A 71,027-nucleotide genomic window follows, 5' to 3' on the forward strand; every position below is an offset into this window, starting at 1 on the left:
CCTGTTCTCACATCGGCCAACCAGATACCTGGGGGAAACCCACAAAACAAGACCCAAGCAGTCTTCCCTCCTTTGGTTTCCAGCAGCTGGTATTCAAAAGCATTCCTGCCTCCGACTGCGGCTGGCAGCCATTGACAGCCCTCTCCTTCTTGAATGTGTCCAATCCTCTTTGAAAGCCATCCAAATTCATGGCCATCACCGCCTCCTGTGGGAGCAAGTTCCATAGCTGAACTATGTACTGTGTGCTTCCTTTTATCTGTCTTGAATCTATGAAGAGAAACAAAGAGAAGCAAAGCCCAGATTCTGCAGCATCATTCACCACTAGACAACAGTTTTCTTTTGAGGAAGAGCTGTAGCTCAGTAGCCTTGCAAGCAGAAGAGCCCAAATTAAATTCCCGGCGTTTCCAAGTAGGGTGGGAAGAAGCCCCCTGTCTGACACCATGGAGAGGTGCTGTTGGTGAGTGTAGATGTTAATGAGCTGCAAAAATCTGACTCGGTATAAGGCAGATTTCTATGTCCCATGAGGGAGTCTAACTTTAGGCAACCAGGATGCTGTATCTTGAAACACAGTCGAGTGCATCGTACAGTGGCTTCCCTCTGAATCTGCAGAACCTGCTGCCATTCAAGAAGTGTAGCTCATCATCCCAAGGCATCTGAATTCCAGAGATAAAAACTGAACCACACAAACACTGAGGTTTATTACAACTGTTGAGAAGATGAATGTCAAAATCTTGTGGCGTTGATTTACCTCTGGTGGGAATGTCCGAAAGAGGTTTTTGCAATCCTTTCCAATCTCTTCCACAGAGTTATTGAAATAGAACTGGGATTAGTTTTGCTGATTTACAGGGTGCAATAAAGATGTCCCTTGTAAGGGTTTGATAAACCACCTTCTTGTGGCAGTGTCCACAGAGCTCTAATTACATTGAAAAGATATATATGGATGTACTATCCACAAGTGGTATAATCTGATATACTTTGGCATCCAACCAAGTCATCTCATTTGCGTAAGGACTTCCTGTTCTACAGCAGAACTTGCCCTCCTTATTTTATCCTTGTGCCCCCCCCTCAAATCTGCTCCAGAAGGTTGGGGTGACCCCAGAATAGATGGGGGTGCGCAGAGGGAAGAGAGGGTGGGTAATCTTCCATGCATGAATGAGATGACATTGCTGGACACAACCCAGATTTCACCACTGCAATGAAATGTACTGGATTTCTATTTAAACTTTAGTAAGCATTTCTAAATGCGTAGCAGTCCATATGTGTAGCTGTTTTATTACAAAAGACTTTCAAAAATAGACTGGAAAGAGAAGTTGCTGAATTGCAACTCTAGAAAGCTAGAGAGTTCCAGAAAAACATCTGCTTCTGCTTCATTGATTACGCAAAAGCATTTGACTGTGTCGACCACAGCAAACTATGGCAAGTTCTTAAAGAAATGAGAGTTCCTGATCAGCTCATCTGTCTCCTGAGAAATCTCTATGCGGGACAAGAAGCTACAGTCAGAACTGGATATGGAATAACTGATTGGTTCAAAATTGGGAAAGGAGTATGACAAGGCTGTATATTGTCTCCCTGCTTATTTAACTTATATGCAGAATTCATCATGCGCAAGGCTGGACTGGGTGAATCCCAAGCCGGAATTATGATTGCCGGAAGAAATATCAACAACCTCAGATATGCTGATGACACAACCTTGATGGCAGAAAGTGAGGAGGAATTAAAGAACCTTTTAATGAGGGTGAAAGAGGAGAGCGCAAAATATGGTCTGAAGTTCAACATCAAAAAAACCAAGATCATGGCCACTGGTCCCGTCACCTCCTGGCAAATAGAAGGGGAAGAAATGGAGACAGTGAGAGCTTTTACTTTCTTGGGTTCCATGATCACTGCAGATGGTGACAGTAGTCATGAACTTAGAAGACGCCTGCTACTTGGGAGAAAAGCAATGACAAACCTAGACAGCATCTTAAAAAGCAAAGACATCACCTTGCCGACAAAGGTCCGTATAGTTAAAGCTATGGTTTTCCCAGTAGTGATGTATGGAAGTGAGAGCTGGACCATAAAGAAGGCTGATCGCCAAAGAATTTATGCTTTTGAATTAAGGGGCTGGAGGAGACTCTTGAGAGTCCCATGGACTGCAAGAAGATCAAACCTATCCATTCTGAAGGAAATCAGCCCTGAGTGTTCACTGGAAGGACAGACCCTTAAGCTGAGGCTCCAATACTTTGGCCACCTCACGAGAAGAGAAGACTCCCTGGAAAAGACCCTGATGCTGGGAAAGATGGAGGGCACAAGGAGAAGGGGACAACAGAGGACCAGATGGTTGGACAGTGTTCTCGAAGCTACCAACATGAGTTTGACCAAACTGCGGGAGGCAGCAGAAGACAGGAGTGCCTGGCATGCTCTGGTCCATGAGATCACGAAGAGTCGGACATGACTAAGCGACTAAACAACAACACCAAACTTAAAACCATGGAGAGACCTGGCCTGAATAGAGACATTGGATTATTATCTCATTATACATGATAAAGCTATTTTTAGCCACCTCACCCATTGCTTTTTCCTGTAAGACCAATTGCAGTCGTTAACAGTCGTCAACAGGTTTACCACACCTATCAGCCAATCACCCATTCCCACTACCCTTCTGAGTAATAACCCTGCCCACCCTCTCACTATATATAAGGGTCTGGTGACTTCTGTTTCAGAGTATCTGAAGAAGTGTGCATGCACACGAAAGCTCATACCAATGACAAACTTAGTTGGTTTCTAAGGTGCTCCCGGAAGGGACTTTTTTTATTTTGTTTCGACTACGGCAGACCAACACGGCTACCTACCTGTAACCAGTTCATTTATAAATTAGTCAATAGTGCAAATTTTAGGCCAAGGTTTTGTTTGTTTTATTCCCTTTTTTGGTGATTCCTCTCTCACTCAGGAATTTTGTATGGGTGCGCAGGGGGGAGGGGAGATACTTTTGTAGCTCTCCAGTCCTTGTTTTTCGTAATAATCTGCCTGACAAATCAGTACCAAATAGAAGAGGGAGAAACACTGATCTAAGCTGGCAAATTTGGATCTTTTCCAGACAACCTCTTTATTGAATATTCATCCTAATTTGTTTCCACGGAGTTTGGGGGGAGCTTAGACGATGTGGGCTATCCATTGAACATCTATCCCTATTTATTTGTAGAGAAGTAAGATGGCATGGCCTCAAGCATGCTTTAAATTGTATTCTCCCATCACCCTACTTACTAGCAAATAAAAAAAACAACACAACGTTTTTGAGTGGGAAGCAGTAGGTTTGCTGCCCAAGGGCTCCAAATCATCTTTAAATGTGCAACCAAAGTTTGATTGAATCTCATCTGGATATAGTGACCTCACAGTAATGGCCTTAGAGTTCTGCTTTGATCCTGGTCTGGAGGTGGGAATTGGGCTCATCCCAGGCTCTCTTCCAAGTTCCTGGAAGGCTGTGTGGTCGAGTGGTTGGAAGTCGCAGTCATACAGACTCCTTCTCCCACCTCTGAGATTGGCCAGGTCCTGACTCGTTAAAACAAGGAGGGTCAAGATGACTGAGCCTTCTCAGCCTCCTGTTCTGAGAGAGGCATCTCTGGACCCAACACGAGTCTGTTCTCTGCTTGGATTGGGTGTGCCTGACTTTCCCAAGGAAATAGGCCTGTCTTAGGATCCAAGCCCTAACCAAGGGAACACACAGATTGACTGTGGGGCAGTCCAGGGCACATGGCAAGGAAGGTGAGCATCAAGCGAGGAGGAGGGAGGGGCAGCGAATGCTTTAGCAATGCAGATTGATAGGGCGGTGATGACTAAAGGATTGCAAGAAGAACAGCTTTGCCACTTTCCTGCTCCCAGCAGAAAGGAGTCCTGAACTTTTAATACTGGCAGGAATTCAACAGGGGAAGCTGTACTCCGTTTCTGCCCTTACTTACCATGCTGGGAAATGCTTAACCTGTTGGATTTCTTCTTGTTGTTGTTCATCTGCTTGCAATAAATGCACAGCGACCTGCTAGGAAAATAAAAAGGAGGTTGTATGTAATAGGGATTAGAAACATGCTCTCTGTCTGGCTTTTGAAGACCCCCCAGGCAAGGGAATTGCTTTCTGCCATGGGCTTAGGAAAGCAAGCTGTGCCAGTTAGTGAATTATGGAGCGTGCATTGCCCATCCCTTGCTGAAAAGGCAAGGCCGTTTATGCACTATCAGGTCTCCTACAAATCCACCTATTCACTCCTCTAGTTCAGGGATGGGCGGAAGGGAGAGCAGGTTTTCCTGGTAGATCTCTGGGTGATATGCATGGGTTTATGACTCTCAGTTGGTTGTAACAGGGGAAATAAGAAAAAGGCACCTTTCCCCCAAAGACTACAAATCCAGAGTGGAGTCCCTAAGAAGATTGGATGGTGCCTTGTACACCTCCTTTTGGCAACTGCTGCAGCTGCCACACACACACACACACACACACACACACACACACACACACACACACACACTCTTCTGCACCTCTCCCTCTGTCTCAGGCACCCATTCTTTATTCGTAGGGGCAGCAGCCGTCCAGCCCCTCCTAGCTTGCTTCCGAGGTGGGCAGGGGGAGCAATGGCCATCCTTTAGCAGCAGCAGAGTAAACAAGGCTCTCTGTTTTAACCTCTTCCCTTCTGCCTTCTAGGAAGGACCGGGGGGGGGGGTGTCCTCCAAATGTGGCAGTCTGGGCAGCAGAGCTGTAGCTACGTGATCTTGTGCCCCTGGCAGAACTGTTACGCCCCCTAAGCTCTTCTTTCCGCCTCTCCTCCAACCCCTAACTCCCAATTCAGCTGTCCCCTGGAAAGTTGCGTTGTGATTGGCTGAAACGTCGTGAGTCTAAGTACACAACGTGAAATAGTGTGTATTTTGAGTTTGTGAAATTTAAAGAAAAAGGAATGTGGCACAGGAAAAAAAAATAGGGGAAAACCCCACATATCATATAAAGACCCTCTATTTAAAACCTTTTCTTATGAGGCAATAATCATATTTTTATTTAGACATATTTTAGCCAATTTTTGGGGGGCACCTCACCACCCCCTAGCTACGGCCCTGCTGGGTGGACTGGCTGTGAATATCACAGTCGCTTGAAACTCCCCTCAAAATAATTAGCCGTCATTAGTCCTAAAGGTGCTTTTAGGGCAACCCTGCCTGGAAGGCCTTGCTCTGAGTACCCCCTTGGTTCTTCCCAGAATGCGCAAAGAATTCCATGCCACTCAAGGGAATGAGTCATTTGCCTTTTCAAGAGCTGAAAACCCAGATAAAAAAAAGTTCTGAATGCAGATTCAGAATGTGTGGCTTTCAATTAGGAGTTTTGCCCAACTGCTGTATCAGCTCTGCAGTGTTTGCGCAACAACTGAAAGAGGAGTCAGGCACAGGAGTTTAAGCTCAATCCTGAAGCATAGGAGTTGCGTCCGTCTCCATGATTTAGGAACAATCACACGTGGTGCGAACTGCCTGAGTGCCATGTGGTAAAGACAGCAGCACTTATAATTTTCAGGTTGCAAAGAGACGCACAGCTTGGCATCACCTATCGCTAATTGGGATTAAAATGCTCCTAAGTGGAGCTCAGGCATAGAATGAAGTGATCAAAACAGCTAATAGGCAAGCCACCTCCCTTGGAAAAGTATTGCATGGTTTCTGTAAAAGCTTATTCCTAATTCTCCCGCGCTGTTTATCACTTGCTGACTCACTTTGCCCCTGAGCTGCTTGCATTCCAGGGGCGCCATCCACCAAGCACATTAGATCATCCTTGCTCCAAAGAACAGGAGCTGCAGTTGTCCTGAAATGTATGTCCCAATATCGTTCCCTCTCTGGATATATTCCCTGGGATAGTTCTGCAAATAGATGGCGCACCTTTTCGCCTCACAACCGTTCAGAGGATGATTTCCCCCTTTTAGGCGCTTAGATGCATGCTTGCCTTGCCTCAAACCTAGGAACGGATGAAAAGTTTCTCTCTCATAATGCTAGAACTTGTGGGTATGAAATGAAGCTGAATGTTGGAAGATTCAGGACAGAAAAACGAAATAAATCCCTTCTTCATGTAGAGCGCAGTTAAACTATGGAACTCACTGCTCCAGGAAGCAGTGGTGGCCACCAACTTGGATGGCTTAAAAAGAGGATCAGACAAATTCATGGAGGAGAAGGCACTCAATGACTACCAGCCACAACGGCTGCGTTCTACCTCTACTGGGAAAGACGATACTGAGAAGAGATATGGTAGCCATCTTTAAATATATTAAAGGATGTCACATGGACGATGGAGCAAACTTGTTTTCTCCTGCTCTGGAGGGTAGGACTCAAACTCAAGTTATAAGAAAGGACATTCCGACTAAACTTCAGGAAGCACTTTCTGACGTTAAGAGCTGTCCAACAGTGAAATGGACTCCTTTGGGAGGTTGTGGACTATCCTACACTGGAGGTTTTTAAGCAGAGGTTGGATGGCCACCTGTCATGGATCATAGAATCAAAGCATTGTGGAGTTGGAAAGTACTCAGGGGGGTCGCCTTGTCCAACCCCCTGAAATGCAGGAATCTTTTGATCAATGTAGGTCTCAAACCCATGACCCCGGGATTAAGAGTCTCATGCTCTACCGACTGAGCCATCTCGTTGAGATTCCTGCAGTGCAGGGGGTTGGACTAGAATGACCCTCGGGGTCCCTTCCAACTCTCCAATGCTATGATTCTGTCATTCTATACTCTCAGGGGCATTATGCCGCTGAGTATCAATTGCTGGGAATCACAGGTGGGTGCTATTATGCCCAGGTCCTGCTTGGAGTCTGATTGGCCCCTGTGATAAAAGGATGCTAGACTAGATGGGCCATTGGCCTGGTCCAGTAGCCTTGTCTTATGTTCTTATGCAGCTGGCAGCTTCTGTTTCTCATTTCTCCCAGTCTTCAGTTCTCTGCAATTCTGCATCATTTTGTGATTATTATTTTTTAACTACTCAGGACAACTGGTCGGCATTTTAGTGCAAATCTCAATGTGGACATTTTTTGTATAAGATTTGCCTGATTTAACACATCTTTCCAAGTAATCTTCTCCACATAGAATGCATTTTACATGTTTATTTTTGTGAATATGTGCATTTTTACGCACATTTCTTGCTTTGAGAATAAAATTCAGAGAACTGTGTGTTTTGAAGGACAACTGCATTTCGGATCACATATTGCAAATTTGTCAAGTTCGGCTTCGAATGTGAACTGAATTAAATTTCTCCACCATTCCCAAGAATTTCAATAGTTGCCAACCATTTCAATTTTACAAACGCAACCAGCTGCTCTCCTCCTTGGGCTTCCGACGGCCCTTTCAGTGATGGGCAGCCAGGAGCCAAGTTCAGTTCCCATCCGTGGTGGCGGTCTGCCCATTAGATCTATGAAATCTATTCTTGGGTTAAGACCTGGTTTGTCCTGGCATGGTTTAAGCAACAGCTTCCTTTTGGCATAGCACTGCAGATCGAAACGTGTTTCCTTGTGCACTAAGACAAGAACATTCTCACACATTTTCTCACGGGCATCCCTGATACCAAATTTAGACCTCATGTCCCATCAAAACTCCCCTCCCTTTAAATCTTCCCCCCAAGCAGACCAAAACCACACAGTAGGCAGGGCATGTGAGAGAGCTTTAAATAGCCGGTTCCATTGCCAAGGCGGGGCTGGAGGATCCATAAACAGCTGTACCTGCAGACATGGTGGAATGTGGAAGGAATTTCGAATCAAAAGCAGAGAGAGCAGGCATGCACTATGGTGCTTTGAGGGAGGGGAAATGCAAAATGTATCAGAACAAATTCTCCCTCGGCAGAAACAAAACAACTTCCAAAAAACCCACCATGTACTTTGGGTTGGGGGGGGGGGTTCTTCACTCATATCCACACCATATATTTAAAACACATGCCTTCCTCCCCCAAATTCCAGAAGCTGTTGTTTACTCCTCGCCGAACTACATTTCCCAGCAACCCTAGGAAACTACAGTTCTTGGGGGTTCTTTGGGAGAAGGCATGCGCTTTCAATGGATGTTTATAAAAGAGCACCCTCGTTATAATGTTTCAGATGCTTATTAAAAACATTTCTGTTGCAGGAAGCCTGTCCGGTCATAAAATTTTGGTGTGGGTGTGTGTTTTTAAAAAGTTGCTGCTTTTTATTTGTGCAGTACAGATCATCGTGTTGCATTGTTTTATGTACACCACTTAGGGATTTTTATTTATTTATTAAGCATCGTGCAGATTTTTCTAAACAAATAAATGCAATGAACTCAGAGGTACTTAACGGGATTTCGTCAGCAGAATTTCTTGCCAGTTCATCTGAGGAGGCAACAGTGTAGAGTATTAAGCTCAGTGCTTTTCCCCTGGAAAATAAGGTGTTGGAATGTGCTTCCCTCAGAAGACCCAAACCCAAAAGTCCCATCCTCTTTGTGGTCTGGAGGGAGGGGTGTCTCCTCACAAGCCAGAGGCTTGTTGAGGCTGCTCAGCTGAGGGGAGGGGAGCCTTCCAGGCCTCAACTGAGCAGTTTAATGAGCCCCCCCTGCCTCTCCAGCTCCTATGTGCCTGAGCAGTAGGGGGTTTGCTCAGCTGAGATATGGCTTTCCCACATGTCAGTTGTTAGTCCGGGGGGTTGAAGAGCCTCAACAAAGCCCTGCTGCACCTCCAGCTCCAAAGCCCGTAGAGGATGCCCCCACCCCCCAGGCTCCACGGAGAGTCTTTGTTGAGGCTGGTCAGGTCTCTCTCCCTTCTTCCAGGGCCCACCTGAGAGGTGCCGGAACGCCGTTCTGGTGCATTCTACCCGGAAAAAAAGCCCTGATTAAGCTTATTGATCAATAGCGAATGAGCTTCCTTCTGCTGAGGGATGCATTCTCTTGGGATTAATATTTTGGGGCAGGTACATTCCGTTCCATCCAAGATGTCGCAGCTGAAAACCGGAACACACAGTTTCTGGGCCGCACTCATTTTGGGGAGCTGTGCTCTTTCCCAGCTCTACCTAGAGATGCTGGGGTTGAACCTGAGGCCTTCTACATGCACAGCATCTGAGCTACCACTGATCTAAGAGAAGGACCATAACTCAGCAGCAGAGGACCTGATTTCCGCACATAACTGGGCAGAAGGCTGCAGCTTTATACGTGGGGTTTCCAGATGCCCTTCACTTTACAGGATCTTTCCCGTTATCTAATACAGTCATACCTCAGTTTAAGTACGCTTCGGTTTGAGTACTTTCAGTTTAAGTACTCCGCGGACCCGTCTGGAACGGATTAATCCACTTTCCATTACTTTCTTCTACTTTTTTTATAAATGATTTTTATTCAATTTTCCAAATAAACAAACAACGCACAAACAAAAACAACACAAAACACAATTTCAATCTTTCTTATATCTCCTCATCTCAATTTCAATTGCTCTGCCGAGCTATGACTTCCCTCCCTCTCGCCATTCGGCTTTATTAGTCACTCTTATCCCGCAGTTTATTTTAATACTCATTTTAACTCAGTTCATAGGATTTATCTCAGTCCCACAAGTGTCTTCAAACTCTTACAGTTCTTCTCCATATAGTCAATGAATTTACTCCATTCTCGTTGGTACTTTGTTTCTCCTTGGTCTCGGATTCCATAAGTCATCTTTGCTAATTCTGCATAGTCCATCATTTTCGTCCACCACTCCTCAATCGTCGGTATCTCCTGTGTTTTCCATTTTTGGGCTACTAAAATCCTGGCAGCGGTTGTAGCATACATAAATAGTCTCTGGTCACCTTTTGCTATTTCCTCACCCATCAGTCCCAATAGAAAGGCCTCAGGTTTTTTAGGAAACGTATACTTAAACATATTTTTCAACTCATTATATATTATTTCCCAAAATCTTTTAATTTTCTCGCACGTCCACCACATATGATAAAATTCTCCCTCTTTCTCTTGGCATTTCCAGCATGCTTTACCCACTTTCCATTACTTTCAATGGGAAATTCGCTTCAGGTTAAGTACGCTTCAGGTTAAGTACCGACTTCCAGAACCAATTACACTCATACTTCGGGTTAAGTACGCTTCAGGTTGAGTACTCCACAGACCTGTCTGGAACAGATTAATCCACTTTCCATTACTTTCAATGGGAAAGTTCGCTTCAGGTTAAGTACGCTTCATTTTAAGTACTCCAGGGACTGTCTGGAACGGATTAATCCACTTTCCATGACTTTCAATGGGAAAGTTCACTTCAGCTTAAGTACACTTCAGGTTAAGTACAGACTTCTGGAACCAATTGTGTACTTAAACTGAGGTACCACTGTAGTAGTAGTAGTAATAATAATAATAATAATAATAATAATAATAATAATAATAAATTTATACCCCACCTATCTGGCTAGGTTTCCCCAGCCACTCTGGGCAGCTCCCAACAAAACATTAAAAACATGGTAAAAGATCAAACATTAAAAACTTCCCTAAACAGGGCTGCCTTCAGATGTCTTCTAAAAGTCAGATAGTTGTTTATTTCCTTGACATCTGGTGGGAAGGCGTTCCAGAGGGTGGGTGCCACTACCAAGAAGGCCCTCTGCCTGGTTCCCTGTAACCTCACTTCTCGCAGGGAGGAAACCGCCAGAAGGCCCTCAGAGCTGGACCTCAGTGTCCGGTCTGAACAATGGGGGTGGAGACACTCCATCAGGTATACTTGGGCAAGGCCGTTTAGGGCTTTAAAAGTCAGCACCAACAGTTTGAATTGTGCTCGGAAACGTAGTGGGAGCCAATGTAGGTCTTTCAGGATACTGTAGCACCATAAACCCTCCAAGGGGAAGATAAACACCTTGCTCACTTGCTACGATGAACCCTTTAATTTGGCACCTGTGATGTTAATGAGAGGAAGATACCGGACTGGGAGCGAATAGTCATAGATGCAGAAGCCAGAGATGGGAAAGGCTGTGTTTGCCTTCCTCCCACTCTAGCGGGGCAGGAAGTGGCCAAAGAGGCGAGGTAGACCCATGCTAAATCCACTGGAGGAATTTTGCTTGGCAGTTCTGTTTCCTGATCATCCGTTGACAATGCAGCTGCTGATTTGTGTTTCCACAAACACCAGTTCATTTCAGGGTCATCAGTACCTTGCTTTAGGAATGTAAGAAGCTGCCTATAGAGAGTCAAGTTATAGTCCATCCAGCTCAGTATTGTCTACACCAGGGTTTCCCAAACTTGAGTCTCCAGCTGTTTGTGGACTACAACTCCTATCACCCTGAGCTAGCAGGACCAGTGGTCAAGGATGATGGGAAATGTAGTCCAAAAAACAGCTGGAGACCCAAGTTTGGGAAACCCTAGTCTACACGTTCTAGATTTCAGGCAGGAATCCTTCTCAGCCTTACCCTGAGATGCCAGGGACCGGGAAACATAAGAGGGGTAGATCGTTAAGTCATTCGGGGAACTGTAGCTCTGGGAGAGGGGAAAAAAGGTAAAGGTAAAGGCAGGCATCCCCAAACTTTGGCCCTCCAGATGTTTTGGATTACAATTCCCATCTTCCCCAACCACTGGTCCTGTTAGCTAGGGATCATGGGAGTTGTAGGCCAAAACATCTGGAGGGCCGAAGTTTGGGGATGCCTGGGTAAAGGTACCCCTGACCATTAAACTCTCAGCACCCTTAACAAACTACAGCTCCCAGAATTCTTTGCGGGGGGAGTCGTGACTGCTTAAACTGGTACCACAGTGCTTTAAATGTATGGCGATCATGTAATCTGGGGGAGCAGCTGTGGCAACTGGGAGGGAGATGCCTGAGCTAGATTAAAAACCCAACTCCTTGCCTCATATCCTGCAGGGAGGAGGCCAAAGGTGCTGGCTTGTGTGGTTATTGTGGTTGTAGTAATAGCAGATTGTGTAGGTGTTCTGACTCCAACAGAGTCTGGCTGTTGCTGGTCCTCATTACCACCTTATTACACTTTTGTGAGCCTGGTTGCATTTCTTCGATACGTCCGGTTTGCGGGCACCGAAAGAAAAGAGAAACACCCCCCTCCCACTTTAAACTCCCACTGGCATACCTCAGAGAGGTGTGGTGCGTATCCAGCCAATAGACAGGCGCTGGGCCCTCCATCTGAGATCTCGCTGGATCTGCATGCCATTAAGTCAACATTAGCCTGTGGGTAGCGATGCAGGGTTTAAGGGTTGGCACAACCAGTCTGCCATCCCAGCCTAGACTGAGCTCATTACCTATCAGGGAGTCTTTAAATTGTGTTGTTGTTTGTCCTTGAGTGTGTAGCTGAATTCCACCCCACCTTCCTGATGATAGCATCCTTAAACTGAGCACAGCGACTTCTAAGCTTCGATTTACTGTGGGTAAATCACAGTTTTATTTGTTTATTTCTAAAATCAGGAAGTGCAGGCATCCCGAAAGTTGACAAGGGTAGACCACTAGAGATATGCTTTGCAGAATGAAACAAATGACGCAAGGCCCCACTTTGCTGCCCCAAAAGTAAGGTGAGCACAATGAAGACCCGTGAGAATTTTACCAAAATGTTCTCTTCCCTTTTATCAAAGGGAACTGGGTTGTTGTAAGGATAAAATTGAGAGTGGGAAGATCATCTTCTGCATGACACCTTGATGGAGATTTTTTAAATAAAAAAGTATAGAAAGAAGAGGGGTGGTTTTTTTGGGGGGGGGGGACATTAAAAGAGGCCCCAACTCTTCAGTTTTACACAAGGAAGCAGAAATGGTGGACCGACCTGGGTTGATGGTAGTGATAGAGAAGTTTCTTAATCAGTCACTTTACCCTACTGCCATAAAGTAGAAACAAGCAATATTATGCACCTTAAGAGATTCCTAAAAGTTAACTTATTTCGTATGATTTATCCTGAGCACAAAATTTCAATTTCTGCATTGTTGAACACGGACACATTAACTTCTGAGGACTGCACAGAATTTACACAGACGAGCTCTAAAAAGAGCTAACTTTAAATAAAAAAAAATCAGGGTGTGATTTCCGCAGTTAAAACTCCCCCACTCTACTTTTTGGCTCCTGCAAAATCCCCAGCCTCTGCTGCACCCTGTAGCAGCGGTGAGTTCCGCAGGTTAATTATACAGAGGTATAATAGGAGTCTTTACCCGACATTACGCATTGACTCATGGAGATGCTCTCCTCCACTACAACTATTATCTATCTCTATTATCTTGCGGTAGCTTGGCAACCGGATTGGAACACACCACAGTGCTGTAGAAAGGAAACAACATCCATGTTTGCGGCCCCAAACATCTCACACTGTGTGTCATGGTTGTCCTGGAAAACACCTGTGGCAAATCGTGGGCAATCCCCATGCTGTGTAAAATGAATGCACCCTCATGTAGGCTGTTAAAGCGGCTGGGACAGGAAACCTGCCTATTTGTTTTCATCACAAAACAATTGGAGGGCTGAAGAGGGCTGGAAATGTCACGACAATCTGGATCCAGCTCCCTGAGCAAGAATTTTGACACATTAATAAATCAACTATATATATTTATTAATGTATTGTTGTTATTATTATTATTATTATTATTGGATTTCTTATCCACCCTTCACCGCAAGGTCCCAGGGTTGCAAAAGTAAGAGGATCAGCTTTGACTGTTTCACTGCATTCAATTAACTTCTCCACCCACCATATATTCAAAGTACTATGATACCACTACAAATAGTAATGGCTTCCCCCAAGGAATTATGGGAGTTGTAGTTTGTCAGGGGTGCTGAGAGTCGGTAGGAGACCTCTATTTCCTTCCCAGAGTTACAGTTTCCAGAGTTTACTGGGAAGAAGGATTGATTGCTAAACCATTCTGGAAATTGTAGCTCTGGGAGGAAACTAGGGGTCTCCTAACAACTTGTTGCACCCTTAACACATGACAGCTCCCAGAATTCTTTGGGGGAAGCCATAACTATTTAAAGTGGCATCTTAGGCACTCAGTATCTCTGAGGCCTCAGACATGATTTCTGGTGCTCCATGAGGCACCAGAAGTTGCGTCAGGGGCCCTGCAGTGTGGGTGCTAAGCATTTTGTGGGTGCTTGGGCCCCCTAGAGATGGCTGGCTCCCCTAGTTGTCAGCCAGCTGACACGCTGGGGAAAGTATTTAATTTTGAACCTACCACTGCGGGAAAAGTTCTTGTGGACTCTCACAAGGAGGCTATTGAAGCATCCTTTTTTTGGGCACATGGATGGGCAAGGATGGCAGGTGATGCAAGCGGTCAAATGACCACTGAGTCTAAAGGAGTCTCGGGCCAACTTTGGTGGGCATGGATGTAGAGACAGAGTTTTATAGAGAGTTTTATTTCAACACCTGAGCCTGACATTCATCACTCCACATTTAAGGGCAGATCACAGATGCCAACCATGCTTTAGGAGAGTTCGGTGATAACCCGGCAGGATTCATAGAATCATAGAGTTGGAAGAGACCACAAGGGCCATCCAGTCCAACCCCCTGCCAAGCAGGAAACACCATCAAAGCATTCTTGACATATGGCTGTCAAGCCTCCGCTTAAAGACCTCCAAAGAAGGAGACTCCACCACACTTCTTGGCAGCAAATTCCACTGTCGAACAGCTCTTACTGTCAGGAAGTTCTTCCTAATGTTTAGGTGGAAGCTTCTTTCTTGTAGTTTGAATCCATTGTTCCGTGTCCACTTCTCTGGAGCAGCAGAAAACAACCTTTCACCCTCCTCTATATGACATCCTTTTATATATTAGAATATGGCTATCATATCACCCCTTAACCTTCTCTTCTCCAGGCTAAACATACCCAGCTCCCTAAGCCGTTCCTCATAAAGCATTGTTTCCAAGGATTCTTCAAGTGCTGTTTACAAAGCAGACAGAACATTGCAGCAGGTTTTGCAATACTTGTTCTGCCATTTCCCCATACCAGCACACATTGAGGTAAAAGGAAACTCTTGCCCCAGCCTAGGAACTTTCACTCATCTCTCTGGACCCCCCACCTGTTCCTTTCTCTCCTGTTAATTCCCCCCACCCCACCCTTGATCCTCCAGCAAAAGCAAAATCGGCATCACCTTTGCAGAGCCCACACACAAACAATATTAGGCAAGTGCGTGGATTTTTCCATGCGAGCGCAGAAAACCTGTAGTGGACTCAGAACCGAATGTCCCTGACTGTTCAGCATTACTAAAGAAGGAACTCATACATTTCAAACTGTTAGGATTGCAAAGGCCGAATTCAAAGTTGCAGGCATGGCTGGAAGTGGTGAAATCCCAACTGTTGACAAGCTACACCTACCAAAACCCCAGATCTACTCAGTCCTGGTGCATCAAGAAGGAGGGGTTAAGAAGCTGCATTATAGCATGCGGGACAACCTTGGGACCACTTTCAAACAGAAGTCTCTAAAACCCCACCTGGAGATGCTGGGGGTTGAAGCTGGGACCTTCTGCATGCAGAACAGGTGCTCTGCCACTGTTTTTCTCCAGCAAACGCTGGTCCTCAATAGCACAATTAAAGAACTTTGAACTTTGCTGGAGAAGCAGGTCAGGCCTTGACGCATGAAGCCTCATTTTGTGATTTAGCTTGTCCACCTCATTTCTGCAGTAGCCTGGAGCGAATGACGTCTCTTAGCCTTGGTTCCCTTTGTTAGGGTTGCCAGCAGACTGGAAAAGCAGCAAAGCAGCCAGGTCATTTTTGCGAAAAACGCAACCTGCAGGAGCCCCTGGGTGTTGGACCACATCCGCACTATCCATTTATAGGAGTATTATACCTCTTTAAACAGCCATGGCTCCCCCACCCCCGAGCCATAACACTTATTCCCACAGTGACCTATTAAATGCTTCCAGGAAGCTCATGAGCAGGGTACAAAGGCAACAGCTCTCTCCCACAGCTGCTCTAGGAAACCACCGTCATTCAGTGGTATATTGTCCTCGTCTGTGGAGGCTCCATGGAGGTCTGTTTATGGCAAACAGGCATTAGCAGACCTATCCACCTCAAGGAGTGTGTCACGTCTTTAAAGTCATCAGCACACCTTGTGTCAGCAAACGTGTTGGGTAAAGAAACCAGGTTAGGCTACACATCAACGGTCAGGAAACATCAATGGTCAGGAATTATGACAGGGTCACAGGTCTTCCATTCTTGGCCTACCGGACTATGTTCCTGAAAGATTGTCTCACCTCTTTAATACGGTCATGTTGTGCAGGTGCCTGATTATCGTCTTCCAAAGCAACTACTCTATTCCGAATTTAAAAATGGAAAGCGTAATGCTGGTGTTCAACAAGAGAGGTTTAAAAATGCTCTCAAGGCAAACCTTAAAAAATAAAAAGTAGTATAAACACCGACATCTGGGAAACACAGCCCAGCAAGCGCTCCAGTTGGAGAACAGCCTTTACCAAAGGTGTCATGGGCTTTGAAGACACTCAAATTCAGGACGAAAGGGAGAAGTGTGCTAAAAGGAAGACACGTTTGGCAAACCCTCACCATGATCAACTCCCACCCACAAACCTATGTCCCCACTGTGGAAGGACGTGTGGATGGATCCAGAATTGGCCTCCACGGTCACTTATGGACTCACTGTTGAAACAGTGTTTATGGAAGACAATCTTACTCAGCTATGAGTGATCGTCAAATAAAGAAGACCCAGCAGTCTCTGCCCTCTGCAGTAGAGGACCTCCTGCAGAGGACCTCCTCCTAGTCATATTGACTCCTACCCTCTGGGTTCCCCCAACCCCAAGTATTAGAAAGGCATGATCTCTGTTCTTTCTGGTACCAACGGAAGGCCTTCCACTTCCAATAAGCATTTCAGTTAGCTGCTGCACCGGAATGGTTTTTTAAAATATTTGCATTGTTTTATCTGTTGTTTCTCCTTCATGGATCACTGCCTTGTTGTGGCAAAGGGGCCAGTACTGATGTATGGAAGTGAGAGCTGGACCATAAAGAAGGCTGATCGCCAAAGAATTGATGCTTTTGAATTATGGTGCTGGAGGAGACTCTTGAGAGTCCCATGGACTGCGAGATCAAACCTATCCATTCTGAAGGAAATCAGCCCTGAGTGCTCACTGGAAGGACAGATCCTGAAGCTGAGGCTCCAATACTTTGGTCACCTCACGAAAAGAGAAGACTCCCTGGAAAATACCCTGATGCTGGGAAAGATTGTGGGCACAAGGAGAAGGGGACGACAGAGGATGAGATGGTTGGTCAGTGTTCTCGAAGCTACCAACATGAGTCTGACCAAACTGCGGCAGGCAGTGGAAGACAGGAGTGCCTGGTGTGCTCTGGTCCATGGGCACACAAAGAGTCGGACACGACTAAACAACAACATATCTGTTGTTTGCCATGCTTGGCAGCTTGGGGAGGAAGGGCAGGAAGTAGATTTAATAATAATCACCCAGTGGGCTCCCATAGTATGTTGGGAATGTACAAATATGACGCCCGATGTTTGCGGAGGCTTCCTACACGAGCCTCTTGTCTCACCTTGTGAGTCAGAGCTGCAAGAGCAGGCTTGCAGCAGTGCCAATGATGCTCCGAAGGTAGTGCAAATATTTGACAGCTGCAACGAGATTTTGATCTGAGTGACAGGAAGGAGCCAGCAGTAAATCACTGTTGGAGTTAACTCTTTATTAGCAAGAACACAAACTGCACCACCTTGGCAGAGTATGAGGCCTAATGAGCACAGCAGCTCATCCCTCATAGGTTTTGCCCCTGTGGATCAGTTGCTGAGACTGAAAGTACCAGCCTTCCAGTTTCCCATATGCAATCTGAGACTGTGCCTTGTGTGAAGCCAACCTCTCCTCCACCCTTTTCATGCCTCTTCTGGTTGTGGGAGACAGGAGGGGGAGCAACCAGACTCATCTCTGCCCCCTGCTTCAGCTTTTGGACTTACTCTTCCAGACTCCCCCCCCCCTCACTAAGCATTGTTACCCCTTCAGCTTCTGACAACACCTCCTCTTTCCAGTCTTCTCCCTCTTACATAGTTGTCCCACCACCAATCCTGGGGTTCTGGGCCTTCTTCCCTTGGGGATTCCCCAGTTGGCTCCTCCCACCACTCCTGTGTGTCCAACCAGTCCATGACACTGATTGTTCAGAGACATCCAGATGGCATAAGCAAAAATGTCTTAACTGCAACTCTTAACCTATTACTCTGCAAGCTCAGTGGCACAGGACAAGGCTATAGGGATGTGGGTGGCGCTGTGGTCTAAACTACTGAACCTCCTGGGCTTGCCAATCAGGTTGGTGGTTCAAATCCCCACGACAGGGTGAGCTCCCGTTGCTCTATCCTAGCTCCTGCCAACCTAGCAGTTCAAAGGCATACCAGTGCAAGCAGATAACTAGGTACCGCTGCAACAGGTACCTATTTCTGTGCCCTCTGGCACTCATCACGGTGTCCCGTTGCACCAGAAGCGGTTTAGTCATGCTGACCACATGACCCAGAAAGCTGTCTGTGGATAAACACTGGCTCCCTTGGTCTAAAAGTGATATGAGCGCCGCAACCCCATAGTTGCCTCTGACTGGACTTAACCGCCCAGGGTCCTTTACCTTTTTACAGGCAGGGCTTCCATGCAAAGCCCCCCAGGTTCTGTTGCTGTATCTGTAGGATGGATTGGGAGACTCCCATAGATTTGTCAGTGGCATAGCTAGAAGGGAATATGGTCCCATTTGGCATAATGTCAATTCCTACATTCACCTTTGTCAAGAGGTCTGCACAATGATAAAGGTAAAGGGACCCCTGACCATTAGGTCCAGTCGTGACCGACTCTGGGGTTGCGGTGCTCATCTCGCATTACTGGCCGAGGGAGCCGGTGTACAGCTTCCAGGTCATGTGGCCAACATGACAAAGATGCTTCTGGCGAACCAGAGCAGCACACGGAAACGCCGTTTACCTTCCCGCTGTAGCGGTACCTATTTATCTACTTGCACTTTGACGTGCTTTCGAAATGCTAGGTTGGCAGGAGCTGGGACCGAGCAACGGGAGCTCACCCTGTCGCAGGGATTCGAACCGCCGACCTTCTGATCGGCAAGCTCTAGGCCAGGGGTCCCCAGACTTACCGGGCTTCGGGCCGGTGCCTGCCGCGCCGACTGCGCGTCGGGCCGGAGAGCAGGGGAGTGCGCGCGCAGCGGGCCGGAGGGCGGGGGAGTGCGCGCCCGTGCGCATGCGCACAGTCGGAAAAAAATCGCCGAAAATCGCTTGTGTGCATGCGTATGGGCCTCCCCCGACCCGGAAGTGCATCGGAAATGACCTCTTCTGGGTCGGGAGAGGCCCATACGCATGCGCACAAAGGATTTTCGGCAATTTTTTGCCGATTTTGAAGATCGCCGCCGCACTGCAAGAGCGGGCGGCGGCAGCGGGGGTCGTCGCGGGCCGGATTGGGAGGCTAATTGGGCTGTATCCGGCCCGGGGGCCGTAGTCTGGGGACCCCTGCTCTAGGCTCTGTGGTTTAACCCACAGTGCCACCTGCACAATGGTACAATCGTTTTAACTACCCATGAAGTGAAATTCCAGAGCCAATGTAATCACCGAATACCGCTTCTCATAAGTTTTGTTCTTCCGGTGGGGGGGGGGAGTTGCACCCTTTCTGTAGGATCTTAAGTCCTCAATTCAGGCACAGCCCTTGCAGCAAACAGGTAGGGCAAAAGGTTAACTAAAGGGCAAAACAGATTCTTTTGTTTTAGCAATGGAAAAAGGCCTGTGTTTGGGGTGTGCCACATACTGGCTTTACACATAGCTATTAGGATGAGAGGGGATCGCATGCACAGGTCAAGGAAGCTACATGTCAACATCTTTTTTGCTGCTGCTGTTCTAGTAGGCACAAGTGGCTCAGCTGAATTCCCACCCTATTTGCTTCCCCGGGTCTTCCAGGAGAGGGAAGAGATTTTCTCCCTCTCCTATAATACTAGAACTCATGGACATCCAAGGAAGGTAAATTAACTTTTTCATGCAGTACATAAACTATGGAACTCACTCCCACGGGAGGCAATGGTGGTCACATACTCGAATGAGGGCATGATAAATTTATGGAGAAAGCTATCCATGGTTACTAGCTGGGCCATCAGCCCAGTGCCTTCCAACACCAGCTTTTCTTATTAAGACAGGAACAAAAGCAGTACGAATGTATGCCGCTGCTGTCAGGCATGCACACCTGTGCGTGCTGCATCATGGGTTATATGGTCTCAGACCACAGGGGCTGCAACTGTTAACCAAGTGGGGCACCCCTGAACCAGCTGATGGGCTTGCAAGGCTGCTTTGCCCCCAAGCCATGCCCCTGTGCCCTACGCCAGATGCCAGTCAAGTTTGGCTGGGCCAAAAAGGGATTTGCAAGCATTGGCCCTCAACAAAGCCTTGTGGCTTTGCACTTGTAGTTCTTGTGCAAAAAAACAGGTCACCCAACAACACCGGCACGTCAACTATCTTAACAGGCAACATATTGTGGACTAGAACCTTGTGAATTTGTACACAATGAAACACAAATACACAAGACACACAGGCACCAAAGCAGCAGGGTGACGAAAGTGCAATAATTTATTCATGTGAACACCATCTCTGAAGTCTCAGATTTGGCGGTAAGTAATGAGACATGCCCCACTCCATTACAGAAAACAGATGGGGAGGAGTGGTGGGGAGAGAACAGAGCAAGCAAACTCAATTTAAGTGCAGAGGCTCAAGGGCAGAAGAGGGCAGAGTGAAGCAGAATCCAGGCCAGCTTGCATTTCTCCCTATTACCATGCAGGGCGGAGGAAAAGGAGGAAGGCTCTCAATCCACCTCTTCGATGGTGGGGCCTGAAGAGCCACCGCCAGCTCCTCCGGCTCCTGGGAAGCCCCCGGGCATCCCACCTGGCATCCCCCCGGGCATGCCCCCTGCCCCTTGGTATAGCTTGGTAATGATGGGGTTGCAGATGTTCTGCAGCTCCTTCTGCTGGTGCTCATATTCATCCTTTTCCGCCATCTGAGAAAAGGAAAGAATAGGTGCGGTACCGTTAAGGATACAGATTGTACATTTCAGATAATAAGTTTTTCTTTGTTTTGTAAAAGTCCTTTTTCAAATCGTGAGCTTTGGTCCGGGGAAAATCATTTTTCCTGTCTGTTTTAAACATTTCATATAACCAATGATATTGTAACCAGTCTGTAACATGGCTCCTTACATTTTCTATTGATTTCAATTAAGCCCCACCCCACTCTGTAAAGTGTAGCAATTCCCTGTAAGCTGCCCATTGTCTATCCATATTAACTCTCTTTATTGTAAACTAAAAAAATTCCTTCAGTAGCACCTTAAAGACCAACTAAGTTTTTATTTTGGTATGATGACGAAGTGTGCATGCACACGAAAGCTCATACCAAAATAAAAACTTAGTTGGTCTTTAAGGTGCTACTGAAGGAATTTTTTAATTTTGCTTCGACTCAGACCAACACGGCTACCTACCTGTCTCTTTATTGTAATAGCCTCAATGGGAGAGAGCCATAGAGGTATCTTCCTTTCCAGCAATTTTTTATATTTCTCCCAAACTCTATACCAGGGGTGGCCAACTCCTAAGAGACTGCGATCTACTCACAGACTTAAAAACGGACAGTGATCTACCCCCTTTTGGGGTTCAGGTCAAAGCTGTTGAGCTTTTTTAAGGGAGAAGGAAAGTCCTGTTTTTAGGGGTGCAGGGTGATGTTGTTGAGCTTCTTTGGGGGGAGCCAGTGATCTGCCAGTGATCTATCACAATCTACCTGTTGGACGTGCCTGCTCTATACAAAGGCTCCCTTAGAATATGGTTCATAAAACTTTTATACAGATTTTCGCCTTCCCATACCAAAGGCATGCATGCCAGCCGAATTATTCAATGGATTATTGAATGGTTTTAGTTCATGTAAAATATGGCAGGGATGTATGGCATGCAAAATGAACCACCAAAAGAGAAGAAGGGAAGTCATTGATTTATGGTTGTTTAAATGAATATTTTGAAATGTAATTTAGAAAATTTTAGAGGGAGGGAGGGAGGGAGGGAGGGAGGGAGGGAGGGAGGGAGGGAGGGAGGGGGAGGGAGTAAGCAAGAAAACCCTCAGCCAGTTCCAGCCTTGACGACAGCTCAAAATGGTCTATGCTTCGGCGTTCTGCTCCTTCAGGAAGAGACACTTATTTCTCTGCCCTTCCTTAGCAGCTATCACTCTCCCCAGGAAACCATGCTTCAGGAAAGTTACGGTAGATTTGGCTTTCCAGCCAATCTGCAAAGGGGAAGATCTATCTTCGGATACCAAACTTAAGCTCCATCACTTGGATGCCTTGGCTGCCCTCTAGTGGAACACAGCTGCTGAACAACAACAACCCGTGATTCAAAGGCAAACTGAAATGCCGCAAGAAGATTCCAACAGAAGTGGAACCAACACATCACACTTCCACTTGTGCTGTGCCTAAAAACAGGAATCCAAGGGAAACCCAAATTGCATTTGCTCAGATTGAGCGCTCAACAGCTGTTTCCCCCTGTGGAGGAGAAGTGGAACAAGGGAAAACATAACCCCTAAGTTACAATTCCCAGGAAAACCTGCAGAGAAGCCGTGTTGCATCTATAGCAGCCTCGCTTGCCTGTAGTTTGCTGTGCTATACCAAGGCAACTAAGGTTGTTTATCACTGGAGATCTGAAATCCTGTAAAAAAAAACAAACCTTCTCTGCCATCACACATTGCTTTACTGCAGGCATGGGGGAGCACTGTGGCCCTGCAGAAGTTGCTCCCGTTACCTCTTACTGTTACCCATCTGGCAAGGGCATCAGATGGGAGCTGGAGTGATAGAATCATAGTGTCACAGAGTTGGAAGGGACCCCAAGGGTCATTTAGCCCAACCCCCTGCAATGCAGGAATCTTTCAACTACAGCATTCACGGCAGATAAACATCCAACCTCTGCTAAAAAAAAACCCTCCAAGGGAGGAGGAGAGCCCACAACAGGTTCCTCAACCTTGCATTATCATTTCTATTATTATTTATTAAATCTGTATGCCGCCCTTCACCTGCAGATCTCAGTGCGGTTCACAATATAAAACTGCAATATAAAAACCGCAAAATACATAGTAGAAATAAGAGCCGAACCTCCTCGATTGCTTACAAGTATGTGCCTCGTGCAGTCCTATTTACCTTAACTTCCCCCTCCTGCCTCATTGTGGCTTCTACAGTATTGCAAACAGGAAGTAAATTTCGAGACAAGTACCACCGCTGCTCACGCCCACTTCCCTTTGTAAGCTCACCTGGTTCCTGTCCAGCCAGGAAATGACCTCATTGCACTTGTCCAGGATCTTCTGCTTGTCCTCCGCGGACAGCTTGTCCTTGAGCTTCTCGTCTTCCGCTGTGCTCTTCATGTTGAAGGCCAGGGACTCCAGGGAGTTCTTGGCCGTGATCTTCTCCCTCTGGACCTCGTCCTCAGCCTTGTATTGCTCTGCCTCTTGGACCATGCGCTCGATGTCCTCCTTGCTCAGGCGGCCTGCGGCACAAGAGGGAAGCCACACAGGTCAGTGGGAAACTGCTAAGCCATGTTTTTTTTGGGGGGGGGGGAGCTGTCTGCAGGTTCTCTAGATGTTGTCTGGACTCCTATCCTCCCCATCCAGCATGAACCAGTGCTCAAGGATGGTAGGAGCTGGGACGCAGCAGTCTGGCCACAAATGTCCCCATGCCTCCTCCAAATACACTGATGCTGGCTGGATGACAAGAGACACATCAGTGTACTGCATGCCCAAATCCAGCCAGTACGCTAACATTCACTGGATCCCAATCAATGATTGATTTCCCCCAGTGGAATAGGGAGTAAAACTTAGAGGTCATCCACACCTCTGTTTCTCCCAATATTTTCTTATTTTAAAAGTTTTTATTTATACTTTTCAAATTTACACATTTCATTAGTTTTACAATCAATTTAACATTTCAAAGCTTGGCTTCCTTTCCCCTCTTTCAGCAGTTCCTTAACATTTTTTAAAAAAATATCTTCTGCGTATCAAAATTCATTTAATTTGCTCCTTTAATTATCTACTTTAAATATATACTCTTAAGAAACTGCAGGCTGTTACAATAATCCTGCCAATGTTTCTACCTGTTTGCAATTTTTCTGTAAACATTCGATAAACCATTTCCATTCTTTTATAAATTCTCCCCTGATTTCTAGTCCTAGGTCTGAGTTGGTTCTTTAAAAAAAAAAAATCTGCAGAAAACCAGATGGACATTTGTTCCGATTCAGCAGTAAACAGTGTGCGTGTGTGTCCCAGGGAAAGCGGCAGGACAAAAAAAAAAGACAGAAAAATAACATCTCAGACCCGTGACTAGAAAGCTTGGGGGAAAGAGAAATGCGGATGAGCACATTTAACCCCCCCGGACGATAACTGAAACAAATCTGGCTACATTCAGGAAGCACTTCAATCCGTCTTCCCCCATGCTTCCTAATTCCCACATGTATTTAGGCGCCAGGCAAAAACATTCCCTCTTCTCCCAGCCCTTTGGCTAATGAAACCCTCTATGGTTGTATGAGGTACGTTTTTTCTTTCCATTGCAATGTAGCCGAAGCAAAATTCCAAGTATGGTTGATACTTGGCCAATAAACTATTCTATTCTAATTTCTCTTCTATCCTATGGCCTTTAAAATCATGTGTGTGTTTGTTTGTTACTATGCTACACATTTTTGTGTTTTGATAAGGTAAGCTGCGCTGTGACCCTTGGACAAATAAATTTAATAATTAACAATTATCGCCTGGTTTATTCATTTGCAGAGCGTCACTCCCAATTCCACTGGGCTGCTACTGAGCAAAAAAATCAAACCTTCAATGGAATCCAAGTAAAGTTGGCACATTAGGCTATTTGGGGCATATGGGCTTGTGTTGATTGGGTGCCCAGATTAACAACCGCAAGGATGTGTGCGATGGGCAAGAGCCAGCAGCTGCCACCCGCCTCTTTGGCCAGCGTACTCACCCTTATCGTTGGTGATGGTGATCTTATTCTCCTTGCCGGTGCTCTTGTCCACGGCAGAGACGTTGAGGATGCCGTTGGCATCAATGTCGAAGGTCACTTCGATCTGGGGGACGCCACGAGGAGCAGGGGGGATGCCTGTCAGCTCAAACTTGCCCAGCAAATTATTGTCTTTGGTCATGGCACGCTCTCCCTCATATACCTATTTGCGGGGGTGGGGGGGTGGGGTGAGAAGGAAGGGAGAATACCAGCATGTTAGAGAGCAAAGTTCAGTTCTCCCAACGCAACCACACCATGCACAAAACTCAGGGTGTGCATCCTTCCGGCAACTACACAAAACCGCCCTTAGCTTCGGTCAACTGAGCCTGTGTCGTCGTTTTGGCAATGCTCGGCCTGCTAAATGCATCCCACAATGCTCCCTTGCCATGGTCACAGTCACCTCCCCTTACCTGAATGAGCACCCCAGGCTGGTTGTCAGAGTAAGTGGTGAAAGTCTGGGTCTGCTTGGTGGGGATGGTTGTGTTGCGCTTGATGAGGGCTGTCATCACCCCGCCGGCCGTCTCGATTCCCAGGGACAGAGGTGTGACGTCCAGCAACAGCAGGTCCTGCACGTTTTCGGACTTGTCCCCGCAGAGGATGGCAGCCTGGACAGCTGTGGGGGAGAAGAGCAACGCAGCAGGTGATGGAGCAGTCAAGCCAACAGGCAGGAATTCAGGCCTGATCTAATTAGGCTCTTAAGACGACAACCTGTTTCTCTCCAGTCGTGACCACTGGCCATTCCAAAGCCCTCTGGAGTTGGAAATTTTTTGTTAAACCACTCTGGAGAACTGTGAGGGAAGCAGCAATCTCCCAACAACTCCTGGCACCCTTTGTCAGTTGACATTTCTTAGTGCAGAAAGTATCAATCTGATGTGTAGAGATCTTTCCTATTCTAATTAATTCAAGAGCCTTCTGGAAGCTTTCTCTGTGTGAAAGAAACAAGCAAAAGGTGTGATGTTTGGGTTACTCCTTCAGAGAAGCTGAGTACAACTGGCTTAATATTGGTTCTCTTATCTCGCCTGTCAAGATTATGCGGACTATAAAAATAGGCCAGGAGGAACTTGGGTTTCACTTTCTGTCTTTCTTTTCTTCTGGTGTAGTGTTCTGTACATAGTATGCTTAGTGTTAAGGTTTAGTCTTATTATAAGTTAAAGTTAAGTCTGCTGCAACTGGATTTCTTATGGACTGAATGTATTGGATTTGTGACCATTATGCTCATTTGCCTTCAGTAGCAGTAAAGCTCTGCTGGATGAAATATTAATTGCCTCTCGTCTATTTTTTGGGAATCCTGCAACATGTTTAAGTTTTTACTCTGCTAACTGTACATTAGGAATATACTCCGGATCAATACTGAGTAGAGTTCCATGACACCCTTAACCAGGGGTCCCCAAACTAAGGCCCGGGGGCCGGATGCGGCCCAATCGCCTTCTAAATCCGGCCCGTGGACGGTCCGGAAATCAGCATGTTTTTACATGCGTAGAATGTGTCCTTTTATTTAAAATGCATCTCTGGGTTATTTGTGGGGCATAGGAATTCGTTCATTTTTTTTTTTCAAAATATAGTCCGGCCCCCCACAAGGTCTGAGGGACAGTGAACCGGCCCCCTGCTGAAAAAGTTTGCTGACCCGTTAACCAACTACAACCCCCGGGGTGCTTTGGGGGAGGCCATGGCTGCTTAAAGGGGTACTGTAGTGACAGGTGTGGTAAAAAGATATGAGGACACTTCCTGAAAGATCAATGGAATTACAACCTGCTTCTGTCCTGATGAGGCAGGTGGAAGCCAACACTATTCTATTAGCATTCCCAAACAGTACTATCAACACTAGACTTTAAATGCTTTGTAGAATTATGTTGAATATTGCGTCCCTAGAAGCCAAGCGTGAAATGTGGCCCTCCAGGAATCTCTATCTGGTCCTTGGGATAGTGCCCAGGCCACAGCCTTTGCTGGCCCCATTTCTGCCTGGCTGGAAATATATCCTTGGACCCTGTTGACACTTCTTGCTTTCCTGGCGGGAGTGCGAAGAAACCTCTGGCTTCCGCTTGGCTGGAGTATCATCCACTGATCACAGGTAGAGTCACGGCTCAGAACCATATGAACCAACCCAGACCCTGTGAGAGGTTTGGAGGACAGCAACACAAGGGCCTTTTCTGCGGTGGCTCCCCATTTATGGAATGCTCTAGCCAGGGAGGCCTGCCGGGCACCTTCACTTCATATATTTAGGTGACGAGTGAAAATGTTTCTCTTCAGCCAGGCCTTGAACTGGTTAACATTATATATCCTTTTAAACATGTTTGTGGAAAGGGGGCTATTAGTTTGGTCTGGTTTTTGTTATGTATTTTGTGTTCTCATATTGCGTTTTTATTTTGTGAACTGTCTCAGGATCTTTGGATGAGGGGAGGTATACAGATTGAATACAGTGGTACATCGTGTTATGGACGGGATCTGTTCCAGAGGCCCGTCCGTAACATGAAATGCCCACAACTCGAAGCGCTGCATCTGCGCAGGCGCGCTTTGGCGCTTCTGTGGATGTGCAAGCGGCGAACCCGGGAAGGAACCCGTTCCGGAACTTCCGGGTTGCAGCAGGACGTAACGCGAAAAGACGCAGCATGAAGCAGACGCAACACAACGTAAATAATAAAGGAGTTAAACATGTTGCTCCGCCCACTCAGGCCTTGAGCCCCACCCTTGACGGGCATGCAGCTCTTTGATTGACAAAGGTTCCCCACCCTTTGCTCAATACTTTATTGCCCTTTCTTTGGTATGCAGCGCGATCAGTTGAGTAACAAATCCTGATCGACTGCTTGGCTGGTGCATCAGCCCAGTGGCCCATCTAGTCTAGAATCTTGTTCTCACAGTGTCCAACCTGAGGCTTATGGAAAACCCAGTGCTGTTTTTCTAGAAAAAGTGGTGCCAGAACTCACCCTGCACCCCTCCCTCATTGTCTTAGAATGGCAGTGGTGCTCACCTGAGGTGCCAGAACTGAGTTCCTGTGAGTTCCAGCTGAAAAAAGCCCTGTGGGAAAAACTCAAGCAAGACCCTGAGGACACCAGACCTCTCGCCATCTGAGGTTTCCAGCAGCTGGGTGAGGCAAGCATGCTTCTGAATACTAACAACTGAGGCAGAATACATCCATCAGGGTTAGCAGGCCAAGCCAGGCATCTGCTCAGGCCCCAATAACTGGCAGAGGACCCTCTTCTCATTTTTCAGGAGGCAACTTAAGATGGTTAGATGATGGAAGCCAGCTCAGAAAAGCTGCAGCAGTTATGGAGGAGGAGAGCCTCTGGGCTTTAGAAATGGGTCTCCTGCCGGGACCTGGGTTCTTGGAACGTGCCTAAGAATACCAACCCCTGATATCAGCAGCGCTGTCTGCAGGACTGGGCAAAAGGTTTATCTACTAGTCCAGCATCGTGTTCTCAGAGGGGTCAGCCAGACGGGAAGCCCAACAGCAGGACCTGCACTCTCCCCTCTCCTGCCGTTTTCAGCCATTATTATTCTGTCTCCGACAGAGGAAGGCAAAACTTAGCCCTCGGGCTTCTCCCCACTTGCGTTTCCTAGAAGGCTGCCACTTCTGTTCTGGCAAAATACAGGGCGGCTGGGGGCGATTCCCCACCCCCATCTGGTGCTGCAGTGGCTTCAAAGCAATCCATTAAAATCTACTGCAGCCTAACCGGATGGGCCCCTCTGGAATTTGTCACACACACAAATCTGTCGATCTGCCTGGGCTACATGAACCTTTCACACACCCTTTCAAGTGCGTGCAATCGGAAAGGATCCCTAACTTGGCACCGAGAGAGAAGGACCTGAAATACAGGACAAAACCGTATCAATACAGGATGTATCATTTTATATTGGTAGGGAGAAATCCTGTATTATATACAGGACAGGTAGCAACCCTAGTTTCCTAGCAACCAGCATTCTGAGGCCTGCCGCCTCTGGCAAGGCTCTCTTACCTGCGCCATAGGCCACCGCTTCATCAGGGTTGATGCTCTTATTGAGCTCCCTGCCGTTGAAGAAGTCCTGCAGGAGCTTCTGGATCTTGGGGATGCGGGTGGAGCCACCAACCAGCACAATGTCGTGCACCTGAGACTTATCTAGCTTGGCGTCTCGCAGGGCCTTCTCCACGGGCTCCAAGGTGCCCCGGAAGAGGTCGGCGTTCAGCTCCTCGAAGCGGGCCCGGGTGATGGAGGTGTAGAAGTCTATGCCCTCGTAGAGGGAGTCGATCTCGATGGAGGCCTGGGTGGAGGAGCTGAGGGTGCGCTTGGCCCGCTCGCAGGCAGTGCGCAACCTCCGGACGGCCCGCTTGTTGTCCGTGATGTCCTTCTTGTGCTTGCGCTTGAACTCCGACACGAAGTGGTTCACCATGCGGTTGTCGAAGTCCTCACCACCCAGGTGGGTGTCGCCGGCCGTCGACTTCACCTCAAAGATGCCGTCCTCGATGGTCAGGATGGAGACGTCGAAAGTGCCGCCGCCCAGGTCGAAGATGAGGACGTTGCGCTCGCCCCCGACCTACAGGAAGGATGGACCGGCAACATGTAAGAAGAACCGCACCCTGTTTTGGGTGGAATTCCAGTGCCTTGAACCAAAACTAAACACACAAACATAAATTCCACCACTTAACCATGAACCAAAGAACAGACCTGAGCTGGGATTATTGTCAGGACTCTCTCAGATTACTGCTGGGAACCGTAGTTTTGTGATGGTCCTTAGGACCACGTTCATACCGAACATGCAAAGCACTCCAAGACCATGTTAAACGGTCACGGCTTTCCCCAAATAATTCTGGCACCCAGAGTTTGCCAAGGGTGCTGAGAGTTTTTGGGAGACTCCACTCTCCCTCAGAGATTTCCCAGTTCCTTGGGAAGAGTGATCGGTAAAAGTGCACCAGGAACTGTAGTTCCGGGAGGGGTGTAGGTCAGTCTCCTGTCAGCACCCTTAAACAACAATTACCAGAATTGAAAGTGCTTTAAAGGTATGAATTCGACCCAAGAACTTTCTGCGATCTTCTGGCCTAGAGGTGAGGAAAACCCTCCAAGCTCTTGTTGGGACTCCCACTCCCATTGATCCCAGGCAGCATGGCTAAGGGTCAAGAACGGTGGGAGTTGTAGTCCAACACCACCAAGGGGTCACAGGCTTCCCACCCCTGCTCACAAAAACATAAGTGTCGTGTCCTCTCCCTGCAATTCACTGTCCCGGGCTTAGTCCAAACCTAGCCACGTGTGTGGGGGGAAATGAAACCCCTCTTGACCTTTTTGTCCAGGCCATACGCTATGGCAGCTGCCGTGGGCTCGTTGATGATGCGGAGGACGTTGAGGCCCGAGATGGTGCCGGCGTCCTTAGTGGCTTGTCGCTGGGAGTCGTTGAAGTAGGCCGGGACTGTAATGACGGCATTGGCAATAGTCTGTAGTGGAAAGAGGGAGAAAGAATGGGAATTAGAGGACTGCTCTTTCCCCCTTTTTGTGGTCATTGATGGGTATTTTGTAGAAGGTAGAGAAAAAAGGGGGGAATTCAAATTCGCCTCATAGTCCTTTGCCTCTCCCACTCCACATTCCAAGCTTTTTGTATGTAAAAGGCCCAGAAGCAATCCGGAGCACTGCCAGAAAGACACACAACCAGTATACTCGAATGGTGCTGGTCTAATATATAGACCAGAGATTCCTGTCACCATTGCTCCCCAGTCATAACTAAACCAAAGCATGCACACGAAAGCTCATACCAAAATAAAAACTTAGTTGGTCTTTAAGGTGCTACTGAAGGAATTTTTTTATTTTACTTCGATCCAGACCAACACGGCTACCTACCTGTAACCTAAACCAAAGCAGTCGTACCTCAGTTTTCGAACAGCTTAATTCTTGAACGTTTTGGCTCCCGAATGCCACAAACCCGGAAGTGACTGTTCCGGTTTGCGAACTATTTTTGGAAGCCAAACATCCGACGGGGCTTGCGATTGGCTGCAGGAGCTTCCTGCAGCCAATCAGAAGCCGCGCTTTGGTTTACGAACATTTTGGAAGTCAAACGGACCTCCGGAACCGATTCCGTTCGACTTCCAAGGTACGACTGTACTTGAAAAGGCAACTGCTCACTTTCACTCCTTTCCACTTATAATTCATTCCCTTCCAGCTAGAATTTAAGACTGTATGCTCCTTGTGGCAGAGATCTATCCTTTTGTTTACAGGGCTCCACAAAGTGCAGTTGGCACCGATAGCACAGTGGGCCAAATCTTTTCATTTCTCCCACCCCAGGACCAACTTTAACAGTCGGCAGGGTAACACACCTGATGCCAGAGGAAGATTCTGAACATTTCTATGCAGTTTTGGTGATTTATCACGTGTCAAATTCAGATACACAAAACACTCTTCTCCCACTACATTGTGGAATTTGGCTTTCATGATAATTTTGCTCTCGTTTTTCTATATTAGTTACTGTTCTACATCTATTTGGAAAACACTGCCTCTGTACGATCTGATGTTTCATAGCATTTTAAAAAAATTTTTATATAAAAAAGCTTTATAAAAATAATCTGGCATTAAGAAGATTGAACCCTCCACTGACCAAGCTGGTGAGAGGAGTTTTCAGTCTTTCTGGCTGCAGGGGTTTCCTCCACTAGCGCATTCCCAGCTGGATTGGACCCTACTCCTTGCCCATTGGGGTGAACTTGTTGACACCTGCAAGCTTCTTTTCTCCAGCTCTGGAGGGCAGGACTCGAACCCATGGCTTCAAGTTAGAAAAAAAGGAGATTCTGACTCAACATAAGAAAGAACTTTCTGACAGTAAGAACTGTTCGACAGTGGAGCGGTCTCCCTCGGGAGGTGGTGGACTCTCCTTCCTTGGAGGTTTTTAAGCAGAGGTTGGATGGCCATCTGTCATGGATGCTTTAGCAGAGATTTCTGCATTGCAGGGGGTTGGACTAGAGGACCCTCATTACTCCTTCCAAAGCTACAGTTCTATGATTCTATGGACTGGAACCCCCTGGCAAGCCCATATTTGCCCACAAGCCAAAGGTTCAACCACCCCACTGGCATAAGCAATAGTCTTTCACTCCATCCTTCACGCTGCCCACCTTGCCCAGGTAGGCCTCTGCAATTTCCTTCATCTTGGTGAGAACCATCGATGAGATCTCCTCGGGGTAGAAGGACTTTGTCTCCCCTTTGTACTCCACCTGCACCTTGGGACGACCCCCATCGTTGATGACCTGGAAGGGCCAGTGTTTCATGTCTGAGTGGACCACGGGATCATCGAAACGGCGGCCGATAAGGCGCTTGGCATCTGGGAAGAGGAGAGGCAGGGAAACAGTAATGAGAGCCTCCGAGGAATAGCAGCTTCCCTCAGGGAGCTAAGAGATGAGTAAGTCAAGAGCTCCATTATTCACATGCACTTAATCCACGTTCCCCTTCCAGGCTCTCCATGCCAGCAGGGACAGAGGAAAAAAGTGGGCAAAGCAAGAAATGTAAATTTTACCTCTGCAAACGAGGCTAATTTCTACACACCCTCTCTATCCTCCCTCACGGGGCTGCTTTGGAAAAGCCAGTGACTCGTGAGGGAAGGGGACCCCAAACCAAGGAGTCTGTGCCATCAGCTGCTTCAATCTCCGTTGCCTCTGGCCCCATCCACCCCGGAATGCGGCCCCCCGGGAGGTTGCATAAGGAATTTGTGCTTTCAAACTAATACACCTGGTCAGCTCTTCTCTAAAACAGCCAGCACTAGAATACAGTGGTACCTCTAGTTAAGAACTTAATTCGTTCTGCAGGTCCATTCTTAACCTGAAACTGTTCTTAACCTGAGGTAACACTTTAGCTAATGGGGCCTCCCGTTGCCGCTGCACGATTTCTGTTCTCATCCTGAAGCAAAGTTCTTAACCTGAGGTACTATTTCTGGGTTAACGGAGTCTGTAACCTGAAGCGACTGTAACCCGAGGTACCACTGTAAAGCCATCCATGAGATTGAGGTTGAATCCTGACAAGACAGAAATAATGTTTTTCGGGGACAGGAGGCGGGCAGGTGTGGAGGACTCCCTGGTCCTGAATGGGGTAACTGTGCCCCTGAAGGACCAGGTGCGCAGCCTGGGAGTCATTCTCGACTCACAGCTGTCCATGGAGGAGCAGGTCAATTCTGTGTCCAGAGCAGCTGTCTATCAGCTCCATCTGGTACACAGGCTGAGACCCTATCTGCTTGCAGACTGTCTCGCTAGAGTGGTGCATGCTCTAGTTCTCTCCCGCTTGGACTACTGCAATGCGCTCTACATGGGGCTACCTTTGAAGGTGATCCGGAAACTACAATTAATCCAGAATGCGGCAGCTAGACTGGTGACTGGGAGTGGTCACTGGGACCATATAACACCAGTCCTGAAAGACCTACATTGGCTCCCAGTACATTTCCGAGCACAATTCAAAGTGTTAGTGCTAACTTTTAAAGCCCTAAACGACTTCAGCCCAGTATACCTGAAAGTGTGTCTCCACCCCCATCGTTCACTGAGGTCCACTGCGAAGTTACAAGGAACTAGACAGAGGGCTTTCTTGGTAGTGACACCCACCCTGTGGATGGAACGCCCTCCCACCAGATGTCAAGGAAACTATTTGACTTTTAGAAGACATCTGAAGGCAGCCCTGTTTAGAGAAGTTTTTAATATTTGATGTTTTATTGTGTTTTTAATATTCTGTTGGGAGCTACCCAGAGTGGCTGGGGAGGCCCGGCAGGGTATAAGTAATAAATTTATTATCCTCCTCATCTTCCTCCAAAAAGACCTCTCTGGAAGGATGCAGCAGGGTCCCTCAGCCCTCGGATGGAGTTTATCACCCCTCCGGATGGCGTGGCAAGGCCCAGCGGCCAGTTCTTACCGAAGACGGTGTTGGTGGGATTCATGGCCACTTGGTTCTTGGCGGCATCGCCGATAAGGCGCTCTGTGTCCGTGAAGGCCACGTAGCTGGGGGTGGTGCGGTTGCCCTGGTCGTTGGCGATGATCTCCACCTTGCCATGCTGGAAGACGCCCACACAGGAGTAGGTGGTCCCCAAATCAATGCCGACAGCTGGACCCTTGGACATTTCGGCTGCAAGGGGGAAGGCGACACACAGGTGACGTCAATGCAAGAAGAGACAACAGCCCCTTTATTGCTTAGACATAGAGAAAGGTATATTGGAGTTCAGCAGCATCTGTTATAGCAGAGATCTCGCCATGTGTGCAAAACATCTGCATTGGCTGCAGCCCCCTGCTAGAAGCTTTTGGAAACACACTAGACAAGGCTCTGGGGGGAAATTAACCCAGACATAATCCAACAAAAATTTTCCAGGGGACCACAATGCAAACAGGCTACCACTGCTCATGTGCAAGAATCTTGGACATGCTTGCAGGAGTTATTATGCCAAAATTCCCTCCTCTCCCCCTGCCTCCCCCCAAGCATTTGGGAGACCAGGATGACGCAGGGAGATAGGCATTAAAGGGCTGGCTTAAAATCCCAACGGAAGTCTGATGCCAGATCGCTTTTTGCAGAATGCCGACCTGAGAAATCTCACTGCATTGGATCCATTGCTACTGGTCGGAAGACTGAGGAACTTCCAAGTATCCTGGTGGATCTTTAGGATAAGATACCAAAAAGCGTCCCTATTGACAAAGAACAAGGTAACGGGCAACTTTCCATGCCCAAAAGAATGTGACCATCGCCAACATTACTTTTTGTACTGCCATGCTCAAGAAACTGAAGTTGCTTCACTGGGTGGCAAGCGTCTTATGAGAGCTTAATGGGTTGAGGGGAAGTCATCACACCAAAAACTGAGAGGTTACAGTTCATTATAGCATTGTCTCTTCCTGTACAGCTCCTAGCACAGCACATGCTGGAAGCAGTATGGGAAGAACCCCAGAGCCACGTGAGCTGGAAATCAGAAAGCTGGCAGCAGATTTATTTCACAGAATCAGAGTTGGAAGGGAACACGAGGGTCATCTAATCTAACCCCCTGCAATGCCCCAACATGGGGCTTGAACCCACGACCCTGAGATAGAGAGTCTCATGCTCAACTGACTGAGCTAGGTGCCTGATAAAGCTAAAGGAAAAGAAGCTTGGGTGCTTCCAAGAGGCAGACGACTAGACCTTGCAGAGTGCTCTGCACATGCTCAGGGGCACTCGGTAGCCGGCTTGCCAATGCACAGCATAGCCCCAGGGGTGGAAGAGCACCAACTTCCACACAAGCTGATTTCTAAACAGAGAAAGTGAAGATGGCACATGGTTACAAAGAGCGATAGGGAGAAGCAATCTCAGCTGCAAATAAAAAACATAGCAGATTTGAGGTGCTCCCCCCCCTCCCCCAGCACCACTCCTAGCAGCTCCTACGGGCAAGGTAAGAAACCCTGGGACTTGGCTGGAGCCAAGAAGGATCGGCTTTCAGATTAAGCCCCACGGTTCAGAAGTCATGGTGTGGTGGTCCAAGAACAGGCAGTAGTTAAGCAGAACAGTACTGGGTCCTATTCTCGGCTTCAGGGCATGCTTGGCAGGGTTGCTGGCAGTCTGAAGGGCACAGCTGTTGCTCAAGATTAGATTATATTTAAAAAAACTACACACACCAGTGCCCAACTCTGCCCCAGGTCATAAAGGCGGGGTGGGGTGGGGGTGGAGATAGCTGTTTGGGGCTGGGCGGCTGGATTTTGCAAGAGTCTCACGCGCTCTCCCTCCTTAGCCTGTAAAGATTTTTCGAGAACTCGGCTACAGGGAGGGCTTGGAGACTGCGGAGGAGCAGAAGACGGCTGCAGTGAGCCGAGCCAAGAAACCCAACAGGCTAAGGGGCTCAGAAACCCTCCTTCCTTCTCGCTCTCCAAGCAGCCTCTGCTTCCAGGACCACCTTTGGGGGGGCACCCCCACTAGACTCTCCTTCCTTTACTGGAGCTTTTTTAAAAAAAAATGAAAACCAACCCGTGGAGTGCTAACTTTTCCACCACCACCCCTCACTCAAGATCCTAAATAGAGAGGGAAAGTATCAGGGCTTCAGCAGAGTCCTCCAATCTATTTTGAAGCAATTCTCAGTTTAGGGAACAACGTGGAGTGCCTCTGGGCATAGTTAAGAGTGTGTTCCCCTCATTTAAGTATCATCCATCTCCAGACACCTGGGTTTTCTTTTAGGGCTCTCTCTCTCTCTGTGTCCTTTTATGCCAGTAGATCTGTGCCTCAGAACCACAGGTGACAGGCAGCGTTTAGGGAAGGGATTGGGAACCTGTGGCCTTCCAGATGTGGCAGGACTACAACTCCCATCTCCCTCGGAGCTGATGGGAGTTGTAGTCTCATGATACTTGCGGAGGGCCGCAGGTGCCCCCAACCCCTGGTTTGGAGTGACGGGAGCTAGGCCTGAGGAAATCCAGGTTCAAATTTCCAACCAGCTATAAGGAGACCTGGTAATCTCAAGCAAATTACTCTCCAAAGGAACGCAAGACGCTGCCTTTCTCCTGACCATCAAGTGCCAAACTGTCTACACTGGCTGGCAGCAGCTCTCCAGGGTTTCAAGACGGGAGTCTTCCCAAGTCCTACCTGGAGGTGCCAGAGATTGAACCCGGGGCCGCCTGCAGGAGAAGCAGATGCTCTGTCCCCTGACCTACTGCTCTTAAAAATCAGTACTGAATGGAAAACTATCACTGGACAACAACCTCTTGCTGTATATGCCAAGCTCTTGAAACAAGGCCCTACGTTATTTTACATAAAATATTTCGGCCAGGTCAAAGGAGGCACACACCATTTGCCGCTTATATAAGCTTATATGTTGAGGCACAAAAACGTGTTCCCTTGCTCTGTTCCAAGAGCAGATCATTCCAAAGCAGTAGTTAGGACACATGAACAGCCAATGTTTGCAGATGCAGTCTTCTGGGAACCCAGCCAAGCCTAGGAATATCCCCAGAAGAGTAGAGGAAACTCTACTCTAACCACATTTAATTGGGAAAAAGGCAAGTGTTCACACCTCCTGGGCAGCCAGTTTCCATTGGCTCCATTATTTTTTGCGGGGAGGGGGGAGCTATCCTACCAGGCTCCACGCCCCACCCACCCCTGCAACCCCAAAGAAGGCAAAGTCCAACAGGCACCTGAGGAAACCAAACACTCCGCCCCTTTCAAGTTCCTTCCAAGAGGTTTTAAGTGCGCTTGTCATGCACTCCGAATTCATCCAAATTAAGCTACCATCTGAGCAATAGCCAGCTTTAATCATACACTGAAATCAATGTGCTTAAGCAACTTGGCAGCAAACCTTAAACCCTGCTTGTAAAGGTAAGGGGACCCCTGGGGTTGTGGCACTCATCTCGTGTTATTGGCCAAGGGAGCCTGCGTACCACTTCCAGGTCATGTGGCCAGCATGACAAAGCTGCTTCTGCCGAACCAGAGCAGCACACGGAAACACCATTTAGCTATAGCGGTACCTACCGGTATTTATCTACTTGCACTTTGACGTGCTTTTGAAATGCTAGGTTAGCAGGAGCTGGGACTGAGCAACAGGAGCTAACCCCATCATTGGGGGGGGGGGGGTCGAACCACTGACCTTCTGATCGGCAAGCCCTAGGCTCTGTGGCTTAGCCCACAGTGCCACCTGTGTCCTGCTTACCTGGGAGTAAACTCCATTGAAATCAATAGGGCTTACTGCTGAGTACGCATGGTTCGCACTACGCAGTAAGTTGGATATTGCCCTTTGCAAATGAAGCTGTCATATGCAAGTATTCAAAATACTGATTGCACTTGTTGCAGGAAACTTCACCTAACTGAATCCTGTTGCTTTTAAATGCACAGGAACAGCTCCCCACCCCCATCAGTTGGCAACTGCTTTTTTTTTTTTAAAAAAAAAAAATCCGCTTCAGCTCTAAAGTGAATTGTAAGAATGTACTCCCAGGGCAATCTATGATGAACAAGTCTACTAAGCAATCTAAGATGTACAGCTGTCTACAGGTAGATGTTTAGAGATTCAGAAGTACACACCTACAGTATTTTAAACTCCTAATTACTCTTTGGGGGGAAACAAAACAGTCCAGTGCTCTTTTGAAGAATTGCTACCAGCCAGAACCAATTAGACAGGAAAAGATATGAATCAATCCATACTTTATTTATTTTAAAGATTCCAAACCACCCTAATGGATTCTGGGATGGCAAGTTGTTAGTTATTGTTATTAGTAGCAATACCACCAGAAGGAGCAAGGAGTTAAACGTTGCAAAATAGTCACCAGCCAGTTCAATGGAATGAAGAGCAGCTGAAAGTAACGGGTGTTGTCTGCCTGTAATTTTCCACGGTAAAGCTATACAGTAGTGGGCGCTTATATTTAGAGATTTAAGTTGCTCCAAACTGAATGCCTCAACATCCAACGATGGCGTTCTGGTACTCGCCAACGAAAGCAGAACCCAGGCGTCCGGGCTCAGCGCTACTTTCTCCTCCATTTGATTGCACTGAATTAGCTATAAATCCTAAATCCCAGGCACGCCTGCTTGCATTAAGTCCCAGAAAACGTAACTGCGCCACTCCTAAAAGCTGCATATACAGTATAGGCTAGAAATAAAACCCGAGCTGCGTTTGCAAGGGAGCAAAGCTTTGCAGAATGATCGATGAGAGCAAGTTCTGAGTTGGAACACGATAAGGATCCTGTAAACAAAGCGTCTGCAAAGCCCCTAAAAAAAGGGCTATCAGGATCGTAACTTCCGCAGCCCGTTCCAAATTCGCGCACATAGTGGCAAAAGATGCGTTCGTCGCCTCTCCCCAATTTGGGGTGCTGGCTGGACCCCAAATTCCAGCGATTCGTTTCCAAACGCAACCAACGCTGAAGCTCAGGTCAAGCCCTAGAACCGAACCCGTGTTTTACGCCGCGGTGCAGCAAAGCCACTCTGCACTATGCTCAGGGGCACTCTTGCACTGGATGAATCCATCCGCTCTACGACGGAGCTGCAGCAGCCCGAACGCACGTAGCCTCCTCGCTTTCAGGCGGTGCAATCCGCAGGAACGACCCGCGCTTGGGGATCCCCTCCTGCGAGGATCCCCCGCGATCCTTACTGGGATCCGAGGGAGCCCGCCCCAGACGCGGGAAAAGTGCGCAGTTGTTGAGAGACGCCAAACTTCTGCTCCCACCCATGCATGCAAATAAACAAGCTGCAATACAGCCATATATACCTTACGCAAGATGCAGCCCCTTCTGATAGCAACTGGAAATAACAATTGGAAAAATTGCTATCTATATTGAAAGTGCTTCGCAGCTGCAAACAACTGGAAAGCGACGACACGCGCGCGCCCGTCTGCTACTCCCAGGCTTTATATACAGACCGCCCTCCCCGCCCCTCTTATTGCGCGTGCTAGTGCATTTCTCTCTCTCCACTCCCCCACCCCCGTTTAAGGGCGCTGACACTTTGCAGAAGCTTCTCGACTTGGCTGCGAATCCGTCCAATCCGGGCCCGGCTCGGCTTGTCCGTCAAAGAGGGAAGGGGCGGGGCCGGGCTCCAGCTGTCTCGGCACGGGAGTGGAACTTTCAAGAAGCCGGAGGAGGGGCGGATTCGGTTTCTCGCGCCTCCGCCCCCCGCCCCGTTTACACGGCAACCCGGAGTGACACCCGGCGCTCCATAAATAAAAAGTTTCCCGTTGGAACTATGAGTTCAGTTTCTTATTTTGCAGTTGGGGTGCGTGGTTATTTTTAGGGAGAAGGGCAGGTGTGGGACAGGAGAAAGAGAATGAGGATCTATATAGAAGACCACCTGGAGAGCTTATGGCTAAAGTGAGGGTTGGTTTTTTGTGTGTGTGTGTGTGTGTGTGTGTTAGGGGGCTGCAATGTTTGCTTGTCAACTCTCTGAAGGGTGTTGCAGAAGCAAGAACCTGCATCTCCAGGACATAATTTGAACGGGTGTGAAAAAGTTCCTCTGAACATATGCAGAGTGCTTGTCCAAAATAGCATACCTAAGCATATGAAGCATTAGGGGGAAATGGCCTCTTCCTTCCTCTCTGCTCCACCCCTTTGCTAATATTTATTAATTTGATTTATATCCCACCTTTCCTTCAAGGATTTTCAACGTGGATTTTTCACCACCACATTTATCCTTGCAAACAATGTTGTGAAGTAGGTTAAGCTAAGAGACAGTGACTGACCCAAAGCCACCCAGCCAAATTTGCAGAGTGGGAAGGTGCCACGAGGGTCATCTAGTCCAACCCCTTGCGATGCAGGAATCTCGGAAATCTCCTGCTCAGTGTGCGAACCAAGTCAAGTGATATGTGATTATTGTAATGGGTGAACATTATCCAGGCATCTGAAGAAGTATCTGAAGAAGTGTGCATGCACACGAAAGCTCATACCAAAATAAAAACTTAGTTGGTCTTTAAGGTGCTACTGAAGGAATTTTTTTATTATCCAGGCACTTCATTACTGTACTGAGTTCTCCGTGCCCCTGAGGTTTGGTTGGCCTTCAGTTGGGATAGAGGCTTAAGCTCTTCCCTGTGGAACTCCCTGCCAGTAGATACTCAGCAGGAAATATCTCTCCCTTTCTTCAGAAAACTTTTGTTGTTTAGACAGGCCTTTACAACATGATTTCTGCTGCCCTCCCTCTTATAACCAGATAGTATTTATTTGTGTTTTAAATGAATCATAGAATTGTAGAGTCAGAAGAGACCCAAAGGGTCATCTAGCCCAACCCCCTACAATGCCAGAATCACAGCTAATGTTTTTCTGGCTCTTTTGTTGATCTTATCCCCTATGTGCTGTCCTCCTCCTCCTCCTCCTCCGGAAAGTGCAGGTTTTGTGTGGCAGTGGTAGACACTTGGTGGAAAATGGGATGGATGGTTTCATGGGAAACACAGTGTTTTTCTTTAATGCCCTCTGTATCTGTTTTCCTGTTAAATGCACATCACAGGCTCCTTCAGCGCTAACATTTTTCTTTAGACTGCAGTGTCTATTAAGACCAGGTACATGACTCTCAAGCGGAAAAACACAGCCACCCTCAGGGACCATAATTTGAACTTTGATTACCATAGTGTATCTCAGTCTGTACTTTCCCACTCTTAGGTTAAAAACATCTTTCAACTACTATCTTTCCTAGACTCAATTGTATTAAGAAGCAGTTGCTTCAGATTCCAGGGCTGCACCATTTTTATTTTTGCCTCTTATCTAAGGGGTGTTTCACTTAAAAGAAAGGACCCTCAGTAAATTTTGACATTTTGCTTCCATGCTGATCATATTTAAGAGATAAAACTACAGCTAAACATTTTCATGTGCTTTATAAACAAGTGTGCTTAACCTGCCTGTTTTTATTTTGAAGGGGTGGGAGAAACCCATTCACAGGGCCCCAATCCAGAATGCACTCCTGATCCGGACTGGGGGCCTGCACCAGTCATCTGCTGAAAACTACAATGGTACTTCGAGTTACAAACGCCTCAGGTTACAAACTCTGCTAACCTGAAAGAGTTACCCCGAGTTAAAAACAGTTTCAGGTTAAGAATGGACCTCCGGAACAAATTAAGTTCGTACCCCCTTACCTGGCTGCCATTCCTCCCCACGCCACCAGGAAGCAGCCAGGAGTGAGCAAATAGCAGTTGCAGCCAGTGTGTCAGGTGTCAGACTGAAGGTCTGGAAGGCTACAGTTCAAATTTCCCACTCAGCCATGAAGCCCACTGAGTGCAAGTTGAAATCTCTCAGCCTAACCAACCTTGCAATGTTGTTGTGGCACCAAGCTTGGCTGCAGGAGTTGCCAGAAGGAAGAGCAGAAGGTGCCGTGCCACCCAACTGCCTTAGAGACTCCACTCTGGATTTGTGTACGGTTTACTCCTTAGCTTTTTATTCTCCCGAAGATATGCCACAAAGCAGTGGAGGTTTAGGACCAGAGTTTTCCTTCTTCGAGGTGGGCTCACTCCCCAGGTTGATGAGCCCCATCTGCCCCTCACTTCCTTCTGCAGCACATGCAGAAACCACCGTCTTCTTGACCACTGGATCCACTATTGGTCTCATCCGCTCAATCCTCCTTCAGGGGAAGTCTAATACCAATGGCTTCTAGGAGCCACAGTTGAGAGCTGAGTGCTGGGTAGAGACCAAAAGTGGCCAAACTACCCCAGAAGGAGCATGACATGTCCCGCTAGCCCTCCCCCTCTTCTAGCACCCCATAATTGTAGATATAAATAAATAAAGCAGCAGAACTGAGAGTACGCATTCTGGAGCAGGGCCTTGCAAGCGTGTTTTTTCTTCCAAAATAACAGCAGATGTCAGATGAAGCATGCTTGAATAATGTCACACGTAGGTTGGAGCTCAGGCTGGTAATCTTTCCTAAATGGCCGAATGATGAAGCCTGGACCAGGAAATGCCCAGCAAAGCCAAGTGGCCTTGTTTCACCTCTCCCTGACCTTATCTGCTGGCGTAAACCAACACCATTCGCCATCTGAAGTCCAAGGGGGCTGCCCTCTCAGTATACACAACTGGCAGCCAATAGGGGTGACACCACAGAGAACATGCTGCATCCTGTATCCTGCCTTTTAACAGCAGAGACAAAAGTGTGTTCATTTTGGAAGAGAAATAAAGGTGCCAACATTTTTTTACTGGCCATGCCGTTGTGTACTTAGAAATAGCAACGCAGCGAACAGAAATTAAACTCGTGAATCTTTTCTCATTGCTGCATCTGCAGGTCAGGAAAAAACTCCACAATTTCTTTGTAGTGTGTCAGAGGAGAAGAGCCAGTTTAAAAGGTTGTCAGCTGTTTGGGGGAATTTTCCTTTTCCGATGAATTTCTATCACTTGCAGCCTGCAGGCTATTGGAAATGCAGTAAAATGCTAGCAGTGCAGACACAAAGGAAGAATAAGTAAGCTCCCTGTTTAATATGCAATAAAAAACAAAATATGAATTAAAACCTCCTGAGATTATTCTTGGGTCTAACTTTGCCTTTACAAACCACTGACATTTGGTTCACAAGCCTCGCTCGGATTTTCTACGCTGCAATTGCAAACTGCAACTTCATCAAGCAACTCCTGCCGCTGAACTGTGCCAGCTGGTCAATATAAAGAGCAACTGTGCCTGAGTTTTGATTTTCCTCTTCCCTCCATGTGCCCTTTCCCTTGTGTGTCGTTTTTAATTTTTAGCCTGAGGGGAGGGCCTGTCTTGTCTTGATTGTATGCAAGTCACTCTGGGAGCTCTTTTGGTTGATGAGTGGGGTTAAAAAAAATGCTCCAGGTTCGTTTCCTGCAGACGTTCAAGATACTTTGCCTAAAACTGTTTACATTCTTGGCTTGGGAAACTTAAGGGGGCATCTTTTCCCATTATGCACCTTCACACACGCTGAGATCTAGAACAGGCATCCCCAAACTTCGGCCCTCCAGATGTTTTGGACTACAATTCCCATCATCCCTGACCACTGGTCCTCTTAGCTAGGGATCATGGGAGTTGTAGGCCAAAACATCTGGAGAGCCGCAGTTTGGGGATGCCTGATCTAGAAGCAACTATTAATTGTGAGTGCTATACTGTATAATGGTTTTTGGGTTTGTTTCTTTTTTGCTGCTACAGAGCCCTGAGATTGTAGAACAGTACCTACAAGAAATCCACCAAAAGAAGATCCAAAGAGGAAGAATGATTTCATTTCTGAACCGTGTTCTACAAAACATTTTGAAGCAATCTCACAATACTGGAAAAAAAACCACATATAAAACATTTGCATACATATTTAGAAAGTGAAAACAAGCGTATTTTTTTTTATTAAAATGACTGGAATACATAAAATCAATTTCCAATCCAATGGATACCGACTGCTGGAATGAAAACCTCCACTTTAGAAACACTTGTTGAAAGACGAGTCTTCAACGCAAAATTTGCAGCGTCTTTCGGATATGCAAATCCCAACATTGAATTACCAACTGCTTCGCGGCACTTCGAACTGCCCGTCAGCGCGCAACAACCAATAGGGAAGCAAAGAGGCGGCGCCTCATCCTCCAATCGAAACGAAGTTCCAGACTTTTCCCGGGCCACGCCCAGCGGGAGATATGAGACGCTCGTCACGTAGCTTCTCCTTTCCTTCCCCCGCCCTGCCCTGCTTTACCCGCTGCTCCCCCCTCCCTTCCGCGAGGCACGGTAACCATAGAGACGACAGAACTAGGAAAAAGACGAGCCTTGGGGACTGGTATAGGCCTCTCTCGCGGGTGGCGAGGGCTGCGCTGAAGCAACGCGCGGGTCTAACTTGGGGGCAAGACCCCCCGCAGCTCAACGAGGGGCTTTCCCGGAAGTGAGAGAGCTTTATTATTGGCACCCTAAATAGTGTTGCACAAAAACCCTTCCTACCTTACAGAAGTCGGAGCATAATCGGATCCCTGCTCTCACAGGGGCGAACCAGACGCCTGAGGGAAACGTGCAAGCAGGATCTGATCACAAGAGCACCTTTCCCATCCTGTGGTTCCCAACTTATTAATAATAATAATAATAATTTGTTAAATTTGTATATTGCCCTATACCCATAAGTCTTGGCACAAAGTTACAATGCAGAAATGCAACATACAGTACGTGATACTATGATAACAATCATCAAAATGACAAACAATGCTCATGTATGCAAACTAAAAAAAAAACAACGCACTCGTCAACAAAAGCCGCAAGCAACAAATGTGAATGCAAAAATCCAAATCGACATCTAGCATTTAAAAACCAATTTAAAGCAACCCCACCTCCCAAATAAAACAACACCCACCCGGCTATTTTCCCTCACAGGGACTCAAGGCGGCTTGTGGATGAAATAAGAACAGAAGCATAGAAACGCCAAACAATCATGCACACACAATCTATTAAACACACACACACAAGCAATACTGCCTCCACTGTGGAGGCACGAGCATAGCCATCATGGCTAGCAGCCATTGATAGATACCCTTCTTCTTCATTGATTTGCCTAATCCTCTTTTAAAGCTGTTGTAATTTCTGGTGTTAACGAACCATTAACACTGGCTTACAACAAAGCCACCTGAGTTGGTGGCCATCCCTGCCTCCAGTGGGAGTGAGTTCCATAGTTTAATGTGCCGTGTGAAGAAGCACATTTTCACGTTTCATTACACACAATTGCACAAATGCATATTGAATTCTGTGGGTGTTGGAGATCTTCATGTGTGCTCACTGTTCTCTTTAAGATCCCTTATCAATACTTGGCCTTCCCTTAAAAGTAATTATTAACCTGGTCATTAATCCTCAATGCTCACGTAATCCCAGTTGAAACTAATCCTGAATACAAGCAGCTGCATTTATGCCATTGTGCATTTTGGTTACCTCATTGTTGTAAGAATTTTAAGGTTATATATATAATAATTGTTCATAAACATGTACATGAATGTACAGGCACATGTCTGAAGCAGCACAGGAAGACAGGCCTGACTGACACCATTTTGACTCTCTCTGACCAGGTGTTCCTCTGCAAGGAAGAAGGGAGGTGGGGGAAACCTTCTCATTGTCTCAGGAATTAAAGTGATAATCCCTGGCATCCTGATACCGGAGTGCCAGACAAAAGGGTGTGATTAACTTGGCTGGGAAACAGGGAAATGTAAATATCTCTCTTTTTTTTTTACTTGATTAGGTTTTGGGGGCAGGGGGCAGGGTCCAGGATGCTCAGATTACTGCCACCAGACCTCCCCTTTCATGATGTATCTATGATGAATTTAGGGAGGGTGGTCTTGGGCTACACCCCTTCTGTGATGTATGGGTGATGCTTCTGGGGGGGTTGGCTGAAACCAATTTTCAAATTTCTATTTAAGGGCAGGACACCTTTGTTTGGAGTTCCTTCCTTGTTCTGCTGTGTGAGCGGAAGGGGGCCCTGTTGCAACAGCAAAAACAAAGGCTTTGCTTCTCAAAATTATCTGGTTGGCCTCTGTTATATTGTCCCACCAATGGAGAACACAATAAGGGCTCTTGTGTAAGGGAATAAGGGCAGATTTTTGCTTATTACAGAGTCCTCTGTTATTCCATGCTGCCAAAAGTCTGACTTCAAACTTATTTAAAGACAGGAAATGGCTCTTTTTGTGGTCGTTCGTTATATGAAGCTTTGCATACAGAGAGGATGGTGCTGTAACAGCAGGAACTCCTTTTAATAGTGAAATCTGGTGGTTAAACACAAAATGCAGACTATGAAGAATCCAAAAATAAAAACAAGAGTTGTGTGGTGGAATGGTGTGGTGGAGGTGGGCATGTGGTGCAGTAATAAAACTTTTAGCACATTAATAATAATAATAATTATTATTATTATTATTATTATTATTATTATTTTAGCACATTAATGAAGCTAAGCAGGGCCCTGTATACTCTTGCTTTGGCAAGAGTAATTATATTAGAGGGTGGAAATTCACTGCAACCTTTTTTTTTTTGCAGGTCCCACATGGATGATGATGTGGGGTTGCTATCTCGAAGATCTTACTTCAGCAGTGCCTGCTCTCAGTCAGCAGTTTGGACAAAAGAATAATGTCCAGGAAGTTCAGTGGATGTTTCTGAATGGGAGCTAATGGTTGGGAGATCACTGGAGAGCTTTCGGGAATATTCTGAATCAGAGTTATCAGGGCTGGGAGGGAACACATCACACACACCCCTCTGCCCAATTTATGTGATGTGTGTGGGCATGAATTACAGAGGAATTCATGGGGGAGAGGGAGGGAGGGAGGGAGGGAGGGAGGGAGGGGGAGAGCTGAGCTGAGATTAAATTATGGAATCATCCTCTGGGGAGATGACATAATATAGTAGATCTGTTGCCCTGTAGAAGTGCAAGTGGTGTTGTGTATTTGTACCAATATCAAATACTGGGGAAAAGCTGGTTTTCAGTACTCGTCAAAGGAACCTAATCCAAACAGCAGGACCCAAGGAACTTGTCAGTGCTAGTAGACAGTATAAACAATTGTTAATAACCCCCCTTTTTCTGTTCTGAATGGGAAGTGAAGATAAAAAGAATGTAGTGACCAGTAGGCAGCTATCCAGGTTAAGCACCCTAGTGCTCGGAAGGGTCCCTCACTGTTCTGCCTCTGCCTGCCACTCACCATAGCTGCTAAGTTTTCCCTTTTCTCACGAGGAAGCCTATTCAGCATAAGGGAGTTTCCCTTTAAAAAAGGGATAACTTGGCAGCTATGCCACTCACTCACTGTGCAGGCATTGCTTGAGAACCACTAACAGCTCCCATCTATCTGCACCTGCCCCCTCCTTGTTGCCTCACCTGGCAGGTGCAAATGGGCTAAGGGCCAAAGCCAGGCATTCTGGGTCAGGTAAGTGGTGAGAGAAATGCCAGAGCCACTGTTGTGCTTTGTCACAGGAACCTGAAAAGCTTTTAAAGTGCATAATTCTTTTTAAAAAATAACCCCGAGTTGAAAAAAAATGTTTCTAGCCACTGTGAAATTGCAAACACCCCACCACCAGCAGCAGCACCTTGGAGACTGCGTAATTGTGGAAGAGTTATCGTCAAGTAGGTTCAGGGAATTGGTATGACATATAGTGTGTGGAAAATGGCACTACTATAGAGTCAGGAAGCGCGAAATGGCCAGAGGGAAATTGCACGACGACCTCTTCCCTTTTAATTCCCCAGAGGAACCCCGACCACTTACATTTCTTTTCACTTTTTGGAGGGGTCTGTGATGCCTTTCATTCTAGTCATTTTGCCATCAGTATGCATTAGTTAATAACTTTTCCAATGTGGATCGTTTTTGTAAATCAGCTTCACCCTCCCCCTTTCCCATCCACCTCCCCCTTCGCGAACTTGCAATGATTCACAGAAGGCGACCCAACAATCCCCGAGAGCGCGTGCTCCTCCTCCTCCCTCTCCGGTGCACCGACCATTCCTGGGATCACCTTTTCTGCGCGCACTGCTTTCCAGACCCCCGGGCAGTGGCTGCCTTGCGATGTGACTCAGGCTGGTGCATCTGGGTCACCAAGGCACGAATTAATTGCAGCAGCCACTCAGGACCAGTCCAGCCCGGCTTTTCTTCTTAGTTAAATAGCCTGCTGTTTTCTCAGTCCCAACCAGCGCGTTTCTTGCACCGGCAGCTCCGCCTCTTCCCATGTGATGGTTTCTGTTTTCCTTTCCTTTCCTCCTACAGACGATCGGGAGGGTCCACTCCGGGTAGCTGCGTCTGCTGCTCGCTCGCTTGCCGCTTCGCCTTAGGGAATTGATTTGGGAAATCAATTCTGTGAGTATAGGGGAGGGCTCAAAGCTGCCGCGAAGAAGCGCACACATCCCCCCAGTTGCAAAAAAGCGCTGCGCTTTGGTGAAAACTCAAGGAAGCGAAGAGTCTGGTGACACCTTGAAGGCCTGCAGATTGATTGCAGTAGGAGCTTTCCGGAGCATCCGACCAGCTGGCCTCGAATCCTCAAGCTTTTCCCACAACGAACCGTGGCCCACTTCCGGGTGTCAAAAGGCTCTTGGTTTTTTGCTGCAGCAGTCAGTCACTGGGTTGGCTACCCTTCAGAATATGGGAAGGGTGGGCTCTAGTGGTTAGAGAAGGGAAAGCCGGCAGCTGGGAGTCTTGTTTCTCTTTTGGTTTGCAACAACTCATTGGATTGGGTGAGGTGAGACATGGGGCTCTATCCCGCATTTGTGGGTGCAGGAGGAATCTTTCATATTAAGTCAAAGCTATTTTATTTGCTTGCTTAGTCATCTGCTGTTGGGAATCACTGGTGGAGGCAGTGATGTCCATTAACTGGATGGCTTTAAAAAAGGATTAGAGAAATTCATGGAGGAGGAGGAGGCTATCAGTGGCTACTAGCCATAATAGCTAGGCTCTGCCTTAACTGCCAGGCAGCTATGCTTCTGAATATTATTATTAATAATAATTATTTATTAAATTTTTATACTGCCCTATACCTGCAAGTCTCAGGGCGGTTCGCAAGATAAAATCACAATATAAAAACATAACCTGGCTGCCCACTGCGGTGCTTGACTAGATGAGACTTTGGCCTGATCCAGCAGGCTGTTCTTATCAGCTATTTTGTAGCTTCTTGTAGCTTGCTCATTTACTTTTGTAGCGTTTTTCTAATTTACAGGTAATTGATTTCCTCTATTCTGTAGTTTTAAGCACATGCGATGCTTGGAATGCTCTCTTTGAATGGAAGAGCTTAGTAGTAGTAGTAATAACAGCAGCAACAACAATAATAATAATTAATAAAACAAAATACAGTAGCCTGCTGCTGATTTTTTTCCTGATTTGGATCTTGAAAATGGCTAGAGCAAAGCTCCTATGCCTTTAAATACTCATTTAGATAGTTGTCAGGAAGGAAAAGTGGGACAGAATTAATGGCAAGGAAAAGAAAGAGGGAAGTCAGGGGCGGGCCAAGGGCCACATTACCTTCTGGGCGAGCTTCTGAGGGCCACATGATAGTGGTGAGTGTGGCCAGAGTAAAAAAAATAGCAGAACAATTAATGTAAATCTTATTATTGTGGCGAAGGCTATTTTCTACACCCACTCATGAACCCTGCTGTGTTCTCCATCCAAGCAAGAGGCATGATCAGAGTTCAAGGACGCATTCCAGCCAGGCATAAGCACTAAAGGAAGAGTGCAATGGAAGGTTTAGGACAGGGTCCCCAAACTAAGGCCCAGGGGCCAGGGGCGGCCCACTCGCCTTCTAAATCCGGCCCGCAGACGGTCCAGGAACCAGCATCTTTTTACATGAGTAGAATGTGCCCTTTTATTTAAAATGCATTTCTGAGTTATTTGTGGGGCATAGAAATGCGTTCATTTTCCCTCCCCAAAATGTAGTCCGCCCCCCCCACAAGGTGTGAGCGACAGTGGACCGGCCCCCTGCTGGAAAAGTTTGCTAACCCCTGGTTTAGGAGGAGATGTAGTCGGGGGTATTTTGTTTTGCTTTAAATCAAGTCCAACACTTTTCAAACAGCTTTTCTTCTGCCTCTGAACAACTAACTTCAGCCTGCAAACGATTGCGACCTGTTTTTTAAAAAAGGACAACTGTTTGAAATGCATTAGGCATAATTAAGCAAAAAAAAAAAAGCTGGGATTCCTTCCCTGTGACAGCTTAACCGGTCATGATTTGCAGCCTTGCCTGAAAAGTGTGAAGGTGCCGTTCACCATTTCCACATGGGGTGGCCATGGAAGATGTAAGGAAAGCCCTGGCGGATCAGGCCTAAGATTTGTCCCGTCTAGCACCCCGATCATAATAAGCTTCAGGGGCGTAGGAAGATAGGGGCGGTGGGGGCGGGCCGCCCCGAGTGGCGGACTCCAAGGGGTGCCATCGCGGGCACCTGCCCCACCCCCAAAATGTGTGCCCCGCCACTCCAGGAGGTGCGCCATGCCCCCGGGAGGTGTGTCAGGGCCCTCGAACGCGCGCCACGCCACTCCGGGAGGCGACCCCCGCCCCAGAACGGGGGCTAGCCCCACCCCCGCCCCCCGGAGCATGAAGCTCCGCCACTGATAAGCTTGAAAAGGGTGCACTAGCTGTTTGAGCCGAGTTGAGTTGTGTGGAGGGAATTTTGCCAAGGGCAGTTTTTCTTACTCTGGGGTGACAAATGCCCCCAATCAACATTTCCTCTTTTGTACAACTAATTGAAGGAACAGGAGCTCAGTCCTCTTTGGCATTTGGAAGCTGAAAACCCTGATTTCCTTCCCTTACTAATTTTGGAAGGGCCCCAGGGCTTAGCGGTTTAGACAGTGGCATTCAGGAGAAGGAGAAAACAAAAAAACCATACAGACTTGGAACACCAAAAACCCTGATTCTCTTCTTTCCCCCTTGTGCTCCTACCAGAGCCTCTGCCACTAAGACACCATGGAAATCCAGGAGATGGACCTCAGAGAGATGGGTTCTGTGATCCAATCCCGTGTGATCTTGGAGGTGTCCAGCCAGGTCCAGTCGCTCCTGGATTCCCTGGAGACCACCAAGCTAGAGATCGCCGTGACAGGCGAATCTGGTGCAGGCAAATCCACCTTCATCAACGCCCTGCTGGGGCTTAGCGACGGAGACCCCCGTGCTGCTGCTACCGGCGTCATCGAAACCACAGCCGTACCCACATCGTACTCTCACCCTCGCCTGCCCAGCGTCCTCCTGTGGGACCTGCCGGGCATCGGCACCCTGTGCTTCCAAGCAGAGCGCTACCTGGAACAAGTGGGTCTCGAGAGATACGATTTCTTCATCATCATCGCCTCGGAGCGGTTCCGGGAGAACCATGTCAGGCTGGCCCGCACCGTGGGCTCCATGGGCAAGCGTTTCTACTTCGTCCGCTCCAAGGTGGACCAGGACCTGAAGGCTTCGCAGCGACGAAGGCCAACCCGTTTTGAGGAGGCTCAGGTGCTGCGGGAGATAGAGGCGGACTGCCTCCGCCAGCTGCGGAAGGAAGGCCTGGATTCCCCCAAGGTCTTCCTGGTCTCCAGCTTCGAGCTGCACCGGTTTGACTTCCAGCGCTTGCAAGACACTCTGGCCGAGGAGCTCGAAGGCCACAAGAGACACGTATTGCTGCTCTCCTTCCCTTGCATCACGGCAGCAGCTGTGGAGAAGAAGAAGGCATCGCTGCGCAAGCACATCTGGAAGAAGGCGTTGCTGGCCTGCGCCGTCTCAGCGTTGCCTGGCCAGAACCTCCACCTCAACATTCCCATGCTCATGAAAACCCTCCACTCCTACCGCAAGAGTTTCGGCCTAGACGACGAGTCCCTGGGGGTCTTGGCCCTCGCGGCCTCCAAGCCCCGCCACGAGCTGACCAGTCAGGTGTGCTCAGCATTGGGGAAGGATCTTTCGGAGAACGCTGTGCACGCCGTCCTGAACCAAGCTGCCTTGTACGGCCAAGTGGCGGCCCGCGTGGTGAAGAACAAAGTGCCTCTTTTTGACAACATGGTAGCTGGGGCCATCTCTTTCGTGGGTGCCTATTACCTGCTGCATACCGCCCTTGATAGCTTTGCGCAAGATGCCCAAAGGGTCCTAGGACGGGCCTTTGCTTTGGAGGATGAGGCTCAGGGCTCCCTCTGCTACCCTCCAGAACCAGGATTTATTTTTGATTGAAGGTGGAGCAAGAGAGCTCCTTAAAAGTGCTTGGGGATCGTAGGTGCCTCCCCCTACTATTTTATCCACCAGTCCTGCTTCTTAGTCACTTAGGTCTAGCTAACCCAGGAAAATGCAGTCAAAAGTCTTTGTGGGATGAACTTCACGTTGGCAGTACCATCCAAAAATCCTGATGCACCCGCTGATATAACTGGAAATATCTTCTGTAGTTCTACTAGATATTGTGGGTTACTGTTATCAGAATCCTACATATGACGTCCAGTGATACAACTTTTTGTGGAAAATAATAAATTGCCAAAAAATCCCAATGCAAATTAATTCAGTTGGCCTTGGGAAATTTCCTGAGCCCCTCGAGTCGTTGAATTTAGCACGCTTGCTTTTATTTGTGTTTCAGAAACATAGCTTAAAACATTGATTAGAAGTCAGGCTTCCCTAATGCCATATTTGCAGTTGGCATCCACTGTTGCTAATGAACTGATGAAGTGGAAACATTTTTGACCCAAATCACTGACGGCGAGTGCAATCACTTTTGTTATCCTCCTGTAGCCGGGACAGTAGAACCGTACAGATTTCGAAGCATTATAGAGCATCGACAGAAGGTCAGACTGGACGTGGTACCAATGGGATCTTTCCTTCCATTGCGAATCACAAGCATGGTACACGTGGGTGCAATTCTGATCAGGTCCACGGATGAAAGTCATTTCCCACCCATGCCATGGCCTTGATATGGCTCACCAGCTATTTGTAACAGGAAACGCAACACTCTGAAGAGCACGCCACATGACAGTGACCAATCCTAGTTCAGCCGTAACTGTGGACAGGGTACCAAACTGGCTAGACAGTTTTCCAGTTGACTATGATTGCAGGATGGGAAGCAGAGAAGTACCATCTCTGTCTCCCTTTCTTTGCAGGATCTCTTCTTCTCAAGTGGCTACATCTGGGAGGGCTGGGAGAGATCATAACTCACAGAGACTGTGTTTGCTTCTGACTTGGCTTCAAATGCATCTAACAGAAAGGAATCTAGTGGGAGGCAGACCACAACATGATGAATTGGAGCCAGGAATGTGAAGATTGTGCGGCGACACTGCCAAAGCACAGGGTTTTGATTGTGTGAAGCTGGAAGGAGAAGCAGCTCTTTAAATGGCGGAAACTGCCTCTCCTGTGGGAATCACTTTGCAAATGCAAACTTCAGGTGCACTTTTCTGTAACTCCACTCAGCTTGTTACCTTAACTTCAGAAGTGACCAGTTTTAACATTGCAATCCCTGGACTGCATCGTCTGTGAGCAGATTTATTATTTTTAAGAGTCATCTTGTATTAAATAAAGTTGTATGTGAGTGCGAGTTCTGGTGCATCTTGATCACAGGTGCAGGCAGTACAATCCTCCTCCAATGTTAACACTGTTCAGTAGATTGTGAGCCATTATCGTAGTGTGCCAGCTATCAAATTGTATTGACCACCTCATGTGCTTTTTGAAAGTAATAATTGATTTTCGAGTTAGCAGTCTCCGTATCTGAGTCATAACCCAGGGCAATCGCTTATTAGTTTGACCAGCAAGGAAAATATATATAAATATATGTAAAGGGCATTTCTAACCAATAAATTTTTCTATTTTTCTGCATATGGTGCCTTTGTGCCTTGTTCATTGTATCCTTGGGGTCAAGGAGACCCTTGTGAAGCAAACAAAGAGGCAGTGTGGAACACACAGGGAACATCTGAGAGATCACGTCCTTCTCCACAGATCCCCTTGGGTGGTGAGATTCACAGAGGAGGCCCTCTTGGTAGCTTGACTGCTTTGAAAGCTTCAGGGGGCGGGGCTGCCCAGGAAAGGGCCTTCGCTGTGGCATCCCCTAAATTGTGGAACTCAATCCCCATAGACGTTCATCTGGCTCCTTCACCATATGATTTCCATCAGATTCTGAAGATGCACCTCCTTACACTGCTGTTTGACATTTGAGATGTATTGTTTTAGTGCTTACCGTTGGCCTGATCCAGTGGGCTTGTGTTCTTAGTTACTAAAAAGTAAAGCAGAGAGTTCCACATTACAGGGCTTTCCTGCTGCTGGGTAGCTTAGATGGGGACACCTCAGCAAATTCTCCTGGTGAAAGCATAACTCCCATTTTCATCAATTCCACAGCAAGTTGTGATTCTGCTTCAAGCTTAGGTTGCCACTAGTGTCCAATGCTTTAAATGCAAATGTGCAAGAGGACTTCTCTCCCTTGTCCTATAGCACCGTCATTTCTTCTCCTTCTGATCTTGAGCCTGTGTGTGTTGTTACTTCTGAAGTCTGAATGGCACCACCAGTGCACAAGGCGTCAAACCCCTTGGTTTGCAGAAGTACAACAAATCTTTGTGGGGGTAGCCACAAAGGGGAGGGGAAACCTGCAAAATAGCGCAGTGGGTACTGAGAAGGCTTAGTAACCATGTTATGCTAAATGAGTGGGTTGGGGAATGGGAAATTCGGAGTGGGGAGGGTTCTTGTAATCCTAAACAGTTCTTGTAATCCTAAACAGCAGCACTTCATGCTGCAACATTTTGTACAAGGAAAACAACTTATTTATGTATATCAGCCATAGCGGCCTTGGTACAGAAAAGGGTAGCTACCGAACCCTGTTTGTAAGTTTTGCAAAAGTTTGTTTTGCCATGTGCAAGGGTTTCTGGAGCTCGCTAGATGGCAATCTTTCCTTTGTTTACTGCTGATGCTATATTAGACATATAATCACCAGGGGATACTGTGCCACTATAATGTGGGTGACTGTCAGTATCAGGGTTTCCCCCCTCCCCCTGTGTCTCATTTTTTCCAGTCCTAAATTCAATACTCCACATTTCCACATGGGTTTTTTTTAATCCTCATGAAAATTCACCAGCAGTTTAATGCAAATTTCTAATATATCAATTTTGGTATGCAATTCTTCCTAGTTAATATGGGAAAAAATGTTTTGCAAAGCACTGTTCCCAAATACAATGCATTTCCTTGTGTGCCCCCCCCCCCACTTCCTCCCCTGCTCCATACATTTTTGTACACACTACTTGGCAGGAGAGCTGCATTGCAAAATGGGGAAGTGTGAATTTCAAAGGATGGCTGAGCTTCATTTTGTGCATGGTTTCAGAAGGTGTCAATTATGTAAACTTGCCTTTAAATGTGGACCAAATAAAATTTCTTCTTTGTGCTGCTGTGGCAGCTAAATCTGATGCAAGTACCTACTGATCAAAGCTCCAGGGAACCTGTCTATACTGTACCTAAAAGGGAGTTGGGAGAAGAGGCAGATTGAAATGCCTGTGAAGATATCTAAAAGCTGCCTGCCTAGGATTTCAACCTCAGCGGGTGCTGGTTCTGGAATGCTGGATTATTGTAAGAACATGGTGACTCACACCCAAGAAGCTAATATGAAAGAGCAGATCTTTGATCTGGTACAATGCAGTTGTTCTCAAACTCCATTCTTCAACTTTGCAATGGACTTCTTGGAAATTGCTCGGCTTGATAGATCATGGGCCCCAGGAATGGGGCTTGTTAGCCTGTTTCATAATCTGGCCTTGGATGATCTCCACTGTCCAAAGAATGAATGAGGTGCTGTGCCAAGTATAGGTGTGATTACCTGTTCTACGGCCTATGTGCAATATACAGGCGTGCTTGACTGTTTGGTCACTACCATTGAGCTATGACTCACACATTGAGAAACTTTTAAGTCTCATTTCCCCCATCTTATCCTCACAACAACCCTGTGAGGTAGGTCAGGCTGAGAGTGAGTGACTGGCCCAAGGTCACCCAGTAAACTTCATTGCTGAGTTGAGATTTGAACCCTGACACACACCCAGGTCCAAGTTCAACAACTACACTACACATGCTTTTATATTTCCTAAACAGTGGAATGCATAAATCTCTCACTAAAACCTGTTCAACAGAGCAGCCTACTATCTAGGATCACATATCTTATAGTGTTGATGTCATGGACTGGTTGGATGCAGAGGAATGGTGGGAGGAACCAGCTGGGGAACCATCAAGGAAAGAAAGGAGCATCTCCACCCCCATCGTTCTGCCGGGGCACTGAGGTCCAGTACTGAGGGCCTTCTGGCGGTTCCCTCGTTGCGAGAAGCCAAGTTGCAGGGAACCAGGCAGAGGGCCTTCTCGGTAGTGGCGCCCACCCTGTGGAACGCCCTCCCATCAGATGTCAAAGAGAAAAACAGCTACCAGATTTTTAGAAGACATCTGAAGGCAGCCCTGTTTAAGGAGGCTTTTAATGTTTAATAGATTATTTTATTTTATTTTTCTGTTGGAAGCCACCCAGAGTGGCTGGGGAAACCTAGCCAGATGGGCGGGGTATAAATAATAAGTTATATTATTATTATTATTATTATTATTATTATTATTATTATTATTAAGCTCAGAGCCTGGGGAGTGGTGGTGTTGGGACAATGATGAGTGGTCAGAGGGAGAAGTCTGGGAAGAGGAGGTGTTGGAAGCTGAGAAGGTAACAGGGCTTAGTGAGCAGAGAGAGTCTCTGGCAGAGAGATGTCCAAAATCAGAGGCAGAAGCTGAAGCAGGAGGGTGGAAAAAGGGATGCCAAGAAGCAGAGATGAGTCAGGATGGCAAAGCGTGCCTACCCCTCCTGCTGTGACAACTTCCCCACCCCACTCATCTCCCAAAACCACGAGAGGCATGGAAAGCGCGGAGGAGAAGTTGATGGCACACAGATGCAGTCTCCAATTGCTTGGAAAAAGCCACAGTGAGAAGGCAGGGACTTTCAGTCTTGGCAACTGATTTTCATGAAGGAAGACCAGGAACGAGCTGTTCAGCTCATTAGGCCTAAGACTCAGCCAAGTGTGTGGAGGTCATGTTTTCTTTTCTTCTGTGCTAGTCTGGACTTTTTACATGGTTGATTCCCATGGATCCTGGCATTGATGCAGTTGGCATAAATTTACTATAAAAGATAGCCCTCTCTAATCCTTGCAGTTACCAGCAAATTCAGGAACTCTAGAGATAAAGATGTGGTCATCCCAAAATTGAGGTCCTGTGCTTTTCACTTCAGACTTATCTTCCAAAACAATAGTACACTAGAAGGAATGAACAATAGTTCAAAGGACTTGGGTGGTGTGTTCCCCACTCCCTAAGGATGAGCCTGCCATGGTTTAGTTACAGACTACAGTGGTACCTCTACTTACGGACGCAATCCATTCCGGGGTGCTGTTCACACCCCAAAAAGTCCATAAGTAGAGCTCCACTTCTGCGTGTGACGCAATAGAGTGCTCATGCACAAAGCGTGCAGAATGCTTCTGTGCGTGCGCCGTGAAACCCGGAAGTGTTTGCCGCGTTCACAACCCGAAAATCCGCAACATGAACCTAATGCAACTAGAGGTATGACTGTATAATTAAACCCCAGATTTTCAATGGTTAGTCAGCTCACAATTCCATCAGGACACCCCCTTTGTTCCTCAAGGTTTAACCCTATGCTTTGCTGGACCACAGACCAAAGAACAGGAAAGAGATCCTGTTCCCTTTCTGGCATAGGATTCTGAAGGAGAGAGCTTAACTCTCGCAGAAGGCACAGATCTCAAATCCCTGACTTCACGCTCTGCTTGCTCCTAGATCAGGTATGCCCCTCCCTTCCCTTATTTTTCTTTCTCTTAGCATGAGTCCGTGGAAAGTTGCTGTGATCACTCTCCAGGTTTTCTTTACTCTGTAGAATGAAGGGGAGTGTGTGTGCTTAACAACTATTTGCTGCCTGCATATCTGTAACCTTGCTATGAAAAGCAAGGTACTCTGCCTCTTTTCTTTTCCTGGTAATAAACCATTTTCTCCCTACTTTCTGGTGTGGTGTAGCCTTTATTGAGCCTAAGAGTTCGAGGTATACTCATTATTTTAATGGATGCACAACCTGACTCTGTGCAAAAGGTTCTACTCCACTCAGAGCTGCAAATTGAGTGCACACGTGTGGTCAACAGGCAGGCCGGAGGTTCAAGTTTAAAGGTAAAGGTAAAGGGACCCCTGACCAGTAGGTCCAGTTGCGGACGACTCTGGGGTTGTGGCGCTCATCTCGCTTTATTGGCTGAGGGAGCCAGTGTACAGCTTCCGGGTCATGTGGCCAGCATGACTAAGCCGCTTCTGGCGAACCAGAGCAGTGTATAGAAACGCCGTTTACCTTCCCGCTGGAGCGGTACCTATTTATCTACTTGCACTTTGATGTGCTTTCGAATTGCTAGGTTGGCAGGAGCCAGAACCGAGCAACGGGAGCTCACCCCATCGCGGGGATTTGAACTGCCGACCTTCTGATCGGCAAGCCCTAGGCTCTGTGGTTTAACCCACAGCGCCACCCGCATCCCTTTAGTTTAAGTTTACACACCTTGTAACCTTCTCCATTCCATGGCCAGAAGCCAATCGTCCTGACAGATGAATCTTGCTTTGGACAGCTGGATAGCTGAAAGTGCTCGCTTAACAGACACCAATGCTTTGTTTGATGTAAGGAACATGGGAAGATGCTTTCAGGGCCGGCCCTACTATTAGGCGTGATGAGACCCCTGCCTCAAGTGGTGAATGTTGATGGAGCAGCAAGTGATAGAAAGGTGCTGAAGATAAAACTGAGCTTGCTACATGGCCTTCTTTGCCCCCCCAAGCTAGGTTGCCCACCCTCAGGGAACGGCATTGTCCCATTGTGGTCTGGTGGGCTTTGAATACAGGAGCATCATATTGTCCTTTGCCTCGGGCAGCAAAATGCCTTGAGCTGGTCCTAGCTGCCTTATACCAAGCCAGATCATTGGGCCCATCTATCTCACTGTTGGTTTCCACTCTGATAGGCCATAGCTTTCAGGCAGGGATCCTTCCCAGCCCAATTAGGGGCTGGGAAACATTTTAAGCCCGAGGGCCACATTCCCTTACAGACAATCTTTTGGTGGCCACGTGTTGGTGGTGGGCAGGGCCAGAGGGAAAAGTGGGCAGAGCAATTGAACTTTACCCGTGCCCAGTTGGCTTGTTTCACATGCACTCCCATGCCTCTCTCTATCCTCCACCCTGGGAAGCAAGAGACGTTAGCAGAGTTCGGGGCTGCATTTGAGCCAGGCAAAACCGATCAGGAGGTGTGTGCAAAGCAGAACCAGACCAGGGGGTGTCATTCTGGCTCGAGAGAGTCCCAAGGGCCATATGGCAAGGGCTGGTGGTCTGCATCTGCTTGCTGGGTCTGAGGCCCTTCATCTCTGGTGTATGCGATAGTGGAGTCATGGATTGGCTGGAGGCAGAGGAGTGGGAGGCACTAGCTAGGGAACCCCCAGGGGGAGAAGGCTCAGAGCCCAGGGAGTGGTAGTGGGACAACAATGCATGGTCACAGGGAGAAGATGGAGCAGACTGGGAGGAGGAAGTGCCAGAAGCTGAAGAGGCAACAGGGTTTAGTGAGCTAGAAGAGACTCTGGCAGAGAGCGGTCCAAAAATCAGAGGCAGAAGAGGAGGGGAGCAGGGGTCAGAGATGAGGCAGGCTGCTGAAGAATCCAGGGAGTCTCCCCCACCTGCTGTGACCATCTCCTCTCCCCCCCCCCCCCGGTGTTCCAGCACATGAAGAGGAATGAAGAGGGTGGAGCAAAGAGAGAGAAGACACAAGAGCCTCAGATTGTTGGAACCAGGGGAGAAGCTTTAGAAAGCTCTGAAAGTTTAGGGACCTTCAGTTCCCGCAAGGCCTACTGGGTAGAGTTGCTGCCATCACTAAGACTGAGCTGTTTTGGTTTCTTTGAATAAAGAGTTAACTTCACTGACACTGGTGTGTTTATTGCTCACCGGCTCCAGACAACTAGATGGGCAAATAGTCTGACAGAGCTTATAAATCTCACACCCTTCATTCCTAGCCAGTGGTCTGATAATGGGCCATTTGGCTGTAATTTGGGAGGAGGGTGTATCACCCATTCAATTGACAAACTGGCCTTGCTTGCGATCTCTTGCTGATCATGTATCATGATGACATTTCCTTTTCAAATAACATGGTGTGTAGGTAGGAATTAGGACAGGGGTCAGCAAACTTTTTCAGCCAGGGGCCGGTCCACTGTCCCTCAGACCTTGTGGGGGGCCGGACTATATTTTGAAGGAAAAAATATGAATGAATTCCTATGCCCCACAAATAACCCAGAGGTGCATTTTAAATAAAAGGACACATTCTACTCATGCTAAAACACCAGGCAGGCCCCACAAAAAACCCAGAGATGCATTTTAAGTAAAAGGACACATTCTACTCATGTAAAAACATGCTGATTTCCGGACCGTCCGCGGGCCGGATTTAGAAGGCGATTGGGCCGCATCCGGCCCCCGGGCCTCAGTTTGGGGATCCCTGAATTAGGAAATCCCCGAATTAGGAGATCCCCAGTCCTTAAAAAGAGTGTGCACACTTCCTGTTGCCTGTGAACTCTTGTTATCCCCGGTTAGCTGTGTTCTCCTAATTTTTACAGCGTGCCCTTCTATCAGGATGGTGCTCTTTATGAGAGGTGGCAGTGTTTGCCGTGAACAAATGTTTGCAAAAAGCCACCAAATGAGTCCAAAGTCTCCTTTGCTATTTTGGTCTTCTTCCAGCTATCCTATGACCATTACGCTGCCTGCCATTACAGTGAATGTGCCTTTGCTTTCAAGAACAATGGGGCAAGAGATGCCAAAAGTCCTGGTTGTCCCACCCCACCCTTCCTTATTCAGAGATAGGATTTGGAAGGCGGGAGACAGAGTGTGGGAATTGCAGATTCACACCCTGACCTGACCTGTGAAGTCTGATCATCCCATTGGAAACCTGGTAATAAGGAGCGGGAAAGATGGCTAAAGTCTGCAATCTAACATCCCTTTCTCAGGGGGCAAGTGTCCCATGGAACTGAATGGGATTTACCTCTAACTCAGAGGTGGGAGTCCTTTGGCCCTCCAAATGTTGCTGGTCTACAATTCCCTTCATCCTTGGCCAAGCTGACTGGGGTTGATGGGAGCTACAATCCTCCAACAACTGCAGACACTCCAAATGTCCCTATTTTCCAGGGACAGTCCTGGATTTCCAATGCAAAAATAGTCAGGAAGCAGCCTCAATGGCGCCTCTAACCATAAAAAAGTCCAGGCCAGAGCATCAGCTCTCTGCAAAGTTAAAACGATTCAGGATGCTTCTATATTTGGAGGACTGCGGTAGTGTGGATTTGGGGTTAAGGAATAGACCCCACCTCTTTGCAGCCAGAACAGAATGCTTCTCTGCCCCACGTCTGTAGGTGAAGGGGTGTCCATCCCCTTGCATATACACCCCCAGATAAAACCCTGCCATTCTTCCTTATTTTCAATGCCTTGTATTAGTGTGTTTATTGTTATTTTTAAGTGTATGTAATGTACATACAACCTGCTTGTAAAAACAAGACATCGTGTTAGTCATAAACTAGCTGGGAGAGTCAGGTGTTTTTCGAGCACGCAATAGGCCGCAAGGTTATGCTTGCTGCTGTAAATTACTTCTCCAGCTGACCGCAGTGACTTTCCCCTGAAGATGCGAGGGAGGTAATCCAGAATGTGGTAGCTAGAATGGCGACTGGGAGTGGCCGCCGAGACCTAATAACACCGGTCCTGAAAGACCTGCATTGGCTTCCAGTATGTTTCCAAGCACAATTCAAAGTGTCGGTGCTAACCTTTAAAACCCTAAACTGCCCCGGTCCAGTATACCCGAAGGAGCGTCTCCACCCCCATTGTTCAGCCCGGACACTGAGGTCTAGCGTCGAGGGCCTTCTGGCGTTTCCCTTGCTGCGAGAAGTCAAGTTACAGGGAACCAGGCAGAGGGCCTTCTCAGTAGTGGTGCCCGCCCTGTGGAACGCCCTCTGACCAGATGTCAAGGAAATAAACCACTATCTGACTTTTAGAAGACATCTGACGACAGCCCTGTTTAGGGAAGTTTTTAATGTTTGATGGTTTATCTTATTTTTTATATTTTGTTGGAAGTCACCCCGAGTGGCTGGGGAAACCCAGACAGATAGGCGGAGTATAAATATTCCCCTTCTTCTTCTTCTTCTTCTTCTTCTTCTTCTTCTTCTTCTTCTTCTTCTTCTTCTTCTTCTTCTTCTTCTTCATGGATGCAGAGCATAGAAATAGCATCTTCCATTATTGCTTCTAGGCTCTGCAACGTAAGAACATCCATCAGTGGCTTCAGGTGTTTTGGGCCACATTCACACACTGTGATACCACTTTAAACAGGTGTGGTGGAGAGTTTTCAGGAGACTCCTATTCCCCCTCACAGGGATATAACTAGCAAGGTTTCCTATTGTTGTTGTTGTTGTTTAGTCGTTTAGTCGTGTCCGACTCTTCGTGCCCCATGGACCATAGCACGCCAGGCACTCCTGTCTTCCACTGCCTCCCGCAGTTTGGTCAAACTCATGTCCATAGCTTCGAGAACACTGTCCAACCATCTCGTCCTCTGTCGTCCCCTTCTCCTAGTGCCCTCAATCTTTCCCAACATCAGGGTCTTTTCCAGGGAGTCATCTCTTCTCATGAGGTGGCCAAAGTATTGGAGCCTCAGCTTCAGGATCTGTCCTTCCAATGAGCACTCAGGGCTAATTTCCTTCAGAATGGATAGGTTTGATCTTCTTGCAGTCCATGGGACTCTCAAGAGTCTCCTCCAGCACCATAATTCAAAAGCATCAATTCTTCGGCGATCAGCCTTCTTTATGGTCCAGCTCTCACTTCCATACATCACTACTGGGAAAACCATAGCTTTAACTATACGGACCTTTGTCGGCACGGTAATGTCTCTGCTTTTTAAGATGCTGTCTAGGTTTGTCATTGCTTTTCTCCCAAGAAGCAGGCGTCTTTTAATTTCGTGACTGCTGTCACCATCTGCAGTGATCAAGGAGCCCAAGAAAGTAAAATCTCTCACTGCCTCCATTTCTTCCCCTTCTATTTGCCAGGAGGTGATGGGACCAGTGGCCATGATCTTGGTTTTTTTGATGTTGAGCTTCAGACCATATTTTGCGCTCTCCTCTTTCACCCTCGTTAAAAGGTTCTTTAATTCCTCCTCACTTTCTGCCATCAAGGTTGTGTCATCTGCATATCTGAGGTTGTTGATATTTCCTATTCCTATCCCTTAAGGTTTCCTATTAAGGGATACTGATTGTTAAACCATTCTGAGAATTGTGCCTCTAGGAAGGGAATGGGGGGCGGGGTCTCCTAGCAACTCTCAACACCCTTAGCAAACCATAGCTCCCAGAATTCTTTGGAGGAAGAGCCATGACTGCTTAAAGTGGTGTCATAGCACTTTAAATGCATTGTGTGAATGGGGCCTTGGAAACACATTGGGTTGTATTCAACTAACTTTTGCTCAGAGTGGAGTCATTGAAATATAAGGACCAATGTTTGCCAGGCTATTTATAGCAATGGGCCTAAACCCGTAGTTCCAAACGTGGGGCAATTTGATTTTTAAGGGGGGGCAATTTGAGAATGTTTAGACCAAGTTAATGGCCTTTCAGGCTTCCTCCACGTGAATAGGAGTTCACTTTCTGAATAATAAGAATTATATGTCCCGGGGATGGGGGCATCAGTCTTTTTAGTGATGCTGAGGGGCATGGGCAAAAAAAGGTTGGGAACCACTGGTCTAAACTGAGCAGGACTCATGTTCAGTATATCTAATAACCCCCCCCCGGCTTTCCCATAATATTGAATCCTGTTATTGGTGTGTGTGTGTGTGTGTGTGTGTGTGTGTGTGTGTGTGTGTGAGAGAGAGAGAGAGAGAGAGAGAGAGAGAGAGAGAGAGTCTGTGCATCCCTAATAATATGCAATTGGGAGAGAAAGAGAGAGAAAAAATCACCCTCACGCCCACAACAGGTCTTCCATACCTGACCACTGGTTCTCCCTTGTATATTAAGGGTTGTGAACACTCAGTTTCTAGTAGAGAAACTGGCAGGTGGAGAAAAGTGCTTTACTCTCCCTCAGCCTGCTATATTCTACCCTCCCCTGCTACTTCCCCACTTCAGGACTTCCAAACCTTCCACTTCCATTGCAAAGCAAACTCAAGAGACAGAAGGACAGTCAGGAACAGTCTCCCTCTGGAGGTTGTGGATTCTCCTTCTTGGAGTTTTTAAGCAGAGGTTGGATGGACACCTGTCATGGACGCTTTAGTCGATATTCCTGCATAGCAGGGGGTTGGACAGATGACCCTTGGGTCCCCTTCCAACTTTATAATTCTGTGATTCTATAACCCTTGCCAGGAAAAAACACCCAAGCCTTGTGTTTTTCCCCTGTGGGTACAGCTTGCCCGCTCCCGTTTTCCTAGACAGGGAAGCTGAAACCATAAACCCTTTTCCCTCTGTGAGCTCCCCTCTTTGTCCACAGGCAGAGAATCTCTTTCCCTGGTGAGGATGAGTTTTCCTTGACTTGCTTCCAGCACATAGCTGCCAAGTTATCCCTTTTTTAAGGGAGTTTCCCTTATGCTGAATAGGCTTCCTCACGAGAAAAGGGAAAACTTGGCAGCTATGTTCCAGCACCTTTTGCCATTCTTAGCTACTTCTATTCCATGTGAGAGGCCTGGCATCTTCCCTTCTCTACTCCAAAAAGCGTTGCCAGACTCAATAGAGGACAGGACTTCTGTGCCTTTAATTGCCCTGCTCTCTTTTGAGTCTGGAAACCTTAAAGAGAAACCAGCAGACCCTTTGTTTAATTTCGAAGCAAAGGGTCTTCTGGTTTCTCTTTAAGGTTTCCAGACTCAAAAGAGAGCAGGGAAATTAAAGGCACAGAAGTCCTGTCCTCTATTGAGTCTGGCAACCCTAACTCCAAATATTACCCATATCCGACCATTAATTATTTCTAATGTCCCCTAGTGGTTATGAGTGTCCGTGCACCTCCCCAAACTCTGTTAACCCCAGATCTGTAACAATATATATCAATAATTGCATATCGGAAACCTGTTTCGAATCTGGTATGGATCCAAATAGCAGTTTTTTAAAAATGCGCTGCTGTAAATTGCAAGAGGAAACCCCCCAACAGGCACTGAAGAGGCAAGAGAAGAGGAGCTTGTCTTATGTGTTGCATTCAGATGTTGCCGTTTTAAGCCAATCAGAGACATGCATTTTGTCCGTGCCTCAAGGTGGTATCGCTTTTCTTGTAGGCCGTGCCAGCTTGGCGGTAGGAGCTTGTGATTTCCCAGAGGCCTAGTTTCTAGAGAGAGACAGAAAGTCCTTTGGTAGTCAGTGTGAGTCTTTGTATTCTTTTTCTCAATCTTATTTATATATTTGCGGAAGGAACTTTTTTTCCAAGTTCCCTTCTCTGGCCTCTGTTAATGTGGTGGGGGTGACTTTTCCAAATACCTGCTGCCTCTTAATCTCTCCCACACAACACAATTTCTGTATAATTTTAAATCTGCTGGTGTATTGCAACACAGGGAAGCGCTGGCTTCGTTGGCAGTCTGTAAACCAACTAAAAACCCTTAGAGGGATAAACAAATCCCCACATCCTTAGAGCTGCATACAAGCCAGACATTTGAAGCACGGCCCAAGAATCCTGGGAACTGTAGTTTCTTAGGAGTGCTAGGAATCGCAGCTCTGGGAGGAGTAAACTTCAGTTCCCAGGATTGGGGTGGGGTGGGGTAGGGTAGGGTGTGCTTTAAATGTATGGTGATTAGACAAATTCATGGAGCCTAAAGCTGTCAACAGCTGCTCACCACAATGGCTGTGTTTTACCCCCAGTCTTGGAGGCAGTATGAATGAGTACCAGTTGCTGTGAATGACAATAGCAGAGGGCGGCTATTGTGCTCTGTTTCTGTTTGTGCGCTTCCCATAGACACCTGGTTGGCCGTTGTGAGGAAGAGGTTGTTGGGTTAGATGCAGTGCTAAAAACTCTGGTGTATAACCTAGGTGTCAAATGGCTTCTTAAACCTGGCACCTGGGCATCTTCACTTGGTCACAAAGGGGCCAATAGCTAGCTGCAAAATGCATTTCGAATGCCGATTAGAGATGGCTTTTGGGGGCCAAATCCAGCAGCCAGGCTCGTATTGTGTAGGGTTGCCAGACTCAATAGAGGGCAGGACTTCTGTGCCTTTAATTGCCCTGCTCTCTTTTGAGTCTGGAAACGTTAAAGAGAAACCAGCAGACCCTTTGCTTGGAAATTAAACAAAGGGTCTGCTGCTTTCTCTTTAAGGTTTCCAGACTCAAAAGAGAGCAGGGCAATTAAAGGCCCTTTAATTTCCAGACTCAGAAGAGAGCAGGGCAATTAAAGGCACAGAAGTCCTGTCCTCTATTGAGTCTGGCAACCCCAGTCTTGTGGGTCTGGTGCTGACCAGGTTATTGGTTTGCTTTTATTTAGTTATGTATACTGTGTTCTCATTTTGCCTTTCTACGTTGTGAACCGCCCAGTGATCTTTGGATGAAGGGCAGGAAACAAATTTAACAATAAGTAAATAAATATTCATGCTGTCAAGAAATGGTGACGAATCAAGAGTTTAGGGAGGGTGGGGGCATCTCCCCCTCCTTTGTGTCAAGCTACAAGTGAGTGATTATTACTCAAGAACAGGCATCCCCAAACTGCGGCCCTCCAGATGTTTCGGCCTACAACTCCCATGATTCCTAGCTAACAGGACCAGTGGTCGGGGAAGATGGGAATTGTAGTTCAAAAGATCTGGAGGGCCAAAGTTTGGGGATGCCTGCTCAAGAACAAGTGATGTGTTTGACTACAACTGGCTTCGTCCCTGACCACAGGCCATGTTGGCTGGGGCTGATGCAAGTCAGAGACGAAAGCTGCTCTCCTGCTCCTATTCCCTGATTGCTTCTTTGTTGTGGTGGTGGGGGCTTCTCACAGGCACTGCTGGGAAACACATGCAAGAAAACCACTTACTCTTGAAGCCCTACTTCTTGGGGACGTGGGGGGGGGGTCAAGCGACAAAGTCGGGCCTGAATTGTGATTGATTGGGACGGGGTTAAGGAAATGTGTGGTTTCAGCCACGCTGCACAGAGAAGCAGAACCTCAGAACAGCCCAGGTGGATCAGGCTAAACACCCATCTAGGGCAGCTTCCACTTCTCACAGTGACCAACCAGATGCCCATTGGAAGCTGGCAATCAGGGCCTGAGTGCAAAAGCCAGCCCTCTCATGACTTGTGGTTCCCAGCAGCTAGCTGACCATGTATGCCAGAGGCAGCCAAAATGGTACCCTCCATATTTCTGCCATACCCCCATTCCCACCAGCCCTGGTCAACACGGCCAATGTCCAGGAATAAAGTAAGCTATGTTCCGACAATATCCAGAGGGCACTACGTTGGCTAACCTTGATGTTATACACACACATGTATAATATCTAAGTTTACCTTTGCAGTACAGGCGTTAAACAAAACAATCACCTTGCAGTTTTTGAGGCCTCTCAGTTTTTCCGTGCCGGACTTGCCCGTTCTTTCTCTAAGGAATGATGAAAATAATCCTGTTCCACTGCCTTACTTGTTGCATTCTTCTGCTGCCTGTTAATGGTGAGTGGTCTTCATTAAACCTTATTTACATGGGCAGATCCAGGCTTCGGGATGGGGAGCTTCTTGGGCAAATAGACCATAAACCCAGCTGTACCCCTCCTTTTGCTATCAGGCTTTCCTCTGCAGTTGACCCGTCTCGGCTACAGAGGGGTAATGTGCATATGGCTCTCTGTTTCCACTCCCCCTCCTGCCACCAGAGTGGGTCCTCCTGACTTCCATGGACCCAGGGCCACCTCCCAGCTGACCCACGACAAAGCCCCCAGGTTGGAGCCCTATAGTCCCTTCTGTAACGATCTTCCATCCTTTCTTTCTGCTTCCAGAAGCTGCCAGTAGGAATTTATCGTGTGCAAAGTGTGAGCTTGGAGACGCCACATGCAAGATGATACATTGCCCGTATAAAGAGCTAGTGTGTGTTGCCCTATCGACGTTCAACACGTTAGGTGGGTGCAATTGTTGGCAAATGCCGTAGGCACTCCCTGAGAGTAGGCTTCTGGTCCTTCTCCACTAGGGAGGAATGAGTTCAAATCCCTGCTCAGCCACAGAGTTGGTTGGGTGACTTAAAGCCGTAAGAAGAGCCTGCTGGATCAGGCCAATGGCCCATCTAGTCCAGATTCCTACGGAAAACCAGCAAAAAGCACAAGAGCACTCCGCCCCTCCTGTGATTTCCCGCAACTGGTATTCAGAAGCATTGCACCCTACTAGGAAAGCTAACCGTCACAAGCATTGGGACAAGCAAAGGAGGACCCCTTCACCTCGGTGTGGCTCCCCTGTATCACATATAAAGCACAACAAGGCAAAGACCTGTGCCCCACAACAGCATATGCATCGATATGGCTAATCTGACCCAACAACCGCTCTGCCCAGCACACATACATACAAAGAAACCACACTGCAACCAACCAGACACAACCATCCAAGCTCTGGACCACCCCAATCTCTCGCAATGTCAATAAAAATGAACAGATTTATAAATAAAGAACCTACCCGTGTGATGCTGACACAAAAACCCTGCACAGACACCATGCAATAGAATGAAAGATCATTATTACCCCCCCCCATCTCACTCTCCCCCCCACTCCCCTCTCTTTTCCCCCAACTGCACAGTGTCTGTGGCAATAGTGTCTCATGCAAAAAAGACTCCCTGAATGGAAAGTGGAGACGCTATATGTATTTGTTTATGAACTTTGTGGCACATAAAAGCTTCAGTAAAAACTAATGAAAAGATGATGAAGAAGAAGAAGCATTGCTGCCTCTGATTGTGGAGCCAGAGCATAGCCATTATGGCTAGTGGCCATGAATTTGCCTAATCCTCTTTTAAAGCCACCTGATTTGGTGGCCATCATTGCCTTCTGTGGGAGCGAGTTCCATAGTTTTTACCACGGGTTGTGTGAAGGTGTACTTTCTTTTATCCACCCTGAATCTTCTAAACAAATTCATGAAGGAGAAGCCTTGCAGCGGCTGCTGACTCTGATGGGTATGTTCTACCTCCTCTGTCGGAGGCGGCGTGCTCCTGGATTCTAGTTGCTGGAAACCCCAGGAAGGGAGGGTGCTCTTATCATAGCTGCCAAGTTTTCGCTTTTCTCGCGAGGAAGCCTATTCAGCATAAGGGAAAATCCCTGTAAAAAAGGGATAACTTGGCAGCTATGGCTCTTATGCTCAGAACCTGCTTTCAGGCTTCCCATAGGTTTTGCCCCGTGAGAACAGGATGCTGGGCTACACGTGCCATTGGTCCGATCAGAGGAGGCAGTCCCTGCTGATAGGCTTTTGATCCAATCGACACAACATTTCTCCCATGCTCACGAGGAATATTGACATCCTCTTTTTCTCCAGGCGGAGGTGTCAGCCCCACTGGGGTGTACAAAAGCTGCATCAACCGCAGTGGCTGCAAGCCAGGAGCCTTCACGCTGAGCACATCCACGGACAGGCAAATCCGGAGCAACATAGCCTGTTGTGGAACAGCTGGATGCAACGAAGAACTGGTTCTAAGTAGTGAGTATTGATTGAGCTTGCGGAGTGTTTCAAGGCTGCGTGTGTGTCCCTTTGGTTGCTTCCCTCTTGAGGACGGTGGTGGGCCATGAGGTTTGAGTCGGTAGGTTCATAAGGCAACCCTAATAGGGATGCAAATCTGCAATGGGTGACCTTGAACCAGTGACCTAAAGGAGTTCTCAGAAGACGTCCCCCCCACCCCCACCCCCGGTGTGCCACCATCCAGTTCTGGCCAAAGAAAGGCGTTTATTATAATGGTCTTGATTATTGTTATATTATAAATGCAAGGAAATATTATTATTTAAATGCAAAAAATTGATCTGTGATTTTAATTTAAAATATTTCCAAAGATTATATAAATATATCTGTAAATAGTCACACAGTGAAAGATGCACACTTTTCTGTTTGTACTCAATATGCCATTGATGAAGCTACAATGCATTCTGTTCTCCTAGTTAAACTTCCTGATCTGCACTCCCAAATAATACCTTAGTTTATTATACTTCTCCCATCAGTAAATACGGGTTTGCTGACTCCTAGAAGGCAAACCCCACATCATAGGAAAGAAAGGAGTCGTGTACCACCTTCCATCATTTTATTTTTTTTGGATTTCAGGGCTGTGTAACAACAAAAATTAATGCCACGATTCAAGAACCACAGCAGCAACCCCACTAAAATCAAGCAGCGCACAGACCCCTTGAAAGCAGGCTAGGATTTGCAACTGGTTAAAATGCCTGGGTAAATAAAAAACTGTATTTGCCTGATGCTAAAAAGATAGCAAGGAAGGTGGCATGCAAATCTCGTTGGGGTGGGTGTTCTGCAACTGCTGCCTCTGCTGAGAAGACCATCTCCCATGCCACTGAAGAGCATTTGTCTGGTGAAGGAGGGTCTCAGCAGAAGACCTCAATGCATGGAAAGGTCCTTAGTTCAGTGGTAGAGCGCTTTCCTTGCAGAAGGTCCCTCGTTCAACTCCTGGCATCTCCAGGAAAGACTTGGGAATGTCCCCTGCCTGGAATTAGGACTGTGTGATATCTGGTCTTCAACATCTCGATATTTCACCAGCTAAACATAGCAACATAACAATATTTCCTGACGTCTGAAATGAGGATGGAGCTATGTAGAAGCATTAACTGTCTTCTCGGTTTTCCCCACATTGAGATTTTTGCATAATGCACACGAATCATGATTCGTGATACATCATGAAAACAAAACCACGATGCGAACTTCAAACCAATTTGGGATAATCTATCGCCCAGCCCAAGCTGGAACCCTGGAGCACCTGTGGCAGTCAGTGCAGGCAGTGCTAAGTTAGTTGGTGCAATGGTCTGACTCTATGAGGCCGCTTCCTACATCTGCAGACACTACTGGTCTGTTGCAGTTTATAATAATAATAATAATAATAATAATAATAATAATAATAATAATTATAATTATAATTATAATTATAATTATAATTATAATAATAATTATATATTATTTATACCCCGCCCATCTGGCTGGGTTTCCCCAGCCACTCTGGGCGGCTTCCAACAGAAAAATAAAACACAATAATCTATTAAACATTAAAAGCCTCCCTGAACAGGGCTGCCTTCTAAAAGTCTGGTAGTTGTTTTCCTCTTAACATCTGTTGGGAGGGCGTTCCACAGGGCAGGCGCCACCACCGAGAAGGCCCTCTGCCTAGTTCCCTGCAACTTGGCTTCTCGCAACGAGGGAACCGCCAGAAGGCCCTCGGTGCTGGACCTCAGTGTCTGGGCAGAATGATGGAGGTGGAGACGCTCCTTCAGGTATACTGGACTGAGGCCATTTAGGGCTTTAAAGGTCGGCACCAACACTTTGAATTGTGCTTGGAAACGTACTGGGAGACAATGTAGATCTC

General features: G+C 47.3%; 3 protein-coding genes across 3 annotated transcripts in view; 2 read left to right on the plus strand and 1 right to left on the minus strand.

The window, feature by feature from the left end:
* Positions 1-20,394: 20,394 nt before the first annotated feature.
* On the minus strand, positions 20,395-39,116 carry LOC118088010 (heat shock cognate 71 kDa protein). The gene is made up of 9 exons (XM_035121164.2): positions 38,962-39,116; positions 33,690-33,899; positions 31,916-32,121; positions 30,104-30,256; positions 28,809-29,364; positions 25,269-25,471; positions 24,823-25,021; positions 23,118-23,350; positions 20,395-20,841 (listed from the first exon to the last, which is right to left on the minus strand). The coding sequence occupies exons 2-9, from the start codon at positions 33,892-33,894 to the stop codon at positions 20,650-20,652; spliced, it is 1,947 nt and encodes a 648-aa protein (XP_034977055.2). The 5' UTR covers positions 33,895-33,899; positions 38,962-39,116; the 3' UTR covers positions 20,395-20,649.
* An 8,476-nt stretch (positions 39,117-47,592) lies between these two features.
* On the plus strand, positions 47,593-53,372 carry LOC118087813 (interferon-inducible GTPase 5-like). Its single transcript, XM_035120824.2, has 2 exons — positions 47,593-47,941; positions 50,508-53,372. Exon 2 carries the CDS (start codon positions 50,529-50,531, stop codon positions 51,750-51,752), a length of 1,224 nt encoding a protein of 407 aa, XP_034976715.2. The 5' UTR covers positions 47,593-47,941; positions 50,508-50,528; the 3' UTR covers positions 51,753-53,372.
* Positions 53,373-67,544: 14,172 nt separating this feature from the next.
* Positions 67,545-71,027, plus strand: part of LOC132592255 (phospholipase A2 inhibitor and Ly6/PLAUR domain-containing protein-like) — a 9,390-nt gene continuing 5,907 nt past the window's right edge. Inside the window, exons 1-2 of the mRNA XM_060275264.1 lie at positions 67,545-67,605; positions 68,996-69,154. Of these exons, the coding sequence (XP_060131247.1) occupies positions 67,545-67,605; positions 68,996-69,154 (220 nt within the window). The remainder of the gene's footprint in view (positions 67,606-68,995; positions 69,155-71,027) is intronic.

Source organism: Zootoca vivipara, chromosome 6 (genome assembly GCF_963506605.1).
Source record: "Zootoca vivipara chromosome 6, rZooViv1.1, whole genome shotgun sequence".
Classification (NCBI taxonomy): domain Eukaryota; kingdom Metazoa; phylum Chordata; class Lepidosauria; order Squamata; family Lacertidae; genus Zootoca; species Zootoca vivipara.

Excerpts from the sequence above, each read along its gene's own strand:
- LOC118087813 (XM_035120824.2), top strand. The coding sequence starts at position 50,529 with ATGGAAATCCAGGAGATGGACCTCAGAGAGATGGGTTCTGTGATCCAA.
- LOC118088010 (XM_035121164.2), bottom strand. The coding sequence starts at position 33,894 with ATGTCCAAGGGTCCAGCTGTCGGCATTGATTTGGGGACCACCTACTCC. Across the intron at positions 25,022-25,268 it reads AGCCTGGGGTGCTCATTCAG|GTATATGAGGGAGAGCGTGC; the intron begins GTAAGGGGAGGT and ends CCCCGCAAATAG. Across the intron at positions 20,842-23,117 it reads CCTGGCTGGACAGGAACCAG|ATGGCGGAAAAGGATGAATA; the intron begins GTGAGCTTACAA and ends TCCTTTTCTCAG.